Source organism: Phycodurus eques, chromosome 11, assembly GCF_024500275.1.
Source record: "Phycodurus eques isolate BA_2022a chromosome 11, UOR_Pequ_1.1, whole genome shotgun sequence".
NCBI classification, from domain to species: Eukaryota; Metazoa; Chordata; class Actinopteri; order Syngnathiformes; family Syngnathidae; genus Phycodurus; species Phycodurus eques.
The window spans coordinates 946,449-1,016,992 of NC_084535.1; the positions used below are offsets into that span (position 1 = coordinate 946,449).

A 70,544-nucleotide genomic window follows, 5' to 3' on the forward strand; every position below is an offset into this window, starting at 1 on the left:
CGTCGTGCGTGTCACGTGTCATCGGATGTGGGTGCGGTTGTCATGGTGACCGTACGGCTGCGACTGACTTTCATGAAGTTCACCCATGCGAGTGACATGTCGTGAGTGTCGGCGACATGCTAACGAGCGAGCCGCTCCCCAAAGTGAAGTCGCGCGAGGTGCGAGCGGGTCAGCTGCCGCCGGTCGCGTGAGACGACGACTCCCGCCATATATGCGGCCGCCCGCTCAGCGACACCGCTGCAAAATAGGCGGCGGCAGAATTCCTCCATCCCCCGCGCCGCTAATATTAGCCGCGATAATCCCCGAGCCCGAGCCGGCCGAGCCCCGGCGCCGCCCGTGCCGTTCGCCGTCATCGTCGTCGCTTCGACACTTGATGACCTCATTCCGCTGGTCACGGTGGAGAGAGTCCATCTTGGAAAGCGGGACGCCTTGAGTGGCGTGTCCTGCAATCAGGGAAGAAGTCCCAATGTTTTGACGTGTGAACCGACCGGGAAGGCCCTCGATGGCGTTTTGATCTCCTCCGCGATGGCCGACCTCGGACAAAAGCGGCGCTTCGGCCCTGCCGCCATTTCTTTCTGAATGCGTTCTTGAAGAGAACTGCTGAAAACAAAGATCGGACCGAACAAACAGATCCCGATTGGGCGCCGCGCACTGTGAACGTCGCGCACGATTGTGGCGCTACAGGGTTCTTTTTTCTCTCTCTATTTTCCTGACTGGCGCAAGTCCAGTGCTGCGCTTGGCCTAGCTCCGCGAGGAGGCGGGTTAATTTCGTAGACGAGCGCAGTCGCCGTGTGTAAAAAAAAAAAGGTCCCGGTAGGCTTCAAATTTAGCCGCACTTTCTGACACCAAAATCCCAGTGCGCCGAGCGCATCTGAAAGGGTCTGCAAAGTGTGGCGCCGGCACGAACATTTTTGCAGACTTCCATTTGGTTTGGTTCCTATTGCGTGACACGTTCCTGACCCGTCTTGCCGCTTAGGTTTTGGTCTCCACCTGTTCTCGTCAGCCCTCTGCCTCGTCGCGTCCCTCCGGCCGCTCGCCTCTTTGTCTCGTCAATTTAGTCAAACGGGTTTGTTGAATCCGTGTCGGATGCTTGCTGTCGTCGTCACGCGCTCCGAAATTTGTCATGCGTCATGCCGTGCTGGGTTTTGGCTTTTCTGGGTGAACTTTGCTTCCTGATTCTCTGGGATTTTGTACATTTTTCCATGGTGCCTTTTCTTTTTTCAAAACAATACTTCTTTTGAGACTCTAGACTCTTTTGTAGATTCTCGCCTTGCCGCCCTCCGTTTTTGCCATCACCGCAAATCCTAACCAATCAAGACGCCCCAGTTTTGATGCTGAAGCGCAGCTGCATTGTCTTTGAAAATAGAGCCCATAGTGTTAAACCGTTCCCCCCCCCGCCCCCCCATTTTAGTTTTCCTGATTTTTGGGGTGTCGCTGAAACGGCCCCCAATGACGCACTCGGGCGTCTGGCGAGTGCGTCGCCCCTCCCCCGTCATCTGGCGCAATCGTGACACGCGGTTAGCCGGCGAGCTATGCCGACTCCCTGAAAACGCATCTTCCCTTCAGATGCTTTAGAGCGCCTCGCCGCCGCAGCGTTCCAGAGCTGAGAGAACGGCCCGCTTTGTCACGATTTTGAAGCCTCCTTGCGCTCCTACTTGCCGATTCTTTGTAATCCTTCAAATCGGGCAGGGTTGTTAACAACACGCTTCTCTGCGGTGGATCCAATTTACCAGACGTATTGATTTTCATTGGACAGGGACGATGGAGTTCTGCTCCCACGGCGGCGACTGAACCCCAATTTCTACGTAAATCGTAACGAAGCAAGGTTTTCCACTAATCTATGCTAGCGCAGTACTAAAGTCATAATTACAGTGAATATTTGTATGAAAACAACACGAATGCCTTAAAGATAAAACAGTCAAATGAACAACAATAAGTATAGTGTTATGTGGGCGTGGCCTTCTTGTGGCGCTTTCTACGCCGCCCAGCGCAATCCCAACTACCGTCGTTAACCTGCGAGCCTCGGATGTCAGTCCCGTTGCAAAGCGAGGTGGAACCTTTTACAACCTGTCTGCGTGCCACTTTCGGGGTCACTTCGCTGAACGAAAGAAGGCGCGGGTGCGTGTGCGTGTTTTGGGGCCACACTTTTTGGAGTGTGTGTGAGAATGAGGTCAGCGTTAAATGTTGCGTGCGTGTCGTCCGACGAGCCAAGCGACCGGCTCATCCTCCCGTTCCGTTCCGAGCCCCTGCGCCCCCAAAATAACCACGCGCATCATCACTTCCTGTTGGAGCGAAACACTCAAGACTCCCGCTGAGCGTTTTTAGTCCTCGAGAGATTTATGCTGTCAACACAACACACACACACACACACACATACACACAACTTGAGATAGATAGATAGATAGATAGATAGATGTTCAATTGCTAGTTTTCAACTTCACAATAGTGTCATAATTGAAACTTTGGGCTCAATTTTCATCCATCCGTTTCCTTCACCGCTTATCCTACGCGTAAAACTGGCACATCTTGATTTTCATGCGATCGCAAGACTCGCCAAACGCGCCAAGTTGGGCGTGTCAGCGCGGCGGAGGTGCGCCCCCGGAGATGAGCTCGGCGGACTGAAATTCCGCTGTCCGACAGTCTGTCTAAAGTTAGGCCTGCTACACGTGTCGGGAATTTTCAAATCTTAAAAGATTTTTGGATGCGCTACAGAGCCCACACATGAAGATAAAAAGATCCGGCATTTCACAATTTTGGTTGAATTGTGTGCCGTGCGCTCGGATCATCTCAGCACACAACGGCGTACGCGCGTAGGTTCTGTTCCGCCACCCATCTTGAAATCCGCCGTGATCTCACGTGATCTGAGAAAAACGAAGACGGGCAGACAACTTTTGGATATGTGGAGATCTTTGCAGAGCGCCGCTGACGGAAGTGGAGGCGGGAGTGTTGCCGAAAAATCGAAATGTTTGCTTTGGAAAAGACTCCTTGCCGTCTGGGGAATCCGCTTTTCGACAAAGAAATGACATCAGGGAAAAGACGTTTGTTTTCATTCACGGTCGTTTCCGTGTTCGCCCCTGTGATAGGCTACGTTCCCTTTAACGTCACAATTCACGACATCGTGACTCAGCTTTCCCCGCACACGTGAAGACTTTTGCTCATAAATCTCAAACGCGTTCAATATTTTAGATCGTCGGCCCCGACCTCTTTTGGAGCCTAAAATCGGGACCGATCCACTCTTAACACACCTCAGACCTAAGGATCATTTTATGGATAATCTTACGAGACATGAAGAGTGTCTGGCATCTGTTGGTCGGGAAAGGGCAAATGGGGACGCGAGAGCCCGATTGTCTTGGTGTGTGTCGCGGGCCTTACATTGACCGTGACCGTGTCTAAGGCCAGGTACACAGGTACATGAGCATTTTTCAAATCTCGAAAAGATTTGTTTAGCTGATACAGACCCCACAAACCAAGATAAATAATCAAGCATGTAATTGTATTGGGTTTGGGGTCAACACACAACGATCTCGTTCCACCGGACAAGTCGTCCAAGGCAGAAATCTCACGCGATCGCACGTGATGTCACAAAATCAAAGAAGAAGAAAAAGACACGCCGCCACACTGTGGGTGGAGCGTTGCCCCGCTTCCGCATATAGCGACGTCTCCGTGCCAGACGATTGCGCCGCTTTTAAGGGGAACGAGAGGAGCCACTTCGGTCGGACGGGATCGAAGTCGGCTTTGTGAATGCTTTGCGGCCGCTCCGGTCCACGAAATGACCAAAACCAGGTCAGTTACGACAAGCGCAGCGCCGGATTTGCACGAGTCGCGAAAACAGAGCCCATTTTGGAGGAAACCGATTCACTGCTGCGGATGTTTCTGTTCGTCAACATTGAATCGGACCGCATACGTTTGTCCGGCCCCTTTTCGCCCAGCTTTCCTGGGGAATTCAGCCCTGTCGACGGCGCCGTTGCATCGCTTTGGATTTGGGATCAGCACAGCTTTTGAGTAGAACACAAAGATTAGGTGGTGAATCTTGTAGCGATTGTCCCAAAGATGCAGGACTACAGGATGGGGAAAAGTGACTCGGTATTTTCGTATCACTGAAATCAAGACGAGAACATTTTTAAAGCGACAAGACTGACGGCGTTTCTTATTGTCTTATTGTGTTGTTCATTGCATCCCTGCACGCAGTTTGAGGAAAGCGGTTGACACCACCGGCGCTTACTTTGAAATAGGAAGACTGGCTTTCATTTTCCCATGTCATAAAGACCATGTATCATTTGTTTCAAATAGCAACATGGATTTGATTTACTATTTACTACACATTTTGAATACCTAGTTACTTTTCACCCATGCTGTATTCTTAGAAATACACAGCGACTTTATTCATGCAGAGATGTCATGTGATGATACGTCACAATCATATCAGAGTTCCATGTGTGTTTTTGACATACTTGGCAAATAAAGATGATCCTGAGTTTTTAATTGGCCCGGTAAGGAGGAATCGTTTCATTTTATTGGCCGCCCGGCCCGCATGTGGACGTGCGCCGTTTAAAATGACAAAAGAGTGTCTTTTGTTCACGGACCCTCGCTTTGAGAGGCCCTGGCTTCTGAAGGCACAGTAGTTGTGTTTTTGGCGTGGTAGGTGGCCCCTTCAAATGTTCTCACATGGTGACGGCGGACCTCCGGCAGGACAGCGGGGCCGAATCTTCCACAGCGGCAGGACGCTTTCCGATGCCACTTAGTTTGGGGGCAAGGTAAGGCAAACGGATTCATTTCGCGCATTTCATACACACGGGAACTGAATGTGCTTGACATGATTAGCAGGGGGCAAGTCAAGGAGACCTTCCGGGTTCTGAGCGGGGCGAGGGATGGCGCGATACGATACTTAGTATACTATACTAAATATATAGTGTTATGGTTCAACATTATATGCAGTACACTGTAAATAAATAGATGTCAATCCAAATGTGGCAAGGTCGGGAATAACAAAAAAAGGGTGACGCAAGGGTGGAGGAAAACGAGAAGGCTTCGACATTCCGACCACATTCCCGCATCGTGACGACAACCGCGACGATTATCGCCACTGCTCAGGATTAGGAGCATACTCGCCAGCACGGCTGACACGGCGGGTTATATGTACTCGTACTGTACAGTAAGCTGATGTGACCGGTGATCTTCTCATGCTGTGACACCGGGACCTTTTTGGAGACGATCTCCGTTGATTCGGATACAATAAATAACAGCAGAACCTCCGTGTCAATTCACTGTCCACTCGACCTCCGACACACACACACACACACAAAAATGCAGACGACGACATCGACAACCCGGAAGTCTTCAGCTGTTACAAATACTACTTCTAAATGCAACTCCGCTGACATTATGTACCCGTTATGTGAGCGGAAATGACATAACAATAACATTGAGACTACAGATGCATATAATACACAAAGAGAAACATTAGGATGGTTCCGGACTAGCAACTGAATGGAATGCGGTCACCCGCCTCTCCCACAGGAGGATTGTACAAGGATTGTGGCAGCGAACCTTTATAGCGGGGACCACAGAAGACGAAATGACAAGAGGAGGAGCGCCCAGCTACGTCCACACTTCACACTCGATTGAGAGGCACCTTCTTGTCAGACAGTAACAATTCCATATACAGGTTGACCCGCTTACACTCATATACTGCAATAGTCCACAGTGACTAGCACGGCTAATGCTATGTTCGCTGCTGCCGGAGCTCACGGATTACGTTGACCTGCGCAGCTAACGGAATGTGCTCATTAGTACCTTGACTTCAAAATGTATCTTCTTCAATTCACAGCCTAATATGAAACGAGGCTCTCTGCTGCTACTTCTGAATCGTTCCTATTTTCCAGAAATCTATTGTTGTCCTTGTTATTGCTTCCACGTTGTATCTGTGTATTAAGAAAAGTGCTATTGTGGCCTACCTGCGGTAGGTGTTTTTTTTTTTTTTTTTTTAACCCTCCTCTGAATAACATCATCAGGGTTACACAAAATGATGTACAAAAACGCTATACATCGATGTGTGGCATTAATGAAGAGACGCAGGCCACGCAAAAGCTGCGCCGCGTCGTGGGAGGCGGCGGCCATTTCGGCCATTTCATAACCACAGTGAACGTAAACGTTCACCGAAAAGGCCAGGACGCTGCACAGTGATTCGCTAGCCAACAAACTGCTTGGTTGTGTTTTTACCACATTATTTTAACCACACCACCATCCAAATAAGGAAAATATAACGCTCTGTGGCTGGTACGGATTAATTGCATTTCCTTCCACTCATTTTAATGAGAAACGTTACCTCATTATGTTAATAAATCCAGAAAAGCAGACGTCATTTTGTTTCCATTTGGCTGTGCCGGATTTCCCAAACTGGGATTTAGACTCGTGTTTTCTCACTTGTTCTATTCCGATGATGACATTGGGAAATCCCTTGACCGCCTCCTTTTTGAAATGCTCCATTCAGATGAGATTTTGTGTGCTTCTAACAAGGATGAAAGTGTTCCTCGATTTCGGCACCTTCATAGGAGTCGGACACGATTGAAAACTATATGGACGTGACGAACTATTGTCGTTCTTGTTTTCTGTGAAGTTTGTCATGATTCTGACGATGCGCTGGCTCTCGGCTCTCGGCTCTCGGCCCGGAATATGAGATGGCTCGGGTGGACGCCGCCGTGGAAAAATCTGAAGACGGCTGTTGAAAAATCACATTTTCGTCTCGACTATCAAGACTAACGTAGGGGCAGTTTTCGACTTTGCAAAGTGTCGAGCTTTTGGTCTCACATTTCCTACTGTTTTCTGGACCGATTTGCTGGATACAAAGTGGCTTCCAATCCTTAATCCTTATCCAACTCTTACAAATTAGGGCTCAATTCATTCGTGTTTCAAATCTCTATCTAATAATATCCTTCATTGTGATATACAGGTGGTTTGAACATTTTAATAACATACCTGCATTACCTCGGTTTGCGATGGTTTCGGTTTGAGAACGGGATCGCAGAACAAATGAAAGTCGTAAATCGAGGTTCTACTGTACTTTTGTATTTACTCTGAGCTTGACTCATTGCTAATGCTATGTTTATCAGAACGTTTATAGGCTAGCTAACATGATTAGCATTAGCATGTGAGCTTCACAGTGTTGATGCACTCTTGCGATGTGAAAAATACATAAAATACATTCAAATGATTTTTATGACGAATTGTTTCTTCATCGATGTCAACCTCGTTGAGCAACACAATTTGTGCGCGTGTTAGTGTCGTTTCGTTCGCGAACGTTTTGTTAAGAAGAACGAATTTTTTTAGTGAACGAACTGAACCGAATCAGTTTATGAAATGATTCGTTTTTAGCTTGGCCGCCGTGAGCCGCACGAGTCGGCCGGGAGCGGAAACGGAACCGCTGAAGAGTTCTGTCACTCACTTCTGAATCTTCGGCGAATGACCAATGAGCAGCCAGCGTGGAGGCGGCGGCAGGACTTCATTAAACGTACTGCCATGTGATTTGCGATTCGCCAGCGTTGTCCCTTACTTCGGCGAATGAGCAACAAGCGCGTGCAGGCTTGGGCGGGACTTAAGTGAACCGAATGGACGAGCGATTCGTTTGTTGACTTCTTGGTTTGTGATCCGCTAAACGCGATGTACGAGTACGATGAGTGATTCGTTTGCGCAAGGAACGACGTACTACGCAGTGAACGTACTCATGAGTGTTTTGAACCGGACAGCTTTCACCAGCATGCGTTTCTTCAAGCACATATTTAAAATAAATGTAAAGTAATAAATGCATATACGTACACATACATATCATTCCCTCTGTGTCTCGGATGCGATGATAAATGATTTTCATTTCCTAATAATAATCATACTTCTACAGCGTTTCTCAAGACACGGAAAGACGCTTTCCACGAATCAGATGACAATAACAGTAATGTTAGTGAGCAGGAAGCCCGGGTGTCGGGTGCCGGTGTCAGCGACGCCGTTATTGGAATTATTATTTCTTAGTTTTCAATACGTGACACCAACGCATAGTCCCTCGGTGAACGTGAACCTCAGGGAAGGATCATTAACTGAATGAGGAAGCACTTGAATGATTTTGTGAAAAAGAATTGAACGATTCGGTCGACGAACCTTTTGAACGAAGGCTGTTAAGGAACGATTCGAATGATTCAGTACACTCAAAAGAACTGCCGTGCCCACCACTAGCGTGCGCGCGCGCGCGCATGGATTACACAATTTGTTTCCGCGTCTCGGTGGCTTTTCCCGCCCACCGCAGCTCTCGGCCCGCCTACGAGTGGAGCCGAACTCAGCCGAGTGGAGCCGATGTGAGCCTCTAAGTTCCGTGTTGTGAGTCCCGACTGCTGGGCAGCGTGCGCGAGGACGGAGGGACCCGAGCATCCGGTGTGAGGCAGGAAGCGGCGTGCGCGGAAGCGAGCTTGAGGAGCACAGAGGTTGTTGTTGTTTTTTTTTTTTAATGTTTTATTTTTGACTTTCTTCTCGTCGCTTCCGCACTTGGACCCCCCCCCCTTTCTCCTCCTCCTCTTCTCCCTTGGTTCGATGCGTCGTCCACAACGTCCGTGACGTCACCTCGCCAACTTTTCCGGTAAGCTCGCTCTCGTCTTCGTCGTCGGACTGAGCCGCGACATGCTCGTGAACATGTGGAGCCGTGCGCGCGCGCGTGTCGTCCGTCCGCCGATGTTATTGTGAAACACGCGCACGCGACGACACACGCACACAATAACGCGACGTGACACGCGCAAGTGAGGCTGACACGCACGCGCGCGTTTGTGACGTCTTTGAAATTGTCACAGCAGGTGGATCATTTCCGGTGAGAGGCTTTGGGGGCGGAGCCAGCGACTGTGACAATGACGACCAATGTTTTCCTCTTCGATATTTTGTATACTTGAAGCAGTGTTTTAAAATAAGTACAACGGAGTAGTACTTTAGTAGCATATATGCATATGTGCCTGCGAATATTCTCATTCATCTCAGGGCATTGAACGGCTGGCAAGTGGGCTGTCGCCTTTGTCCTGGAAGACGTTCGGCCTCTCATCAGTTAGGACCCACAAACCGGTGTTTGTGTGGAAAACTCAACTATTTATACTGGGTTGAGAATAAGCATTCATTCATGCATCTTCCGTTCCGCTTATCCTCACTCGGGCGCGGCATATGTACTTTAATTTGTACTACTTCCTTATCAACGTATTGCAGGGATGTTCGATTCACGCTTGAGTACTTGATACGTAGATTTTAATTAACACGCTGACAGAGAACCTTCCTTTCTGACGTCCATGATATATATGCATATATCACATATACAGTGGGTACGGAAAGTTTTCAGACCCCCTTACATTTTTCACTCTTTGTTATAGTCCAGCCATTTGTTAAAATAATTTAAGTTCATTTTTCTTCATTAATGTATACACAGCACCCCATATTGACAGGAAAAACACGTAATTGTCGACATTTTTGCAGATTTATTAAAAAAAACCTGAAATATCACACAGCCAGAAGACTTCAGACCCTTTGCTGTGACACTCGCATATTTGTCCATTTCTTCTGATCATCCGTGAGATGGTTCTCCACCTTCATCGGAGTCCAGGTGCGTTTGATTATACTGACTGGACTTGATTAGGAAAGCCACACACCTGTCTACATAAGACCTTACAGCTCACAGTGCATGTCAGAGAAAATGAGAATCAGGAGGTCAAAGGAACTGCCTGAAGAGCTCAGAGACAGAATTGTGGCAAGGCACAGATATGGCCAAGGTTACAAAAAAATATTCTGAAGAAGAAGAATTGCCTTTTATTGTCATGAACATGCATGCACACGAAATTTGTTCTCTGCATTTAACCCATCACAGTGAACACATACGCATGTCAGTGGAACACACTGGAGCAGGAGCACCAGGGAAGCATTTCGGGGTATCAGTGTCTTGCTCAAGGACACCACAGCCGTGAGTCCGGGGGATGTTGGCGGATGGTCCATTCGGGGTCTTGAACCTAGGTCCCCCACGGTGGCAGGCGATGAGCTTAACCATTGGACCATGGCTGCACTTAAGGTTCCTAAAAGCAGAGTGGCCTCCATAATCCTTAAATGTAAGATGTTTGGGACGTCCAGAAGCCTTCCTAGAGCCGGCCGTCCGGCCAAACCGAGCGATCGGGGGAAAAGAGCCTTGGTGAGAGAGGTCAAGAAGAACCCAAAGATCACCGTGGCTGAGCTCAAGTGTGTTTTTCAGCTGCAGGGACAGGACGACCGGTTGCAATCGAATGAAAGATGAATGCGGCCAAGTATAGGGATATCCTGGACGAAAACCTTCTCCAGAGCGCTCGGGACCTCAGACTGGGCTGAAGGTTCACCTTCAAAAAAGACAATGACCCTAAGCACACAGCTAAAATAACGAAGGAGTGGCTTCAGAACAACTCTGTGACTGTTCTTGAATGGCCCAGCCCAGCCAGAGCCCTGACTTAAACCCAATTGAGCATCTGTGGAAAGACCTGAAAATGGCTGCCCACCAACGTTCACGACATCCGACTTGACAGAACTGGAGAGGATCTGCCAGGAGCAAGGGCAGAGGATCCCCAAATCCAGGTGTGAAAAACTTGTTGCATCATTCCCAAAAAGACTCACGGCTGTATTAGCGCAAAAGGGCGTTTCTAAAAAATGATGAGCAAAGGCTCTGAATACTTACGGCTGTGTGATATGTCAGGTTTTCTCTTTTAATAAATCTGAAAAAATGTCAACAATTCTGTTTTTTTCTGTCAATACCAATACCGTACCCAGTGTGTGTGTATGTGTATATATATATATATATATATATATATATATATATAAATAAAATACTTTATTTATTTATTTATTTATTTATTTTCTCTTCTTCTTAAGACAAAAATCTCAATTTGCCCAGAAACCTTCTGATTTTGCAAATTCTTGCTGCGTCGCGCTCCGGTTGAAGTGGCCATTCCACCCGACCGAACTCAGCATTTGTCATGTTTGGCAAATCTTGTCACGTTGCTACTTATTGTACTGTACATTCCTTTTTCTTCTTACTTGAAGTTGTACGCGGGTGCCAAAGAAATGTGTTGTATTCGGAGTATGTGGTCCGTTTGTGTCTCTTGTGCGCTTCCGACAGCGAGCGGCGTGTGATGAAGACGGAGCCGTCGCCCCCTCATGGAGTGATCATGCGTCTCGCGGAGGTTCCAGAAGGAAAACCGATCGTCAAACGCACTTTTTCCAAGGAGGCGCGAGGACATTTAATGTAATCGGGACTCGCTAACATGGAGCAGGACTTCACCCAGTCGCCCTTCGCCCTTTACTAACGTCAGTCCGAGGCCACAGAAGAAAAGGCTTTCATTCCGACATGGCCACCAACGCCGCCGCCGCCGCAAGGACGCACCGAGTGAGAGACTTTAACCATTTCATTACCTGCTACCTTTGCGGAGGTTACCTCATCAAGCCAGTCACCGTCACTGAGTGCCTGCACACCTGTAAGTCGCCGCGCTCTCTTCTTTAGCGTAGCGTAGCTTAGCTTATTTTAGCGTGTGCGTGTGTGTGTGTGTGTGTGTGCGCGTGCGTCCTTAGTCTGTAAGAGTTGCATCGTGCAGCACTTTGAAGAGAGCAACGACTGTCCCAAATGTGGCATCCAGGTCCACGAGACAAACCCCCTGGAGATGCTCAGGTCAGAGCAGCACACTTCCTGTTTCTTCTCATCTGACTTCCTGTCTTTTTACCTTATTTCCTGTTTCTTCTCATATTACTTCCTGCATCTTCTCATCTTACTTCCGGTTTGTTCTCCACTTATTTTCCGTCTCGTCATCTCACTTCCTGTCTCATCTGTCTTCTCATCGTACTTCCTCTCATCCGATCTTACTTCCTGTCTTGTCATCTCACTTCTTGTTCTTTCCTACTACTTCCTGTTTCTACTCGTGTGACTTGACGTGTCGCACGTGCGTCCTTTGAGGTTGGACAACACCCTGCAGGAGATCATCTTCAAGTTGGTTCCGGGCCTGCGAGAGCGTAAGTGCTGCGTTTGAAGGACGGCGGCGTCGCGGCGGCGGCGTTGACGCTGACACAGCTGGCATCGTTTGTGTTGTCCAGAGGAGGAGGAGCGAGAGCTGGAGTTCTGGAAGAAAAACCAGCGCGGCGAGAACCTCCCAGGTGAGGAGGAGGAGGAGGAGGAGGACGACGACGACGGAGACGCACGCGAGCGATGCTCACCGCTCGTCATATGGTAGAAACAGAAAGGAGAAATGAGAAAAGTAGCGTCACTTGTCTGTGCGACCGCAGCTGACGTCACGGCGGGGGCGGGGCTTCCCGACGGCGATGGCGGCGGCCCCGATGACGACTACCACAGGAGCGACCCTCAGATCGCCATCTGTCTGGACTGTCTGCGCAACACGGGCCGCGTCGGCGACACCAGCGTCACGGTATACTTCGGCGCTCGCCACCCTTTTTGAAACCGAGAGCTACTTGACGACTGATTCAATTGGGAAACGGATAAGTATCAATAGGGCGGCACGGTGGGGGACTGGTTAGAGCGTCGGCCTCACAGTTCTGAGGACCCGGGTTCAATCCCCGGCCTCGCCTGTGTGGAGTTTGCGTGTTCTCCCCGTGCCTGCGTGGCTTTTCTCCGGGCACTCCGGTTTCCTCGCGCGTCCCAAAAACATGCATTCATTGGAGACTCTAAATTGCCCGTAGGCGTGACTGTGAGTGCGAATGGTTGCTTGTTTCTATGTGCCCTGCGATTGGCTGCCCGATGGCAGCTGGGATAGGCTCCGGCACGCCCGGGACCCGCGTGAGGAGAAGCGGCTCCGAAAATGGATGGATGGATGGATGAATGGATGAATGGATGGATGGATAAGTATCAATAGGCAACACTTTATTCCTGTCAATCATCTCCCCTTTGAAATAAAAGGGCCACTCCAGCTAGACCAATGTGTTGTTCATGAGGAAAAATGTCAACTCTAAAATGTTATACTTTATAAAAACATACAGGATAATTAAATAGAAATAGAAAATGTTGTGCTTGCCATTCCGGTGTGTGCAGCTTGGCCACCTGGGGGCAGTACAAGACAGATTTGCAGCTAGACATGGAGCGAGAGCTCAGCAGGAATATTAGTTGTTCTTGGCAGAGGATAAATAATAAAGGACTGAGTACTGCTATATTGTATGTGTTGCTGCACTGTATCATCCAAATATCCGTTGTTGAAAGGTTTACAACGCTGCCACATCGACGCTAATTGTTGCCTGTGGTGTTTCCCATTATGTGTTAGGATTAGCTTGAAGCTATTGGACTGAAAGGCTAAGCTATGCTTGTTGTTAGCACACAAGGTGGCTAATTTTGTGTTTGTCAATCAGGATCTGATGAAGAAATTCATTCGCTGTTCCAGTCGCGTGACGGTGGGAACCATCAAGAAGTTTCTCAGCCTCAAGCTCAAACTGCCCAGCTCCTACGAGGTCAGTAGCAGTAGCAGTAGCATTAGCGTTCGCGTTCGCATTCGCCACGCTGCTCAACATGCTAACGTGTTTGTCCACCGGAACGTGCCTCTGCGTGCGTGCGGAGCAGCTGGACGTGTTGTGCAACGGCGAGATCATGGGCCGAGACCACACCATGGAGTTCATCTACATGACAAGATGGAGGCTGCACGCCGACAACGTAAGAACGCCACCGCCGCCAAAAGGCTTCCTGTCCGCTTGCCGCCCTCAGCAACATCGCATCTCGTCCCGATGTCGAACGTGACGAGGAATTGTTTTAGGAGGGCACGTTTCATGGTGTCATATATTTAATGAGGTCACGTTTTATATTTTAGGACATCTTTTATTAGAGGATGTGACATACGACGCATTTCATGTCATAGATTGTTGTAATTGTTATGGTTTTATGACATCACCCGATGAATGATGTGTTCGTGACGGCATCGGATTTCGTGAGGCCAGTTTGTGGGACGCTACGCTTCGTGATGTCATATTTTAAGATGTCACGTCCATCCATGCATCCATTTTCTGTAGCGCTTATCCTCACTAGGTTTGATGATGTGTTTCGTTGTATTTTGTTGTAATTGTCTTATGACTACACGGTTTGTGAGATTTATTTGTGTTGTTGATGATGGCGTACGCCTTATGACATCAGATTATGTTCTGATTTTGCATATTTGATCTCATGTTTTATGATGTCATATATGTTATGTCATGCTTCAGGTTGTCAGAATTGCTACGCTGTCACGTTTTTATATTTTCTGAATTCATATCTTTGTGTCTACTTGCCCCGCAGACGTATCCCATGGTCCTGGAGTACCGACCGCGTGTCGACTTCGGATGAAGTGCACACGCACGCATTTACAGGGTGTAATGAAGATATTTTTGTAGAGTGTAAACATGTTGAAGAATTTTTATGCTACATAGAAATAAGATGAATATGAATGATATATGAAGATGTGTACATGTATGTGCCTCGAGCTTGACTTACGGAAGGGTTTCACTGTCGTTGGATCGCTCACATCCTCTTCAATCATGATGTCATCATTAAGTGGGACTCCACTTCCTGGACTCAGTGACATTACTTCCTGTTCTTTTCAAGGTCTCCAATGAAGGTTTGGGTTCCTTTCTTGTCGCAAAACAATTCCGCTCATTACGTCTGTTGTCTGAGTGAAAAATCGCAGCTGCGAGAGAGGTGGGGAAAAGTCGCAAATTTAGCACCAGCTTTTGCGAACTCGCTCTTCTGGTTGTTAGTGTAAGCTGTGCACATCAGTGAGGACGCCGTGCTTTCAACTAAGGAAGCCTCTAAAAAATGAAATAAATAAATGGATTAAAGCAACGATACTGACCAACGCAATTAGAGGCGCAACAATCAATTGAATTGAATGATTCTGATCGTTGATTAACCGTTCGAGACCTTGTTTAATGCAAAATTGTCCGATGGTCTCGTCGGTAAATTTACTCAGAGGTCTGTCATCTTCCATGAAAGTAGCCTGAACTCCCCCCCAAAATACGACATTTGCTAACATCTGATTTTATCTTGAAAAACAATGATCAACAATTTTTCCGATTTTCGGACAGACCAAACCGAGAACTGAGTCGTCATCAATTTGAAATGATGTCCAGTTGTCAATGAAAGGGATGGAACTGTAATGCTTTTCTAAATCCGATCCGATCAAAAAATAATGGACAGGTTCATCGATGATTCAAATAATTGTTGTTTGCGGCCCTTGACTCCTTTTAATGGATAAAATGAAAGAATGGCCCAGCCTTAACTCTCGGTGTGAAAGAGGCTTCGGACAACAACGTAAATCCTCTTCAAATTTCACATTTACTCCTTTTAGGAAATATTTATGACTCGCGCATTCTTCAGTCCTTGTCGTAGTTCAAAGGTTCTTGTTGTCACGTGACCTCGTGAATCGCGCGTGACGATTCCGTCGGGTGCGTTCGAGGAAGTGGTCACGCCGACGAGAACGTAAAGACGTCGGGGACGCGGCCGGATGACTGCGGGTCAAAAGGTCGTTTCCATTTCAGGACGGCGCGCGTTTCCGTTCTCTCGAGGTGACGTCGACTTGTCGGCCGGGTGGCGGGAAAAGCGTGGACGCGGGCTGTCAAAAGGAACAAATGACTACAAGCGCTCCGCTATCTGTCTGCCTCATCTTACCGCTCACGGAAAAGAGTGCTGTGATCGCAATTAGGCCTCACTTGAACAAGTAAACGTAGAAAAAGGAAGCTCCGGCAGAAGTCCGGTAACCTGTAACTGCCGCACGTAAGTAACCGTGACAAGTCCAACGAAACCAGTGACGTTAGCCGTACTACGTAACTACTAAGGCCAAATACGGCGGAACCCTCCCTCGGCTTACAAATTGAATTTGTTCCGTGACCCGATGACGCAAATTCCATCCAGTCCTTTCCAGCCGCAGAGCGACCTTATATTGACCTTGTTTGCTCCAAACAATTGGTGCGCAAACACAATTTGCCATGGTGAACGGACAGCGTGTTCGCTGTGCAGCGTCCTCGCCGTTTCGAGTACGCTCGCCGTGGTTACCGTGAGCCCGAAACGGCCGCCGCGGTGCGTTGTGGGAGGCGGCGGCCGTTTTAGGCAAAAAAGGAAGCTCACCGAAGCCCGCGGCGTGAGAAAAAGCCCCAAATTCTGCCACGACTGTTGTTTTTCTTCGCAAGTATCGTTCGTGAGCCGACTTGTGCTTCAACAAGTGCCCCTCAAAAATGCTTGGCTCTTCCAAGTATCATAATAATGACCAACATAAAAAGACAGGAGCATAGTAGCTGCAAGTGTTTATTACCACAGCGGTAAAAAGTAGATTGAAGGTCACTGTAACTTAATGCACACTTTGACCGTTTGATTCAATGATTCTCTTGCGTAGCGCTATCTCAAACCAAGCCGGTACACCCTGAACCGGTAGCCGGCCAGTCGCAGGGCACTTATAGACAAACAACCACGGGGAAAAGAACTCCAAACCGGGCGGCCGGAACACGCGTTCCGACCCTCCGCCTCTCAACTGTGAGGCGGACGTGCTCGGCGGTCGGCAAGTCGTGTCATTCGTTTACTTTTCGTGGAAAGCGCTTTGGGTTGCATTGTATGTATGAAAACTGCCATACGAATAAAGGCTGATTGGTTGATAACTTGATATGAGCCGTAGAGTCAAATATGCAGCAAAAAGTCTTATCAGAATCAGAATCATCTTTATTTGCCGAGTATGTCAAAAACACGAGGAATTTGTCTCCGGTACGACGGCAGACAGCCACCTCGACCAAAAATACTTTTGACACATAAAAACAAAGACACACTACGGAGAAACACTGGGCAATGAAAGATTACCGGAAATGTGGTAATGGCAATATATCAAGGTTTTTTTTTTTTGGGGGGGGGGGGGGGGGGGCAATTGTGCAAACGATGCAGAGTCCTCTCGCAATTTGGAGCAGTTTGAAATGTCGAAGAGAGCAACAGTCTGCAACAGTGTCAGTTGTGCAAATGGTGCAACACATGACAGGGGCGGAGCCAGGGGGGGGGTAGCACTGGACCCCCCTGAAATCTGATTGGGTCCCCCCCGTTTGCATTTTTGAAATCAGTGACGCCTTTTGACTGCTAAGACCCTCCTGTACAATAGTTGGCGCTATGTACCACAAGGAGTGGAAATCCACATTTATTAGGACAAGAAGAAGAATCGCCAGAGAAGAAGAGGATTTGCCCCAGAGCGTCACAATGACGTCACGACGTCGTTCCAAAGTAGTTTGACGGCGGCGTCCTCATAAGTCACTGTTTAAAAACACGTTTGTGTTCAGATACGACATCGTTTTGCTCGCTAAAGTTAGCATGACGTTACATCTCATGGCAGTAAAAACCAAAACTTAGCACCCGGCGGTGGCATGCAGCGTGCCAGTCTCTCCGTCTCGGCCGCTGGCAGATCTCGTGGCGTCTGCACGTGAACGTGTACGTCGAATTCGGGCTGCTGCTTCTATTGACGGGTTTCTCCAATGATTTGTGCAGAAAGGCTTTCGTATTACCGGGCTATTTTATTTTTGGGTGTCTGAAATAAATTTGAGTTGCGAAAGAATGTCAAAAATGTCGGTCGCGACTTCACGCCTAAGTTCCATTTTGACTCGTGAGGCAAAAGCAGTCGGGAACCGCCGAGCAGCCGAAAGTTTGAACGTGAACCCTCCACCTTCCCCTGACATCGTTTAGGCTCGAAGTGGGGATTTGATAACATTGCGCAATTGTAAGCGATGCTAAGCGTGACAAAACTGGCCTCTTTTCCCATCGGGCCTGTTGACAATTGAATTCAAGGAGAAGCCAGTCAGGCAAGTGGACACACAGAGAGAACAATTGTCGAAGTTGTCTTTGAGTGAACATTGTGTTGGAATCGACTTGAATTTAGGCGCACAAACTTCATCTTCTGTGTGCTCAGTATGTGCATTGCAACATGGAGAGACAAATTCATCGTCACGGTCTGCGGACCCCTGAAATAGCCTCGGCCACCCCGCCGGTAAAAGTCTAGCACCGCCGCTGCACGCGAGCGGTCGGTATTGATCGGCAACAGATATGCAAATCGTGCGGAGTGACCACACCGCTACGCTGAGCGCGCGAATAATGTGCCAAATCGGCAGCGCGCTACAATTGCTGGTAAAACATCAAGCAACAACAAATGTGACGGGGAATCGAGGTACGCGCTCCGCGAAAAGACGCCGACGATTAGCATAACAATAAGGAGTTCAAACCAAAGAAAATCCACATCGCTCTGTGGGAATTGCGCGCTTTGACATCACGCGGGATGCTTTTTGCTAGCATTAGCAGCTCGCTTCGCGAGCCGTGCGCCGTCTGCTGTAGCCAGTGTCGCGTTCTTTTGCGCAGCTAGCGTCTGGTCGACATGAAACGACGTTCTTCTTCGTGTCCTTTCATTCTTTTCCTTTTCCCTTCTTTGACGTAATAGAGTATTTTTGCCTCGTGTTCCGACCGAGATAAAGTTGTGCCTTTAGAAGAAGATGACAAACGTTTTTGCTACTCAAGTCTAAAGTGAGCTCTTCATATTTGTGTTTATTTATGTTCACGGATCTTTGAAGCTCCAGCCACCCTTCCTTTGCTTTGTGAAAGGCGTTCCAATTGGCGCACTCAGATGTCAAGCAAAGTGGCGGCATGGCGCCCTCTCGTGGCTCCGCAAGGTAACGCACGGCGCTCAAAACCCCCGCGTCATTAGCGCTTCCTAACAATGGCATCATTTGTCATTTTCGGGGATTGGTTATCAACTTGTTTATTGTTGTTACTTTTTCAACACACACACGCACGCGCGCTGACGTGTGCGCGCGCACCTCGTCGCTGAACTCGAGTAACCCCTCCGCGTGTCTCTTCTGCTTTTCCAGTCTTTATTGAACAATATAAGAAAATAAAATGGTATTGTAATATATATGCAACAGAACAAGTACGTATTGTATAAACAGGCAAGATCAACAGAAAAGAAGAATGTCAGAAATCCATCCATTTTATCCTGGTTAGGGTCGCGGGGCGCCGGAGCCTATCCCAACTGACTTCGGGCGAAAGGCGGACTACGCCCTGAACCGGTCGCCAGTCGGTCGCAGTGCACATCGAGACACCGACAATCGTTCGCACTCACATTCGCACCGTCACTGAGTGGGAACTGAACCCACGCTGCCCGCACCCAAGTCAGGCGAGTGGACCGCAACCGCTACACCGTCAGTGACTCTGATAGGAGTACAAATCGAATCAAATATTCCGCAATGAGAGCATAATCGTAAGGTTCGGACAGCTTTCTTTTTTTTTTTTTTTTTTTTACATTCAATAGTTATTTTTAGTTTTATATATATGATAAATTTACAAATTGAAAAATAGTTTTCTTTTACAGATATTTGAATTTCAATTTGAAATAAATTAACCAATGACTTAACAAGGTAGGTCATGAATTTTTTTCCTAACCAAGCATGATTTCGTCCAGGATTTGAGAGAAGGGCTCGGTCCGTAAGTGGCCCCCGGACCTGACTTTTCCCCACCCGCCCACGGCCGCGCACGCGCACGCGCACGCGCACGCGTCCTCTCCTCCACTTCCAGGCTCCTCCCCCTTTCCCAACATGGCGGCGGCGGGCGGCCACGCGCCCTGTCCCTTCGACTTCCGCTCGCCCAGCGGCCACTTTGTGCAGTGATTGCGCGCGCGTGTTCTTTGCGTTCTTTGTTGTTTGTGTTGTTTTTTGTTGGGTTCCCCGAGACATGAAAAAGAAGCTCCCGCATTCCACGCGCGCGGCGAGAAGATGGCAGTGAACTTTGGAACCCTTGACGATGGATCGCCAAGATTGCGGAGTGACGAGCTGCAGGGAGCGCGAGAAGCTGCCGCCGATCTACAGCGTAAGAACAACAACGACAACGACGACAACGACGACACTCAACACACACACGAGCCATTTCTTTCCCGAACTTGGGTCAAAATGCACAAAAGCGGCTGTCGTTCGGAGGCCTAAAAAGAAAAGCTCCCATTTGTGCTCCACCAAAAAAGCGATTTTCCCAATTGATGGGATTTGCTTGATTTGTTCGGAAGCCGAACCCGTTTTGGGTTCGTTTTGTTACGATCGCCAACGTCAACGTAACGGTGCCACCGATGACCGCTGTGGGCTATTCCTTCAGTTTGCCCATTTTTAGGCTCGCAACAAACGCTTATTTTGAATCATTGCTAAACTTGTCGAATGTTTTTTCGAGGAATCCGATTAACAGAACCTTTTTTGATGTCCATCCCTTTATTCAAGAATCGGACATGTTTTCCAACAGACAGTGCAGAAAAAACAAATGGATTATGATTCAGATACGAGTTTGCTGCGTCACATCCGTCAGAAAATCGGCAGAAATTGGGATTTTCAAAGTAAAAGCGCTTGCTTCAAAAGGTATTTTGGGAAAAACAAAAACAGTCTGCAAACATTGACAGAGTGACAGAAAGTCGCCGCCTTTGGACAATTGGAAGTGAAACGAGCTGCCGAAGCAATTCGTCCAAGTCGTGGAGGAATTGTTGCGCTTGGAGTCACTTTAGCGCTTGAAAACAACAACAACACTTTTCTCATCATATTTGTTAACTGTCAGTATAAAGCTGCCAGTACACAGGAAAAAAAAAAAGATTCAAATGTGGTAAATTGACACACATCATTTTGGATTCTTTGCGAGGTGAAGGGGACAGAAAACAAAAGACAACGTTGCAAATGTTTCAGTTCGTCACGCGAGGTGTGAAAAACATCATGTTCTCCGAATTGAATTTGGGAAGAAACCGCCGCGGCCGAAGAACCTCAACCGATCGGCGTCGATCGTTAATTGCGGGCACTCGCGTGGCGCCAGGCTCGGGTCGGTCCACGTGTGAGCGTCCGGGCGACAGTTGCGGTCTACGGCGGCTCCTTGCCAGCGATGCTTTTTTGTTGAATTTTTGTCCAGTTCAATGAACCTCAGCGCCCGCGTGCCAGGGCATTACGCCACCAGACAGACTTTGTTTCTATTGGGCAACTGGAATCCAAAGCCGCCAAGCGGACCGGGACCGGGTTTTGCCCAGCTCGTCCGGGAAATCCAAGCGTCGACGTGACGCCCCGACTGAGATGCGGCTTCCGCTCTTGTTTGTCTGGAAAGAAAGAATCAAAAGTTCTTTCTCGCTCTTGTTTCGAAGTTTGAGGTGTCGCAAAAGCCAAAGTCAGCGTTGTCAGGGTGAAATTTCATCCGCTCGTGTCCGTTCGGGTGCTTACGCGCGACGTACGGCGGCGCTCGCCTGACCGAAAGAAAAACCATTTTCGGTTTGCCGACAGTCTCGAGGGCTCAGAACTTTGTAAACGTCGTCGGCTCCGGCCTTGACGGATCTTTGTTTCTTGCCCGAAACGCCCACCGCCTCCCGCCATTTCGATGCCGAAGCCGCACTGCATTGTGGGAGATGGCGGCCATTTTGGGCTAGCGGTAACCACGGACAACGTAAACGCCGACTTGCTCGACAGCGGCTGCGCTGCGCTGTCGTCGTGGTGACGCGCCAGCCCGAGCGTGCCTTTGTGTTGCTTGGGAAAGACAAAAACCCTCAGCGGCGTGATGATGTCGTCAGCGTGCGTGGGGGGGGGGGCGTGTCAGATGATGGAATCACACTTGTGTCAGTGCTTGGGAATGCGCGCGCACCTTTTTCCCCGCGCTTGTGTCTGGAAATGTAACGAACACGCACACGCTCACACTCCGCTTGGCGGTGACACAAGCCTGAAGAAGCTTCCAGAAGTTTTCCCGACAAAGCTCGATGCGCAAAGAAGCACGTGTCGCGCGTGTTGTGTCGACAGGAAGTGACGTCGGCGGGATGTTGTCAATCATTTCCCCTGCTGAAATGAATGAAAATGTCATTTAATCAGTAAAAATAGCACGCTACAGCTTTTCTTTGCGTATAGTGTATAGAAAGCGTGGGCCGTGTATATATGGCCTTCGGTATAATCGTCTTCATTTTTTGGGTCCCGCTGCTTTGACGACGTGCAATTTTCCATACCGGAGTATCGTCGAAAAGAAAACAACGAAACGGTCGCGCGGACGCAAGGAGGAAGCGCCTAAATCCCTCATTTGCCGAATGATTTCGTCACGTGACTCGGTGGCGAGCAAAGTCGGCTCTCGCGTCCGAACTTGCGGGCCGAGCGACCTTCGCAGGAGTTTAGCAGCTTAACGAGCTAAGTGATCCCGACCGGACTGCCGTTGAGGCTAACGGAGGAGCTAGCCAGCGTAGCCCCGCTCCCGCCGCAGCCGTTTGTTAGTCGATCTGCATTTCACGATCACCCACCGCTTTACTTAGCCGCTCACCGGAAAAGAAAAGAAAAGAAAAGAAAAGAAAAGATGAGAAATTCCGCAAAACGCACTCAGAAATCCCTCGCCGGCTCATTTGGCAAACACGTACTCATTGATTCAAAACAAGTCGAGGTTGGCAGGACGCAAAGAACGCCATCGAGTACCTTTTTTTTCCGGCAGCATACTCGGCACATTTCGATGCCCGTGTATGCTGCCGTGACAAACTTGTCTATTTGGTTTAAACTATTGAATTAGGGTTACATTTTGATGTCATCTTAAGTTTTGGGCATTTGTTTAACAAAAGCTGAATTCAAATGCTATTGTGCAAACCTGATTTGTGTACAGCCCGGACAGAACTTGAAGTCGTTCATGGTTACATTTTGCCCGACAATATTCTTGTGCAATGTTTTGGAAGATGTATGAAGCACTTTCAAAAATAAACAAGAGCTGTTGTTCTGAAACGCTCTGTCTATCAATAAATGTGCTGGGGGGCAAGTTGAGATTTACGCCGTGTTTTTAAAGAAAGAAAAAAAAACAGAAATATATATATATGTGTGTGTGTGTGCGGTACAGAGTAATACCATTGTAAATTAGAATTTGCAAAATGTTAACAATTTGTGCATCATGATTTAATTCTGCAATTCAATTCATTGTGCTGCTGCTTCTGGTGTGTCCACCGGGGGCAGTATTATACATTCCTGCAGACCTCAATCAATAAGAATAGCACTTCTTCTCCATTACTCAGGAAAATGCTGTCATATTAATGGTTTCTCCCTGTATTGTTATATTGTCTGTCTACATGCGACATGACGTCGACGATGTCACACGTGACGATGACGTCATGTTGCGCCGCCGCCAGGTCCCGGCTCGCGGCTCCAAACCTCCGTTGCCGTCTCCGGGCACCCTCGTCGACACGCTCAACCACAGAAGGGGTCGGGTTAGAGACGCCGACACGCCCGCCACGCCGCCGGGACTCAAGCACGGTCAGTTTTGCGCTCGAGTCTTGCTCGCGTCCGCTAGACAAGGCGAAGAAACGCAAAGTGTGTGTGTGTGCGTGTTTAAAGTTTGTTTGTGTGCATGCGTGCTTGTATACGTTCGGTGTCTGTTTGTATGTGTGTGTGTGTGTGTGTGTGTGTGTGTGTGTATGTGGGTCTGCATGTGCTCCTGCATGTGTGTCAGAATCAGAATCATCTTTATATGTCGGAAAAACACACAAGGAATTTGTCTCCGGTCGTCGGAGTACGACAACAGGCGGTCGATTGACAGAGAACGCTTTTGCGACACAAAGACATTGACAAAAAAAAAACAGTCACTGGGCAATAAAGGGTTGTTCGTTATCTGGTAATGCCGGAACATTTTTCTTTTTTTTTTTTGACAATTGTGCAAAAAGATGCAGAGTCCTCTCGAAGGACTAATCTCGCAATAGTCCGGTGCAATGAGCATTGTGCAAAGGGCGCCGACACTTCAAGGGGCGCATGCGGTTTAAAGTGACGAGTAGCGCGATGATCTGGGACAATGTCGATTGTGCAAATGGAGCAGATGCTACTCTGGCACGAGTGGCCAGTATTGGTCAACCATGTGCGTGTTTGTTTGTTTGTTTGTGTGTCGACGCGTGTTTAATGTGGGTGTGGTGAAAGTGTGCTTTTGTTTATTTCATGTGTGTGGGTGTGCATGCACGCCTGTATGCGTGTATGTTTAATTTGCGTGTGCGTCTGTATGTGTTTAATGTGTTTATTTGTTTTGTTCAATATATGAGTGCTCGCTGCCGAGCGAGCGTGCGGCCCAAAGGTCGCAGCGAGGGCCGCTTAAGCGCCCGTCCTCCATTTTGTTTTCCCCGCCGCCGAAGCTTCAAAGTGACGGTGGCGGTTGTCGCCGTGACGACTGTCGCCCGGTCGCCGCGGCGACAGACGGCAGAAGAATCGAGCGAGGCTGCGAAAACGCGAGCGGACGAAACGGGGAAGACGAAAGACGGACGCCGATCCCGGCGTCAAGTCATCGCCGCCGTGATGAAGAAGACGGTGCCGGATGAATGCTGGATACTTTATTCGTCCGCAAAGGAAATTCATGAATGGTGGGGGGGGTGAAGAATAACAAGGGGGCGAAGGGGAGTATTTGATGAGCGGTTGTCACGGCGACGACTGTCAGGTGACATCATCGCGGTCTCGAGAGCCTCACCGGGACCGCGACGCGCCCAAAAGCAGGTCCGCGCGCCCCTCTGCGCAGGAAGTGCTTTTCATGCGGAAATCAGAATTTTCTTCCAAAGCTGAGTTGACCTCGCCACAGGAAGGGCACGGCTCCGGGTCCGAGGCGTCAAGCAGAGCTTGACGTTGGCCGCTCGGCATTCCTTGGGTTTTTTGTCTTCCTTTCCGGAGGCCGTGATGCGCCGGCAGCAGCGTTACCATAGCGACCCACAAACACGCCAATGCTAGCCCAGACTGCGCACGGGTCTGCGTCTTTCGAAGAAACAAGTCAAATGAACCCCAATGAGTTTGATCATGTCGATGTGACGGCGAACGCTGGCCAATCTGAGCTTCCTGTGACCTGCGCGCTTGGGCGTGTGCGTGTGTGTGTGCGTGCGTGCGTGCGTGCGTGCGTGCGTCAGTGCGGGACCTTCCCCCGATCGGCGGCGGCCCCGCGCGCCCGAAGCAGCGAGCGTCCGTCGACACGCTGCCCCCGAAGGTCAAAGCGCCGTTCCCGTGTGAGCCCGTCATCCCGCTGCGCACCAAGACCGCCAAAGAATTCCTGTGAGTCGTCACGCACAAACACCACGCACGCTGACGACTTCGGAGGGTTTCAAATCATGTGACTGGAAGATGCGTTTTGATTGGTCACTGCTCAAGCAGCGCGCGCGTTGAGTTTTTTGTGCGTGCGTGTTGACCTCGGGAGGTGAAAAATATCAAACTGATCCAGTGGAGCCCCGCGGATTTTCGCTTTTCCTGGTCCATTAAAATTGCACTCCAAAAAGGAAAACAACTCGAAAAGAAAGAAAAAGAATCAAAAAAGCTTTTTGAAAGTCAATTCAGCCAATAGGTGAATCCGCAGGTGGCGAAGCGCGAGTGAGCCTCAAGGCCTCGTGAGACACAAATGTGGAAATGGAAACGTGCGCGACGCCGACTTCGCCTCGTCCGTGCCGCTCCCGATGGCCAATCAAATCGCAGCCTTCGCAATTAGTAAATTGGGTTTTTGTCATGTCCGTTATATTGCAAATATAATTCATCGTTCATTTTTAAGGCCTTTGTATTTTGTTAACATGGTAGTATTTTGTAAAAAAAAAAATACTCAAAATTATTATTCAATATAAATATTAAGTATTATGACTAATTCATTCGTTCATTCATTTTCCGTAGCGCTTTTCCTCACGCGGGTCGCGGCCGTGCCGGAGCCAAACCCGGCCGCCTTCGGACCCTGAACCGGTCGCCGGCCAATCGCAGGGCGCATAGAAACAAACAGCCATTCGCACTCGCATTCGCGAGCAATTGAAAGTCTTCAATGAACCTGCCGCGCGTGTTTTGGGGGGGAAAGCGCACAAAAGCCACACGGGCACACGGGCGAGGCCGGATCTGAACCCGCAACCTCACAAGTGTGAGGCACGTGGGCGAACCGTTATTAAAAAACCCGTTACTTACTCATTATGAACAAAATATGTGACTAAAGCGAGATTCAAATGTTTTTTGTCAACTAGAAGTGGACTAAACTAAAATATCGCATATTGGAAACAAATCAGCAAAAAAAAAAAAAAAATTCTGGCAAAAACAAACAACGTTGGAACACATGCATATACACACATACACGTGTATACACACATACATACACGCGCATACAAGTAGTAAGCGTGCGTGCGCGCGCGTGTGTGTGTTGTCAGCGAGGAGGCCGAGCGCGCCGCACTGTCCGGCGACTGGCGCGAGGTTCGGGACTTCTACCTGACGACCTTTGACTCTTTCATCGAGCTCAACGCCGCTTTCAAGGTAAGCCCCGCCCCCTCGACGCTCACCAGAAGCACTTCCTGTTTCCTCACCCTCGGGCTCCTCCCCCCAGCGGGAGGCCAACGCCCCCTTCGACACCATCGAAGACTCGGGCGTCGACGGCGAGTTCGTCAACGCCGTCTACGACGCGCTGCTCCAAACCGTCAGTGATGACGCGCGCGCGCGCACACGCTACACCGCCCCCTGTCTCATTCTCACATTTCCTCGTCTGTGCGTATCCGTGTGTGTGTGTGTGTCCACGTGTGCGCACGCAGCCTGCGGACATCCAGAAGTCGGTGCTGAAGGGAATCATCAACAGTCTTCTGCGGGAGTGGAAAGGGTGAGCGACGCCCGTCGTCCGTTTTTCCGCCTTCCGTCGCTCACGTCCGACACGCTCGAAACAACAGCGCGCTACGGCGCACGACACGTGTGCGTCTTTTGTCAAACAACACGACGCGTGCGCCGGCCCTGCCGACACGCAAACGTTCACCCGCGCGTCACTTTCGACAGAACGATGCGTGTCTTTGGTAGAACAGCAACGCGACGTCCGTCTTGACTCCCAGCGACGACGAGTGCGTCTTTTTGTTGTCATTTGAAATCAACATTTGCGTTGTCACTTCCTGGACGGCCAGCAGTTAGTTTCTCTTCACCTAGAGATGTCGCCGACTAGTGGCCTGGCGTGCACGTTACACTTACTAATTTGTTTTTGAATTGTTGTCATTTGTTGTCGTTTAAACGCGCGTGCGTGTTCAGGCCTCGGACTAAAGACGACCTGCGCGCTTACTTCATCCTGGTTCAGGTGAGCCTTCATCATCATCATCATCATCACGCCATTTCTGCGGATGGCTTGCTTGCGTTGTTAGTTTTTAGTTTCCGTCCTCCTTCGTCGTCCTCCTTCGGTTGCAGGTGCGGCGGAGGGCTGGCGTTCTCTTTTGACTTTGTTTGCGTGTGCACGTTTCCAGAACCCTCAGTATTCCAGCACCGGCACGTACGTGATCTACGCTCACCTGTTGAGGCAGATGGCCGCCCTTTCCGAGGCCGATCATCACTTCCTGGCGCACTGGCTGAAAAAGTAAGCGCTCACAATGACGACGATGACAATGACGGCGTGCGACGACGATGACGACGACGGCGCGCGTGCGTGCGTGCGTGTCAGGTTGTCGTCCCGCCGCTTCCGTCAGCCGGTGGAGCGCCTCCTGCAGTTCATCTCCGCTCGACTTTTCCCGGCCGAGCCCGACGAGCTTCCCCCCGCCTCCAAGTGCGCCTGGTGGATCCCGTCGGCCACCAAAGTGCTCGCCCTCTTCAGTGAGTTCGCCCCGCGTTGGCGTTAGCGTTAGCGTTAGCACGGACGTCTCGTAGCGCAGGCGTGGGTGGCCGGCGTACGGCTCGCTGCGTTCTGCCGAGCGTTTGCGTGTGTCACGAGTGCTGAATATTTATTGCAATTAAGATTCATTCATTTTTTTTTCTTGATTCATTCATTATTAAGTGGTCAAAAATAAAACGGTAACGTAGAAAATAATTCCATCTACATTTAACATTTCATTTTTATTGAATAATTAGTTCATGAATTAAAAATAAGCATGAGCGTGACAATTTTACGAGGAAACCTATTTTGCATGTTATTTGTGATTATAATTGTGTTGTTCGTCCGGTGGTTCTTAACCTCGTTGGCGGTCGTGAACCCCGCAAGTTTCACACGCAAGTTTTGACGGAACCCTTCTTAATTACAAAAATAAAATATGGAAAAGCGGTATATCTTTTATGATTCTCTGTCATCCAGGTCACGGCCGTTGGCACAAGTTGAATCCAGGCAACTGGACTCTTCTTGTTTGGCGCTTGTTCAACCGCGCATCAGCGGCACACAAAATCAATGCGTTCAAAGAACACAAGCAACAAAACATGAATTTCGTACAAAAAATAAAAGAAGATCCAATTGACTGCAGATTTCCTGAAAATGAATGTGAATTTTGCTTGGCAGTCTGTTCCTTTGTGTGATTTCTGCAATCCTCAAGAAGGGTTCACGAGAGGGACGGCGACGTCTTATATTCATATCTACAGCGCGTATTGCTGTTTGCACTCCGAAGTTCCTCCGCGTCCGACGCCGCAGCGATGCCGCTCGACTCGACCGTATCGTTGCCGTATCGGTTATTAAAGATGGTTTCACAAAACAACAAGCAGTGCCGGAACGGCGAACGGCCACTTCGACACAACGTCTGCACGCCAGTCAAAATGCGGTGGAGAAAGGATTGGATGGATTTTATTTTACGTTCAGCAGTGGCGGTTTCTGATACGGGTGATACGGGCAGCCGGGGGGGGGCGCTCGTCAATCAGCCAATGGGGCGCAATCGATGGCCGTCGCGCAGGGCGCCATCGGGTCCGAGACCGCCCCTGGTCTCGCTGTCCGCCGAGCCGCTGGGGTTAAGAAGCGCTGTGTTCGCGTGACGGCGACGTGTCCGCTGTTGTCATTTTTAGCTGACAGCCAGCGGTGAGCTGAACTCGCTAAGCTAAACTAGCCAGATGCTAACCCTCCAATCACCGGTTCCGCTGACGGCGCATGCTAAGCTAGGCTACCGTTTGTGTGCTGTTGCTTTTGAAGGAGACCGTTTTTCGATGTTGCGTTCAGATGCGGCCAACAGCGTGTCGTCTCCTCCCATCATGCCGTTCACCGACTTCTACAACATCGCGCTGGAGCACATCGACTTCATGGACGAGTACCGGATCTGGCAGAGCTACGGAAACTCCAGCAGGTGCGAAGACTCCTGGTATCCCTTCCGAATGCTTCCCCTCTTTCCTTTGCCACGAGTTCTTTGTTGAATTCGATGGCGTTCCGTGTTTTGTGTTCAGTGTTGCCAGCCGTTTTCCAAGCAGGATTCCCCAGATTTCCTGCTGCCGGTTTCCAGCATTTGGACTGCTCTTGCACGAGCCGCACGATATTGTGTTCCGTCACGATATAAGCGCCCAACACACCGAAAGAAAGTGTAGACCCTTCTTTCAAGTTTGTTTCTAGCTTTTTGTGTTCTTTGGTAATCAGCAGTAGAACATGGCTTGGTTCCATCAAAAAGCGGCAAAAGCAAGCTTTGTGAAAAGAAACGTCAAGCGGAACAGTGACTTGGACAGTAATCACGTTTGCTTTTGTGACACCACAACCAAAACAAGACTGAGGACTAGATATTGATAGCAATAGAATTGATTTACAGATATAAAACTAAGAAACACTCCATTAGGGATGTTCAAGTACTCCCTCTTGAGTACTCGCCGATACCGAGTACCGATAACACCAATACTTCTGAGACAGAAAATGACAGAAAGACATTCCTTTCTTTCTGATTCGCCAACGGCAAGCGTGTGTCATTAATTATTAATTATCCGTGCGTGGCCTCTACGAGTACCCGCCGATACCTTGAAATAAGGCCAATATCGGCCCGATACCGATTGTTCGTGTAACAGGAAGTCAGGGAGCTGTCACTGTTCTGATGTACACGTATAATGCTACGAATTTAAGAATGTTTCATTACAATGGTTAACAAGAGAACACAGTAATTAACCCATTCACTGCTACGGCTGGTTCTGTTGGTCAACTGGAATCCAAACGCATACTGCCACCGACGTATATAATCGTCAGTTATGTTTTTGAGCGGATATCCGTGGAAGAAGGTCTCGCCCGTCTTGCCTGTGAAATTGTTTCTATGTAACTGTAATGACGTACAGATCACCAGAGATGGCGGTGTTGTATCGCTTTAAATTTGAAGTCAGCGTAGCTTTTGAGTAGAAGAGGAAGATTAGGCGGTGAATTGTCACGTGGATTATAAGGGAGAGAAATGCCGAGACGTTGGAAGTCGGACAAGTTCAGGCACCTCGCACTCCGGCGGAGCGCGTGTCGCTTGAGCTAGTAGGAAGCGAGTGTATTGCAATGGCGAGAAAAGATGACGCAGTTCGGAGAGTGAAGGGCGAACGGCGCGTTCGACTCGAGCCCGGCGATGAGTCAGCATCACTTACGGTGCCTTTCTTAGTTGTTTATCTGTAAAGCAATTATTTTGCCATCAAAATCCCTTTCTTGGTCTGACTTATGTTGGTTTAGAGTTTGAGGTGCCTTCAAAAGTTTAAAAAAAAAGGGTTAGGCGCGTGCCGGTCCGTCCGTTCGTTGATCTGCTAAGCTAACATCAGCATCCCCATTTAATTGACGTTAGCATGAAGCGAGCGGATCCTTTTGGAATCTGCTCAGTTCCTTCGTGTTTGTACGTGAACGTGTTCAGTTGTGAAGTAGAGAATCTTTATTGGGATGCTGTCCGCCAGGTTCTCCTTCTGCCAGTTTCCCTTCATCCTGTCCACGGTGGTGAAGAAGGCCATCATCCAGAAGGACTCGGAGCAGCAGATGATCAGCCAGGCCCGGGTGAGCGGCCGCTCTTCATCCCCCGCTTCCCCTCGGCCGCTCGTTGACTGCTTTTTGGTGCGTTGGCGTGCGACAGCAAAGCCTGGTGAGCAAAGTGTCTCGACGTCAGCGCGTGGACATGAACCTGGTCTTCCTCAACATCAAAGTACGACGGGCGCAACTCCTCGCAGACTCGCTGGATGAGGTCAGCGGGCGCGCTTGCAAAACCGCTTTTTGGGGGGCGGGGGGGCCGATCGTACTATTCGGCACGGCTGTGTTTCGTTTTTTCTATCCCGTGTTCCTCGACTCGTTTTTCTGAATCTGTGGAAGTGCCAGAGAAACCAAATTCCGTGACCTCCGTTTTGCGCCTCGGCCAATGAGCATCCATCGCTGAAAAGCTCCTCCGATCGGCGGAACGTTGTCGAGAAAGCCGGCGTGTCTCACGATAAACGGAAAGTACGTCAACGGTACGCACACAAAAATGGTCGGGCGGTTTTGGCGCCGATTTTGCCCCCGCGCGACCAAGCGCGTCAAACGCCAGGCGGACAATCTTCCGTCTTATGAAATGACCCTGAGGTCGGAGGTGCGTTCAGAATGGATTTGTCCCAAATAAAGGCTCTGAAACAGGTCGGGCCCGACAGTCTTCACTACAGAACGCGTTCAATATTCACAATCAAAAGTCCTCGAGGCCGACGTCTCCCGAGTCACCGCGCCCGGAACGGCGACGTGGAATGTAGCCGATCGAGGAGCGACCGGACTCGGCAAAAGCAAACGGCCGGAAATGAAAACAAGCGTGTCGAAAGCCTGCTACGCTCTTAAAAGTCTTTTTTTTTTTTTTTTTTTTTTTCTTTTTCTTTCTCCTTCTGACCCCAAACATAAAGATAACAAATCGGGCATCCGACGGTTTTGGTCTTGGTGCGGGCGCTGCGCTCGAGAATCTCAACACAGTGCACCGCGCGCAAAAAAGATTCCGTCGCTACGCGCCGATGTTGTTGCCGAAGGTCGCCGGAGCCGAGAGCCTTGTAAAATGGCCGCCTTCTCACAAAAAAACCAAGCCGCTGTCACACACAAAACGGTACACGCGCGCACACACATCGACGCATTTTTCTTTTCATTTACGGTCGCTTGCGTCTCCGTCGGGAGAAGTCGGCGATCCCCTCCCGCGCGAGGACCTTTAGTTGTAAATATTGAACGCGTTCATGATTTAAGATCGTCGGCCCCGACCTGTTCCGGAGCCTAAAATCGGGACGAATCCGCTCTTAACGCACCTCGGAGCGAAGGACCATTTCTGGCGTTTGACACGATTGGTCGGGCGGGGGCAAAATCGGCGCAAAAACAGGGCAATCGTCTCGATGAGTGTACCGAGCCTCGCCCCGTGTCGTTCTTTTGTCTCGCTTCCCCAGACGGCAGGAAGTCGTTTTTCCCTGAATCGTAAGCCCGTCTTCGTTTTTGTGAGATCACGTGAGATTTTAACAACAGAATCTTTGTGCGTGCGGCGTTGTGTGTCGAGATTATCGGAGCACACGCGGGACGACCCAAACTGTTAAATGCCGGATTTTTTTTATCGTCATGTGTGGGATGTGTCGCAGAAAAACAACTTTGACCGTATGAAAAATCTTGACGTGTGTAGCAGGCCTTAGCGGAGCTGCGGTGGCGGTCGGCCTCAGTGACATCATCACGGTGTGTGTGTGTGTGTGTGTGTGTGTGCGTGCGTGCGTGCGTGCGTGCGTGCGCGCGGACGTTCAGTTGAGCAGGAAGCGGTGCGACCTGAAGAAGAAGTTACGCGTGACGTTCGTGGGGGAGGCGGGGCTGGACATGGGCGGGCTGACCAAGGAGTGGTTCCTGCTGCTCGTGCGCCAGATCTTCCACGCCGACTACGGTGAGCGTGGCGCCCGCGCCGCAGCCGTACACCGCCGCCGCCTGCAACCCCCTTTTGGGTTCTTTTTTGGCTTTTTGAGTTCTTTTCAGGTTCTTATGTTCTCATCAGATTATTTTTGTCTTATTTTCGAGTTATTTTGGGTTCTTTTTGGGGTTCTTGTGTTATTTTAGTGTTCATTTCTTTTTTTCAGGTTCTTATTTTCGATTCTTTTGGGGTTCTTGTTTTGTTTTTTTCATGTTTTTTTTTTTTTTTTTTAGTTCTTTTGGAGTTCTTTTCAGAGTTCTGGAACGGCTGCAGGATTATGGCCAAAATAATAATCCCGATTATTTTGATCCATATTGAAATCGCGATCACTAATCACAATTATTCCTCATGTTCGGGAAAAATATTTTTATTGGGCCACTTTTCAACAAACAATAAGAAAATGATAGATGTTCTTAAATTCTACTTTAGCAAGGGCTAGCTGGATAAATATGCGATTACAAAGCGCAATCACAAATTGGACACAAATCCAGTTCGTACAAAAAAGCCAATAAAAAAAAACCCCAAAACGCTCTAACATTGGTCTGCAAGCACCGTCGTCGATATAACGTATCGTCACGGAGGGTGCGTCTGCGTTGTTGTGCTTGACCGTCGGTCAGTCGCGCACAGCTCACAAACTGCAAAGAGCTCCACGGCTGTGATTTCGCTCTCTATTTACTTTTGCTGTTTATTCCTTGAAGTGGACGTCGAGGCAGCCGCTACGACGATCGTGAATCGTTAATCGTGTCTTACCGTGACACGCCGCCTGAGAGGACCGACTTGAAAATCAAAGCTTCAAATATGACTGTCTTGGACATCAATGCCATTTTAGAGGTTCATTTTGAAGTCGGCCCCGGAGCGCCCGATGAGGCCTTAACCATACGTTCGCCCCCTGGCGGCCGGCCGACGAGGTTGCGGGCACCGCTGCAAACGAAGCGCTTTTCACACGCCGCATTTGAAACACCCCAAAAATCGGCACCGATCGGGCTCATTTAACGGTGGGAGCCGAAATCGCGATCGCGATTCAAATGTGTTGAATTGTGCAGCCCTACGTTCCGGTGTCCTTTCTGTGTTGTTTTTGTGTTCTCTTTGGATTCTTGTGTTTTTTTATGTTTCCTTTCTGTTTTTCTTCTCCATTCTTCGAATGTTCTTCACATATTCTTGGTTCTTTTTGTTGTTTCTGTATACTTTGTTCTTTTTCTGCGTTCTTTCAGTTTTCTCTTTCGCAGTTGTTTTCTGGCATGACGATGGTGATGATGATGATAATGATGATGCTGATGTGTGCGTGCGTGCTGGTGTCAGGCATGTTCACGTACACGGAGTCTCGCTGTCATTGGTTCAGCAGCTGGAAGTGTGACAACAACTATTCGGAATTTCAGCTCATTGGGACCGTATCCTTCATCGTCTTCATTTTGTGTGCAGCGTTGTCTTGCTCACTTTACCGTCTCCGCTCACACACGCGCGCCCGCGCATCACCGTGCATGCGTCTGGTCGCTGTCAAAATGTCACAAAAGCTAAAAGCTGCCTTCTCCTCGCCAGCTTTCCCACTGTGTGTGTGTGTGTGTTGTGCATGCGTGCGTGTCATTTTGTTAGTATGTTGTCCATCTGTCAGTGTGTTGTGAATGTGTGTGTTTGTAAGTTAGTGTGGGTGCGCGCGTGTTTGTGTGTGTGTGTGTGTGTGTGTGTCCTTAACACATTCTCAGGTGATGGGCTTGGCCGTTTACAACAGCATCGCTCTGGACATCCGCTTCCCGCTCTACTGCTACAGGTGAGTGCGTGTAATCCGTAAATGTCATCCGACCGCCCAAATAAAGCGCCGAGCGTCGCGTCGACGAGCAAAATGAGCAGTTTGTACTTGATGGCGCGATCAATGGCGAGTTCGTCCCGATGTAAGCCGCCTGCTCTCCGATGACAGGAAGCTGCTGACTCCGCCCACCGCACCGTGTGACCAGGACGCCTCGGTCGGCACGGCGACCGCCACCTTGGACGACCTGCGGCAGATCATGCCGGTATGTTGTTGTCATTCGCCGGGAGAAAAGGTTGCGGGTTGAAAACCGCTAGCAAGATTTGAATGCAGCCTCACTTCGCTGACACCTCGTCGGCCCCGCTCTCCCGTCTGATTGGTTGTTCGTCCTCGGGCGTGGCGGTTTGTTGATGACAGAAGACAATTTCAGAGCTCCCAGATGTCTCGATCAGAAGTCCGCGAATTAGAATTGCTTACAGACGCCACCGGACGTCAGCAAAGCGCTGCTTTTGTCTCAATGGAGCTCCATTGAGCTTTATTAGGGCTCCACCGATAGGAATCTTTGTAATTTTCTTCCCGGGCCGATTCCAACCATCCATCCATTTTCCGTAGCGCTTCTCCTCACGCGGGTCGCAGGCGTGCCGGAGCCTATGCCGGCTATCTTCGGGCGAGAGGCGGGGTACACCCCGAACCGGTCGCCGGCCACTCGCAGGACACACAGAAACAAAGCCACGCAGGCACGGGGAGAACATGCGCACGCCACCCAGGCGGGGCCGGGCATCGAACCCCGGTCCTCGGAACTGTGAGGCAGATGTGCGACCCAGGACGATTCCAATAGAATAAAATTCAGATTACCGATTAATAAAAACAATCACAGGCAAGAACATTCAACTCTTACAATACTTTTTATCCTTTAGTAACAGAGAGACAAATCAGTTGTTGTTTTTTTAACGTTTGTTTGAATAACATTGTCTTTGTCTTATGTTGTAATGTGTCAATATGAAAACAAACAAAGAAAACATGCGAAACAGATGGACCGATTTTTACCAGTTTAAAAAGGTTGACCCAAAGACATTGGCCGGGCTCTGTTGCTTCCGGACATTCCGGTTGAAGTTTACTTCAAAACTAAACATGAACCAAACAGAATCAGTTGTTGTTTAAAACAACAAACAAAGTTGCCTTAACAATGGTCAGGTAGCATAATGCTAACATAGAATGGGAAAACACCATTGGCATGCTAACAGTTAGCATCGATCATTACGAGCCAACACATGTAGGCAGATAATATAACAATGCAGGCATTTATTCTGCATCTTCTGTGACAAATGACAAATATTACAGCAACTTACAAAGTCACTCCAGAAGTAGTCGAAGAAGTCTATTCTTCGTTTGCGTCAGTGTGACTGTATTGTACTGCCCCCTGCTGGGCAAGGCGGGCACAGCAGACGGAGCAACGCAGCGAATTGGATTGCTGCATAAAATCATGTTGAATTCTTTCAAGTCTGCTTAATTATGCTATCACGCTGGACAATATTATCGAGTGCTATTTTTCCTGATTTAAAAAACATGACCAAAAAATGTTTTTGGGGGTGCTGCAACGGGTTAACAGCATTTTTTAAATTCATTTCAATGGGGAAATGAGATTTGCGACGCGAGTGTTTTGAGTTACGAGCGCGGCCGTGGAACGAATTCGACTCGGCCCGCGAGGCGCGCCTGTAATTCCTGGGCACCGGGATGGCGCCGAAGCAAGTCTCTTTTTGCTCTGGCCAGGTGAGTTCCAAAACCGCAAATGTGGGCGTGGTGGAGGCCAGTGACCTCCAGAGGTCAAAAGCCACGCGTCCCCATCGCGCGATTAGGAATCCCGCGCGCAATCCTGGCAAGACACGCCCCCGCTGCGAGGTGATTGGCTCCTGCGCGGCGGGAAGGGCGGGCTACGCAGGTGGGACGAGATGACCGTCACAAACTTGTGTCACATTTGTCCGAAAGGGACAACAAAGACTGTTTCGGGCTGAAGGTGGTATTGGATGGCTTAAGGTTCGGTTTAGGCTGAGTTAGGCTCGACTTGGCCGTAAGCGTTTTGACGCCGCCACAGCGCAGTCCCGACCTCGAACCTCCTTTTCCCGTCCGGAGGCGGTTTGGCCGCAGCCGAGCATAGCGGAGCGGCGCGCGGCGTGGAGCCGCTCATATTGGAGCAGGGCGTGTCCTGCCCGGAAAGCAAGCGGGAATCCCAATAACGCGTCCCCGTCCGCTGCACCTGCATTTCTCTCTGCTGCCTCCAGAGGGAGACAAAGTCACACTGACGCTCTTGTGTCAAGTTGGGTTCAAGTTAGCAGAAGGCAAAGAACGACAACGCGGTCCTTCCAAAAGGTCACAGAAACGCACCCACTGCTAAAAGTGTGCCAGTACTTGTGTAAGAGGTGTGCGACAAGAGCCGCTTGTTACCTTGACTCAAAGGCTCCAAATCAAGCGTTTGTCATGGTGTGTGTGCGCGTGCGTGGACAGGAGCTGGCTCACGGTTTGGACGAGCTGCTGAACTTTGACGGGAACGTGGAGGAAGACTTGTGCCTCACATTCCAGGTTGTCACCAAATACACCACGCACAAATGTTTTGACACTCCAAAAACGGTTTCGTCCGATTCAGTTCAAACTCGCTTCATGGGAAGAAAGCAAATCAAATCTCTTCGCTGTGCAGCGTAAAATAACACTTGACTGAAATAACTGAACCAGGGCTGCAACTAATGAGGATTTCAGCCATCCATGTTCCGTAGCGCTTCTCCTCAGGCGGGTCGCGGGCGTGCTGGCGCCTATCGCAGCTGGCTGCGTGGGAGAGGCGGGGTACACCCTGAACCGGTCGCCAGCCAATCGAAGGGCCCGTAGCACACGCAAACAACCATTGGCGCTCACATTCCCACCTATGGGCAATTGAGAGTCTCCAATCAGCCTCGCACGCATGTTTTGGGGACGTGGGAGGAAAGCGGAGAAAAGCCACGAAGGCAAACTTCACACAGGCGGGGCCAGAGTTGAACCCGCAACCTCACAACTCTGCTTACCGGTCGTTCACTGTGCCGCCCACGACTAGTTTAATAATTGATTCTGATCAACTTGATTGTTATTAGCAAATAATCATTCACTTAGAATCTGATGGCTGCAACACGTTCCAAAAAAGCTGGGACAGGTGGCAAAAAAGTTGAGGAATGGTCATCAAATAACCCTTTTTGGAACATCCCACGGGTGACCAGGCGAATTGGGAACAGGCGGGTGCCATGATTGGGTAGAAAAGTTTGTCGGTTACACATCCGGAAGTGCAACTTGAAACTCTACTGTGTAAAGCAAAAGCCATTCATCAACAACACCCAGAAACGCCGCCGGCTTCTCTGGGCCCGGGCTCCCCTAAGATGGACCGACGCAAAGTGGAAAAGTGTTCTGTGGTCCGACGAGTCCACATTTTAAATTGTTTTTGGAAATTGTGGACGTCGTGTCGTCCGGGCCAAAGAGGAAAAGAACCATCCGGACTGTTATGGACGCAAAGTTCAAAAGCCGGCGTCTGTGATGGTATGGGGCTGTGTTAGGGCCAACGGCATGGGTGACTTACACATCTGTGCAGGCACCATTCATGCTGAAAGGTACATACAGGTTTTGGAGAAACATATGCTGCCATCCAAGCAACGTCTTTTTCATGGACAATGCCAAACCACATTCTGCACGTTACAACAGCGTGGCTTCGTAGTAAAAGAGTGCGGGTACTAGACCGGCCTGCCTGCGGTCCAGACCCGTCTCCCATTGAAAATGTGTGGCGCATTATGAAGCGTAAAATACGACAACGGAGACCCCGGACTGTAGAAACAGCTGAAGCTGTACATCGAGCAAGAATGGGAAAGAATTCCACCTACAAAGCTTCAACAATGAGTGTCCTCAGTTCCCAAACGTTTATTGATTGTTGTTAAAAGAAAAGGTGATGTAACACAGTGGTAAACATGACCCCGGTCCAGCTTTTTTGGAACCTGTTGCCGCCATAACATTCAAAGTTCATGATTATTTGCTAAATACAAGAGAGTTGATCAGTTTGAACATGAAATATCTCGTCTTTGTAGTGTATTCAATTAAATATAGGTTGAACATGATTTGCAAATCATTGTATTCTGTTTTTAACACCACGTCCCAGCTTAATTGGAATTGGGGATGTCAAATAAAGTAGTTGTTTTCTGCAAATGTCCTTTTTTGAAAGAGCACAAAGATAATCGGTTTCCTTTCGTGTTGCGAGGCTGAAATTCCCCACATTTGTACCATTTGAAGTTCAACAATTATGCTTAATGATGAATCAATTATCAAAATAGTTTCCAATTAATTTGATAATTGATTAGTTGTTGATTAACCATGAATCGTTGCACCTCTAAATGATATGCAGCGCGCATTGTTAATTGTAGTCTTCAGAGTGAATATGTAAACTTCATTCGCAAGACTTTGCCCACAGGATTCCCGACGGGCTGAGGGGGAAAAAGCATCATAAACGCTTGCGCGTTCATATTCCAAACGAAATGAAAGCAGCAGCTGGCTTCTAAAAGTAAGTCGGACCAAAGTGGAGGCAACCACGTAAAAGCCCGAGGGGAGGGCGTGCGAGAGGAATGTCGCTCGCGGCCAGCACAAAGTCGCTACTGGCCGCTCGCTTCCTGTCAGCCCGCACGTGAACTCGCTGGCTTGATGTGACCTGCTACGTATTGATACATGATCTGAAATGATCTGAAATATGATTGCTTGTTTTTTTTTTTTTTTTTTTTTTTTTTTTTTTTTATATTGTACAACAAAGGCTCCAAACACTTTTTTTTTTCCCCAACCAAGGACACAGTGACCCCTAGCTTAAAAATGTAGTGACACAAGTTGAAAATTCAGAGGCACTCAATGTCAATGGACTGTCCGGTGGCGCCTTGAGATACGAGTGAGCCGATTCACGGGTTCTTCAAGATACGAGCCGTCAAGCGGTTGATTTTTGCTTTTCTTGACATGCTAGCGCTGTATGGTGCCAGTGAACTGAACTCATTTGACAACGAGCGGCGGTTTAGCGGACAGAATTAGTCAATATTCTTTCAAAGACTCTTCAACCTGTTCACTGCCACTCCCAGGTGAAGATTCGTGTCACACTAAACATAAAACAAAGACAATTATAAAACAACCACCTAGCCTCCACTACCTTAATAACAACATACAATGCGACACTCCATAGGTACACAATAAGGAACATGCTAACAAAAAGGGTAATGAATATGCTACTAAAAATGCAACTGAACATGCTAACGTACGTGATGTTAATCGTGCTAATAAAGGGCTAACAAACATATAAATAAGCATGCTAACAAAAAGGGTAACGAACATGCTACCAAATAATGCAAATAAACATGCTAAAGCTTGCTAACAAAAAGTGCACTTAACATGCTACTAAAAATGCAAATACACATGCTATTAAACATACTAATAAACATGCTAACAAAAACGGCAATGAACATGTTGCCAAATTTACCATGAAACACGCAAACACACATTCCATTAGACATGCCTATAAAATGCTAACAAATGTTCATAAACATGCTAACAAAAAGGGTAATGAACACACTACTACAAATGCAAATACACTGGCTAACACAAATGCAATTAAACATACTAACAGAAAAGCTAAGAAATGTTAATAAACATGCTAACAAAGAGGGTAATAAACACGCTACTACAAATGCAAATACACTGGCTAACACATTTGCAATTAAACATACTAAGAGAAAAGCTAACAAATGTTAATAAACATGCTACTAAAAATGCCAATAAACATGCTAACACATGCCATTAAACATGCTAGTAAATATGCTAACAAGAAAGGAAATGAACATGCTACTAAAATTGTCAATCAACATGCGAACACACATCCTATTAAACATGCTAATAAACATTCTGGGCTCATCTCAAGTCTCTTATTAATGTCAACATTTGAAGCTCCTCACTCCTCCAAAGACTGAAAGCGAAGTTGCCACGCCGGCCGCCATGTTAAGGAGCGTCTCAATTGCGTTCAACGAGAATGGAGGAGCTTCCACGGGCTCGCTTAACTCGTCCGCCGTTGTCTTCTTGCTCCTCGATGGTCACGTACCTGAATAAGCGCGTGGCAGCTGGATCATAAACGAAACGGCACTACAAATTGCGTAGTTAATCTTTTATTTTCATCATGCAAGTTGCATCTGGAGTTTACGCAACCCTTCCTAATTTGAAAAATAACATATGGTTTATTTCTAATTCAAAACAGGGCTATTATTTTATTGTCTGTGTAGATTCTCGGTCATCCAGGTCGTGCACAAAATGAACCACGCATCAGTTGTACACAAAAATCATTGTGTTAAAAGAACAAAACCAACAAAAAACAAACAACATTCAGTTCAATGAAAATGTACTGGAAGTGAATGTTGCTGTTGCCGTTGCCATTCCCCTTGGCAAGTGCCACTCTCATATCAGAGGAATAGACTTCGTTGTGAAAATTCCCAACAAAATCTGGTCCTTCTCTTGATGTTATTGCTACAATCCTCGAAAAGGGTTCAGAGGGAAGAGTAGATTTTTTTGGGCTCTTTTATTTTTGGATGCGCTGTCTTGACGCCACATTAATGCTACTCAAGTCAAGTGTATCGTTGAAATGTTCTTCAAAAAGAACAAAGCATTTCAACTCGAGGCGCAGTGCCGCAACGGCAAACGCCCACCTTGACGCAGCGTCGCACGCTAACAAACATTCGGACTAATATGCTAACAGGCTAATGAATATGCTAACAAAAATGGAAGTGAAAATGCTCATAAAAATGCAAATAAACACGGGAACAGACATGTTGACACATGCTAATTAGGATGCTAGCGAACATGCTAACACATATCCTAATAAACAAACATGTTGACACATGCTAATTAGGATGCTAACGCATATCGTGCTAACACATAACATGCTAGTAAAGTAAAATACGTGACACATCTATAGGGCGTTTTAGCATTGATGCTAGGCAACATGCTAACATGTCAACTTCGCGTGCGGCAGGTGTGGCAGGAGGAAATGGGCGCGGTCAAGTCGTACAACCTGAGGCCGGGAGGAGACAAGATTCCTGTCACCGAACAAAACAGGAAAGGTATTTATATTTCCATACTGCAAAGGATCTTTCTTTCTTTCTTTCTTTCTTCATCTATGCCAGTGCCGTATAGCGACTGGCAGAACATTTCGATGTCCCTCCACTAGATGGCAGAAGGTCCGTTGGTGTGTACTACTACTGTGTCTGTTATGTGTTTCCAGTAAGTTTTTATTCTGGCATTGCCAAACAGGAAGTGCTGCACTTTCCCTCTTTTCTCCCGCACGCATTTATCTCTTCACACTGATTTCACACGCTGTTGTATTTGACAGTTTCACCTTCTTTTGATTGTGTTCCCGTTCACGCATGCGTTTCTACTTGTGTTTCAGTTTCGAGCTTCATTTGTCGTGGTGTTTTCCTGGTTTTGAACTCTGTGTTTCACGCCACATTTCAAAGTGTTTCAAGCTCTGTTTTACGGGTTTCTAGTTTTTTCACCCCATGTTTGACATGTTGCTTTCAGTATTGTTTGAGATGATTCCCGTGTTTGTTGTTGTCGTTGACGTTGCGTGACCTGTTCCCTTGTCAGAGTACGTGCAGCTGTACGTGGACTTCCTTCTGAATAAATCCATCTACAAGCAGTTTGCTGCCTTCTACCACGGATTCCACAGCGTCTGCGCGTCCGACGCCCTCATGGTGACTTGTGTTACACACGTGACACGCTACACATGTTTCATATACAGTATGTTACACACACTGCAATCAAGTTACACTCACATTACATGCACCATAGGCACATTATACAACCTTGCTACACATTACACAGCTGTTACGCACGTTACACGTGATACAAAACTTGTTCATTCATGTTACACACACACACACGATACAACCTTACATTACACATATTGCCCATGTTACACACGCTACACAAGTTACACGCAATAAACACACTATACACACTTGTTACATTGGAGTTAGACACCCGATACACGTTGCACACACAAACCACAGCTGTTATGCACACTTGTTACACACCTGCTGACAAGTCTGTTAGTGCCGGTGTAGCGTCGGTGCGGCGGACCCAAAAAAGAGGAGGTCACGTGACACGTCAACCCGCAGCCGTGACTTCCTGGAGGCTCTTGCGTCACAACGCTCAAATGAGGAAGTGTGATTGGGCATCTCAGTCCGGTGTTTTGATTCGTTGCCTTCAAATCAGCCTCTGAGGTTGCCTGTGTGTGTTTTGATGGTGGCTTGTATTTCTTTTTCAACAGGAAGTGAGGACATTTTCAACATCCCAACTTCCCGTTTTGTATTTGACACACATCACTCGAGTTGTTTTAATCGGTGATGACGCCGCTCCGCTGATGACTTTTTAACTTTTGATTGATTGATTTTCCCAATCGGCATCTTGAGCACGTCGCACACGTACAAACAAACGTGTCACGCAAACATCAAAGACTACCAAAAAAATGACATCGTAAACGATATCAGAATAGTCGACGTGAAGAAAGGTTTCCCGACGACGACGTTCCGAGGTCGATGGTTTTCCCCGTCGGCGGCGTTCCGTGTGGCCGATATTGACGCGGTTCCCCGTCCTTTCTCGTGGCAGCTGCTGCGTCCGGAGGAAGTGGAGATGTTGGTGTGCGGCAGTCCTCAGCTGGACATGAGCGCTCTGCAGAAGGCGGCGCACTACGAAGGATACAGCAAGAGCGACGCCACCGTCAGGTGACGGATGCACGCGTGTGCGCTAGCCCGACGTCCGCAGCTGGCTCGTCATTCCTTCAGGCTCACCTCAAGTACCAACAATGTTGACCTTTCTTTTTCTGTCAAGTCAGCATGAATGTTTTTTCATGGCAGAACAAGAAAATGCTTACAAGTAGAGGCGCAACAATTCATTGATTAATCGACAACTATTTTGATAATTGATGAATCGTTTTGAGACATTTCTTCAGCCTCTCAGCAGTAAATCTCCGATTTCTGTTGTCCCCCATGAAAGCGGACAACCTGAAGCACCCTCAGAAGTATACATCAAACTAATAGCACAAATTATGACTCTCACTTTCCAAAACATTGCTGAGGATAACGTCACTCCTCTCGCGTCATTTTGTTTCATTGTTGAACAATACCAAATAAACAGCATTAATCAGTTAATAATAAACAGTCATTGGAAAAGAATGATTTTTTGAATCAACTTTAATGCAAAAATTCCTTTTTGTGTCCAATTAATCAATGGAATAATCGACAGAATAATTGATTCTAGAATAATTCGATGGTGACGGGGCTACAAAAGTCACAAAGTTAGATTGCGACTTCTCCAGGCGAACATCAAGTAGCAATAATATTGCCGTTTATTTTTCTGTGGAGTCATCGTCTATTTCTCTTTTCATGTCAGAACAAGAGAATGCTAACAAGGGTAGTAGTACTACATAAAGAAAGCTAAACAAACAAAGCTAGGTTGCTATTCCTCCAGGCTAACATCAAGTCGAAACAATGTCGACATTGATCTGTTTTCATGCCAGGACGAGCATGCTAGCATGCTAACAAACGCTCACTAAGTAGGCCGGCCGCACACATCAACTCTGACGCGCACACACACACACACACACACACACACACACACACACACACACACACACACACACACACACACACACACACACACACACACACACACACACACACACACACACACCCACCCACCCACCCACCCTTGGAGTCTAAAAGTGAAAACAAGCTGCTGCAAGTCTAATTGGGAAACTTGATTCCGAGCCAGCGGGCGCATCTCCGCTGCCGTGATGGTGCGCACGTACCACTTTTGACTTTGGAGTCAGAAGTCAAGACTAAAAAAAAGTGAAGACTGTACTTTCAGGGATCATTTGTATAGTTGTCAAAAGTGGGCAAGCATTGTGTGTGTGCGTGTATGTAGGAGTTTCTGGGAGGTGGTGCTGTCGTTCCCGATGGATCTTCAAAAGAAGCTTCTTCACTTCGCAACAGGAAGTGACCGCGTTCCCGTGGGAGGAATGGCCGACCTCAACTTCAAAATTTCCAAGATCGACGCACCCACCGACTGGTACGAGCAGATTCACCGCTCGGGCGCGCGCACATCGACGACGACGACGATCGTGCTTTGGTGTTACACGCGAACACACAAATGCACACCACCATGCGGGTCAATACAGAGATTTTGATCAATAAGTGTGTGTGTATGTGTATATATATATATATATATATATATATATATATATATCTTTGCAATTTTTTGATGCTGCCTTGGTTTTTCTATGGCAAAATGTCACCCATGCCAAAACAGCCACGCTTAAAGTTCTGTTGTCAAAAGGTTGTCGATGATTTCAATTTTGAGGCATTCATAGTACAGGCAATCCTTCTTTTTATGACAGTAAATACAAACAGCCTCCGAAAAATGTTACGAGTTGCACAATTTGCATGCGTTGCCCGTCAAACTCTGCGGGTACTAGTGCATCAATGATCCCAACTACTCATTAAACCCATTACACTCTTGACTTTATACAATCGTAATAACCACAAAGAACGTGCTAGTTCGGGACAGGGAGGAGCGCTGGTTTGAAAGAGGCGTGAGAGAAGCCACCTATGTCGTCTGCATAGAACAATGTCCTGACAAAGATGGCTTCCTATTCAACGGGAAGAAAACGTAACGCCTTTTGGACTCGAGGTGAAAATTTCCAGTCGCTTTGCTTCGACCACCAAAGAGCCGAGTTGCTTTTGTCAACTCGTTCCTCCGCAGCCGTGTTGTTAGCGTAAGCAAGTGCCCGCGAGCGAGGACGCGCGTCGATGTGAAATGTTGTGACAGCCGCGCGTTTTGGGGTTTGTGTGTCTGCAGGCTTCCCGTGTCGCACACGTGTTTCAACCAGATCTGCCTGCCGCCGTATCGCAGCAGGAAGGAGCTCAAACACAAACTGACCATCGCCATCTCCAACGCAGAGGGCTTCGGCCTCCAGTGACCCCACCGACGCCCAGGCCTCCCGTTGGGCGCCGGTGACGCTCGCGCCCCTTAGCGCTTTTTGTTTAGCTGCTTTTATTTAAAGAGACAATTTGTTAGTTTGCTTCTATTGAATGGCATCATTTGGAAGCACCTGAGCAAGTTAGCGCAACTAGCAAGTCAGGAGATGTTAATAGAGCTAAGCTATATGCTAAGGAAGTTAGCAGCTATTGTGTGAAATGTCGCTCGTCTAAAGTTTGTTTGTTGTTTGACATTGCGGCGCGCTGAGACGCCACAGCAGCAGAAGCCTTTTGACTGACAGCTGTTAGATTAATAGCGACAACACCGACGCGTGTTAGTTTTAGCATTAGCTTAGGAGTAGACAGAGCAGGAAGTGTCACCGAAGCACACGAAAAACTAGACAACTCGAACAGACAACTACAACCTAGCGACCTAGCAACAGCCGGCAACTGTTACCTGGCGATGACTGACGATGACTCGAACCTGAAGACAACAAGCGGAAGACGACAACCTGAAAACTAGACCCCTGTGACTACAACCTGACCACGACAACCGGACATCTCGAACCTACCAACAAGAACATGACAAGTGCTACCTGACAACTTCAAACTGATGACTACATCAGTGACCTTGATGACCTTGACTCGAACCTGAGGAATATAAGATGACCACTAGTAGCTGATGACTCGAACCTGATGACTTGAATCTGACTACTGTAAGCAGACAACTAGGACCAAGGACATGACAACTGCAATCTGATGACAAACCTGATGCTTAGAACCTGCAGACTAGAACCTGATGAAGACAAAAGCCTGGTGACTAGAACCTGACCATTAAAAGCTAACAACTCGAACCTAGCACCAAGAATATGACAATTGCAATCGGATAACAAACAAGATGACTAGGAGCTGATGACTAGAATCTGAATCTCAATTTGTTGATGTTTGACTTTGTGGCGAGTCAAAGAAAACAGAGCTGCAGCAGAAGCCTTTTGATTGACAGCTGCAACACTGACGTGTGTTAGCTTAAGCACTAGCTTAGCAGTAGACAGAGCAGGAAGTGTGAGCTGAAGAAGTGCAAATAAACCAGGAAGCGGTCAGGAACCAGTAAAGTTGTCCCTCAAACTGTGGCTGCGCCTCCGATGTTCTGCTGGCCTGGTTTCCAAGGTAACGTTGGCAGCTTCCCAAATCGGCGCTTGGCCAGGAGCCGAGGTGTCTAATGTGGGTCGGAACCCCGCCCCTCCGCCGCCCGGAATTTCCAATGCCCCCGCTAACAACGAGCTCCTTTGTCTCGCTCACTCCAAAGTACCCCCCAAGTCTACAACACGACCGCCAGAAACGGAAGACTCGAACTAAAACTAAAAACTGGAGACTAGAATTTGATAACTCAAAACCAATGACGAGAACCTGAGGATTAGAAGCCGATGACTAGAAAGCGACGGCTAGAAGACGGCCACCGCAACCTCATAACTAGTACCTGGTGACTATAAGACGGCTCCAAGATGATGACAAGAACCTGACAACTAGAAGCTGCTTACTTGAACCGTACAACTAGTATCTGGTGACTAGAAGTTGGTGACAAGAACCTGACAAATAGATTGACTTTACTGGAACTGACAACTAGAAGCCGAATACCGGAACCCGAAAACGGGAACCTGGCGACAAAAAGCTGCTGACCTGAACCTGGTAACTAGAAGTCAATGACTAGGACCCGGCCACCAGAACTTGACAACTAGAAGCTGGTTACTAGAATCCAACGACTCGCACCAGGTCACGAGGAGATGTTCGTTTGTTCTTGGCGAAGAGGAGACAGTTGCGTTGAGGCTAGCGTGCGGCGCGTGTTCACTTCCTGTGTGGTGTCTTCTTCGTCGCCGTCGATGTACAATTTTGACATTAAAAGTTTTCATTGAAACTTAACTGTCGTTCACACAAAACGTCGTCTTCATTTTTGTCTTATGTGCAGAATGAATCGCAATCAACAATAATCGTGGCGCTCGCGTGCGAGTCAACGAGCTCAAAACAACAACAACATACGGATTCTTCGGGTGAATTCAAAGATGCAACCGTTGACCGAACGCAAGGATTGAAGTATTGACGTAGTTATGTAGCTAGCGACTTCAATAGAGGTAAGCGTGTATTTCGTTCGGAGCGTGTAAAAATGTATCCGGGCAGGCAAGTTTTGGTGAGTCAGTTAAGTAGGCCGCGGCCAGCGGAGGCATTGACGAACTGAGAGGCTCGCACTCTTTGTATCTTATTTGATCACATAGCACACACACACACACACACACACACAAACTGTGCCAGCTGCTCGGGTGACGACCTTGAACTGACCTTTTTCCGTTCATTGATCTGTTTTGTGTCGGGATTTGGGGACGCGCACGCACACACCTGCTTTTAATCCCTCAGCCAAGAGGCTCCATTCAAAGTCCTCGTCTCGGTCGCAAACAAACGTTTCCTACTCGATCGCATTCTGGAATGTCCTCGTTGGCCCCTCACCCCTTCTCATTGGGCCTCCCTTCTTCCTCAGAAGCTCCTCCCCCTTTTCCTCTCGGGCCCACTGTGACAAAACATGGCTGCCAACTCCTCACTTTTCACTCTTTGTCTGCATAAAAAAAACTAAACACACACACAGTCACAAATTGACAAATGACCTCGACGCGACGCAATATCAAACATCACCCCGAGTTCACACACTTTGACACAGCTTCAAACATCACAGCGAAACGTTTGACATAATGCAGCACGATTGAAAACGATGCAACACGACTTCAAAAATCATCATCACGACACGAGGCATCGCAAAGTAACGCAACTTCATACGATCTCAGACTTCAACGGCACCATCTCAAATGTCACAATGGAACCCAATTTCACAAATGAGACCTCACAGATCACGGCACACCTTCAAACAACTGAAGACAATTGAACAATCCCTAACTTTCAAAGCTTGTAGTTTGGTGAGCGTTTGTGTCTCTTGCCTTTTCGGGACCGATAACCGAAAGTTGAGCTGCGGCGAATTCACCGCCGTCCTTGACTTCCTATCTAAAATACACTTAAGAAGGCTATCAATTGGCCCCGATCGCAACTGAAAGGTCTATGTCCACCTCCGGAGAGTGACTCTCTCACATGAACCTGGTATCAAAGCGTCAAGTTCCTTTGCAAACCGCGGCCTTCGGTCATCCGCGCGTGCCGAAAGGGCCCCTCTGACTGCTGCTTCCGTTTGAGGCCCTTTTTGTCCAGATTTGGCTAAGGCCGGCCGGCCCCCCTCCTCTGACGGCTTATGTCGGCGGCGCTCGGCGAGTTGAAAAAACGTCTGCGACTCAGGAATGCGGGGAGCGTTTTGAATTCCTATTTCGCAGACGAACGTACACGCTCGCGTCGCAAAGACGAGAATAAGTTACGGCACCTTTAGTCATCGAGTCGCTCGAGTCGTTTCCTGCGAGCGGGGTGCGACGCACACACAAAGCCATCGGGAACGCGGGCGTTCGGTCAGGTACGCCCCGACGAATCGCTTCCTGTTGACGGCTGTTGCGTTTGCTCCAAACTAGAATTTCATTCTAGTGATGATATTCGTAATTATACTTTGTAAGAGCACAGCACCACTGTCGCGTCAGCGCAAATACGCAAGCTATCAATTTGATACAAAATGAAAATATAACACTCCGTGAATATCCACGGTATCGAAAAGCATGACGCAAACATTACATTTCCATCAGATTTCCTCAGCAGAGTTGCTGAGGATTCAACGTTGAACCGCGTGCAGATGGCTGCAAATGTCTGACTTGACCGAAAACAAGTTTTGCTCTGAGGATGCAAAAGTAGTGACATCATTTGGAGGCAAATTTGAAATGTACCGCAGCGGCGCGACGGATTGCGAAGGCCGCGGGGGCGCACGGGAAGGCCGAAATCTCAGCGGACAAAAGAACAAAAAAAACACGCCCACAGACACCTACTGGAAGCTGTGCAGTCGAGACAATTGGGAATAAATAACAGAATTTGCTGGAATAAATATTCAAATTGATGTTGGCGATGTGCGGTAGGTGAGTGCTTGTGATGGTGTCGAGGAGAAAGAAGGCCGGCGCAGAGTGCCGAGTCGCTGCGAAAAGCAATCAAAAAGATCGCGTGCCAAATGTGAGCGCACACGCAGACTCGCGCAAGTCTGCGTGTGCGTGACTGATGTGCGGCCAGCGACAGCCGTTGGAAATAGGAAATAGGAAATAGTCATGTGGGCACGTGCGGCTCGATGATCCTTTGATTAAACTGGTTTTCGCGCTGGCGTCGGCGACAACAAAAACCTTCGCACGCTCGAAGTCCGAGCGGACTGCGTCGTCATCGCCTCGCACGTTTCAGATGCGTACGGGGGAGTGTGTGAAAGAAGGCGTTACGCAACATCCAGTCGCGCGACTTGCCGGGGTGGGCGTGGCTTTACCCGAGTGCCAAGTGGGCACTGCTCAACGCGCGCACACGCACGCACGCGCACGCGCCCTACCCTCTTTCTGCTTCCAGAAGCAAAACAATTAACATTTTGAAGCTGTTATTATCATCATCATCATCATCATCCAAACAATGCTAATAATTCTAATATTGACTTTGGACGAGAGGCCGGGTACGCCCTGGCCGATCGCAAGGCACATATGGACACTTTACAGTTCTAATATTCGTAATAATCCCTAATGGTAATAACTCCAGTAAACATCATCAAATGAATACTAATCATCCCAAAATTCATCATCATCGTAACAGTCCCGAGAAGGTCGTAATCCCAAAATTCATAATAATCCGACTGATCATAACGAGCCTCATGTTATAAATCCTACGCATGATAATAATTGTAATATTCATAATTACAACAAATAATTATCCATTTTCAGTCATTCGAATGGAGCACAAGAAGCTTTATACAATAAAAACAAAGCCGCCGACGCGAATAAAACATGCTCACGCACACACACGCCTTCGCTCACACAGAACATACAATAGGTCATAATAATCATAATAACGCTAACAATCCTGATATTAAAAATAAAACACACAACCCTAAGTATCCTAAAAAGCATCGTCATGTTAATAATCCTCATAACTATCATATTCTTAACAATGATACGAATCCTAATCGTCAATAATTGTAATCATCATAGCAATAAGAAAGTACTGATGCTAATGACCCTAATCTTCATAGTTTCCTTCCTAACAATCCCAATAAATAATTGTAATTGATGTAATTGTAATATTGAAAATAATCCTGTCCTAAGAACCTTCGTAATGCCACTCATACTCATATTCATAATAATTGTAATCATCATAACAACCCTAATAATACTGTCATCCTAATCCTCATGTTCATAATAACCCCCCTAACAATAAAAACAATCCTAAGAATCCGAGCGTCCGTAATATGAATCGTGCGAATCATCTGTTTTTTGAGCCACATTTGAAATCGGAAGTGTGAGCGTCAACGTCGGGTGGGATGTCGACGTTTCCTCGGCAACACCGAGCGTCTCCGATTGGTTCTCGGACAAAGGCGGAGAAATCCCCCCCGGCGGCCTGAGCCGAGGTCCTGTTACAGCAGCTGTCACTCACACGTCACAATCGGCGCGTTGCCTTCAACACGTCGGTGGAATGTTCACGTCACACGCGCCGACAAAGTCCGCCTGAATGACTTGAAACAACTGCAAAGGACAAAGGAGGCCTGAAGGACTCAACAGAACTGACAATGACACTGGACCCGAAAGACGGAAATGGATCTTGGAGACCTGAAGGACCTGAAAGAACTGAAAGTAAGAAGGACCTGTAGGAGTTCAGGGACTCTTCCTAAAGATTGGGAGGTCCTGAAGGATTTTAAAGAACTGCAAATGATTTTGGAGACTTGAAAGACCTTCGAGACCTGTGATGGACTTGAATCACCGTCAATGGATCTTTGAGACCGGAAATACTGAAAAGAACTGAAAATGCTACTGGAGGTTGGAAAGACCTGCAACAAGAAAACAGCTCTCGGAGACCTGAAAGAACTGAAAGTGGCCCTGAAAATTAGAAGGACCGGAAGCACTTAAAAGAACTGAAATGAATCTTGGAGACCTGAAAGACCTTCGAGACCTGTGATGGACTTGAATCACCGTCAATGGATCTTTGAGACCGGAAATACTGAAAAGAACTGAAAATGCTACTGGAGGTTGGAAAGACCTGGAACAAGAAAACAGCTCTCGGAGACCTGAAAGAACTGAAAGTGGCCCTGAAAATTAGAAGGACCGGAAGCACTTAAAAGAACTGAAATGAATCTTGGAGACCTGAAGGACTCCAAATAGCTAATAATCCATCCATCCATCCATTTTCTTCTGCTTATCCGAGGTCGGCTCGACGGGGCATCGGCTTAAGCAGGGGAGCCCAGACTTCCGTGCCCGCAGCCGCTTCGTCCGGCTCTTCTGGGGGGGATCCCGAGGTGTTTCCGGGCCAGCGGGCGTAGTCTCTCTAGCGTCTCCTGGCTCGTTCCTGGGGCCTCCTTCCGGTAGGAAGCGCCCGGAAGACTCGGAGGGGCCAAAACACACAGTGAGCTGGGTGACTGTCCGATCCCCGGTTACGGAAGTTGGCTCTAGGGACGTGAAAGGTCACCTCTCTGGTAGAACAAGACATTTTCCTGGAAACGTGGGACCTGAGGGACCTCGGTTGGAATCCTGAAGGTCTTAAAAGAACTGAAAAGAAGGACCCCAAGGAAGTTTGAGGACTTGATAGCCCTGAAGCGGATGTCGGAGACTAGAAGGACCTGAAGGAACGTGTGTCCATTCAAACGACTCCCCAGAAGACATGCCGAGTCCTAAAGACTGCAAGAGCGTGATGGACATATGGGGTTTGGTCTCTGGAGTTCTCTGCTGGAGGTTTTTATCAGTTGACCCACTTGATAAAGCTGATGAGCAGCAAGGGAGAAGTTTTCCTTATCTTAACACCTGCGCCTTTCTTTCTTCTATCTTGGCTCATCTCACTTTATCTGCAACTTGTCTTATAAGCAGCAACCCCCTGAGCACTTTGGATTAGCTGCCCCACTTAGCGTTAGCATGGCAGCCCGTCTCAGCAAACATAAAGTGTTGGAATGTGTTGCTTCGCCGTGCGGTTGTTTGAAGCTTCAGAGCTATGCTAATTCCTGTTCGCCTGTCTGTGGCGTTTTCCGTAGCGTAGTAGTAGCACCACTAAGCTGGCAGACTTTAGTATGGCGATATGACAAGGTTCGGTTGAATGTTTAATTTCTTTTCAAGGTTCTTCAGCAGAGGAGGACGGACTGTTTTCGGGAAAAAAAGAGACTTTTTGGATGATGTGTGTGCGTGTGCGCTGTTCACAGGCCAACCGGGGTCCTCTGAGATGCGTCCGAGGAATTTCAAGCTCGTGACCCGTTCCGCAGAGTGCGCTGTGGTTTCCGACTTCCGGAAGTCCACGATGACTTCTTTGGTCTTCCCGATGTTGAAGTTGAGGTGGTTATTACTGCGTCAAAAGAAACTAATGACACGTACCGAGATGACGTCGTTTTAGTACAAAATGTATGAAATTGTAATCCACTACATTACTGGGAGCCATGTGTCATTCAATCGCAGTCGCTAAGCGAGTGAATTCCAGCGTTCCCACGGCAACCGATGTCGGCTCAGCAGTTTTGATTTGAATTTGGCTCGTCTGATGTTAGCTCGACACGTTTACTCGCGTAGCGCTTTGCTAACATCAGCACAGTCGATGAAGGTGCCGTGGTCCGCTCAAATGGAACGTACGGCGCCTCCCCAAAAAAGAAAAGCTCAGCTGACTTCCGGCACGCCCGCCTCTCTGTGCCAGGTGACTGACTCAAGACCAGTCCAGGATGTACCTCACCTTTCACCCAAAGTCACTGGCGATAGACTCCAGCTCACCTTGACCGTAATCGGGATAAGTGCGAAATAATATGAGCGCTATGCTAACATGAGTGCTGTGCTAATGTGAGCGCTTCATTAACTATCATCTCTGAATAAAAAACAATTTCAAATTGTGAATCATATTATATATCTATTGGCTGAATCGCATTTCCTCAAATGTCGATACACGAGTCAAAAAACAATATTTTGCATTTTTTCAAATGAAGTCAAGCAGTATGTTACTACGTCTATTATAGACATTCCATGGATGTTAAAGCATATATATAAAGCACATGTGCTGTATATAATTTATTTCTGTAATGAGAGTTTTTGCCTGTTTTTGCGTTTCACCGAGTGAATTTGTATATTCTGTGTTTCTCAATAAAACGTCAAAACAAAATGAGCCCTACATGCTAACATTAGTGCGGTCCTAATATGAGCGTTGTGTTAACATGAGCGCAGCGCTAACATATCCCGGCACGCTCAACGTAGCGCCCTGTGTGAGCTGAGCGCACATCTGTCAAAGGTCAAAGGTTGGCGAACACGCGGTCACGACAGGATCGCGTGATCAGCTGCACTGCGAGAGTTCAGAGGTCGACGTCAGGAAACAGGAACGACTAACGAGCGTGCGCGCGCGTCTTCCGGTGTGCTGTCGCAGCCGAAAGGTGAGCCGAGGAAGATAAGAAGAACCTCGATGGATTTTATTGAGCGGGGAGGCGCGGGTCAAACATTCATCGCTTCGCCCGAGCGCCTCGATGCCGATCGGCTGACAAACCGACCGATCCTCTCAACGCATCCCGATGAAGGTAACGATCTCGTTTAAGCGCAATCAGCAGCGGCGTAACACGACCGATCTACAACACGGCAACGGCGCGGTCCTCGACGTTGGTGGGCTTGACCTAAACTTGTTTTGTTTTGTCCCAGAGTTACGAGCCACTCAGCATTTTCACCAGCCACAATTATGATGTTGAATAATGACTACCCTTTTCATCGAAATGTATTTATTTGAGCCATGCGCGCGACCCAAACAAGACCACATCAACGTTTAACGCCGCAAGAGCCACCTTACGAATGCGACTTCTGAGTCTGAACCACCGGCCAGATTTCGGCGAGTCTCTTTTAAAATAGAAAATGAATATGACGGAAAAAGCTTTCGTGACACTTCAGCCGGGCCGCGTCGCAGCAATAGACATCCGTTGCGCTCTTCCCAGCTTTCCAGCAACCTTCTTTGCAAGGCGCTCCACCCTGCAAAAGGTTGCTGCGGCTGAGAGAGGCGCTTTGGTTTTTTGACAAGCGGCTTAGTTTTGTTGTCAACTCGCTTAATCAATGACAAAAAGCGCGCAGCTGTTTACCGTCTTCTCTCTCCATTATCACCGGGGTACCGCTTTAAAACAAAATAAATACTTCTCAGTCCATTCCGTCTGGCATTGCCAGTTTTCATTTTGAAGGCCGTCTCGTGGCGAATCACGACGCGGTCTCCTTTTAGATGGTGCGGTTTTTTTGATGTTTGCGTTTCGATGCGTTATGCACAAATGATCGTTTCTCATAGTTTGTCTTAAAATCACCATAAATCTGTGAATTACAAAACTCTAAATAAATGTAATCAGTGACAACGTAGGAATATTAGCTGAAATAGGATGAGCTCTGGATTAAGGTTGAGTTCAAATGTGTGGAATAACTGCATTTGGCTTGAAGAAGAAGAAGAAGAAGAAGAAAGTGACACAGTAATTGTTACGTCTCGCCTGGACCGTCGTAAGCGTGCTGCTTTCCGGTCTTCCCGTCGGGTTTTGCACGAAACGCCGCAGCAAGAACGTTGGATCCCATCTGGCCAACTTCTATTGGCTTGAATGCAATTGTAAGATTCTGCCACTTATCAACTATACGGGTTAGCACCCTCCTATCTCGCTGAACTTCGTCGTAGCGTATTTTGCGTCCCAAAAGCAGGTCTTTTGTGGACTCTCAGAGCCGGAAAGAAGTCCGCAGGCTCTTGAGCATTTTCCACTCGGGCTGCAGTCCTCTGGAATGCCGTACTCAAGGATATTAGCCGAGATGCTACCTCAGTAGAAATGTTGAAATCCCGACTTAAGACTTACGGTACGTCTACTCGTTGGCATTTAGTTAAAGTACACGTGGGCCTGTTTTACTGCCGCTTGTCCTCGCGCCCCCGCCCCCGGCCCCGGCCCCCCTCGTCTCCGGCGCAGGCTGGGTTTCGTTGAGCGAATCTGAGGTCGTTGCCGTTTGCGGTCCGTACCGACCAACCGGGACGAGATCGGAGGCTGTGTTGTCGATCTTGATCTTTTGGCGTCGAGGGCAAAACAATTCAACTCGACTTAAGTTCTTCCTCATCGTGAAGTCGCTGATGTGTTTCTATGGCGACACGCTAGCAATGCTCAATAGCGCTTCAATCTTCGGGTCGCCCGTCCCGGCGAACTTCGGGCAAGAAGGTGGGGTGCGCCCCGGACCGGTCGCTACCCACTGCCAGGGCACACAGACAAACGAGCGTTCACGCTCACGTTCGCTCAAGCTATCGCGCCTTTTCGGAACGTGGGAGGAGTGCTCGGGAAGACCCGCACGAGCGTTGACGCAACGCGGGAAGGCCCGGATTCAAACCCCCTAACTCAGAACTGTGAGGCAGACATGCGAACCGCTGATCCGCCACACAGTATCCTCATGTTTAGGAATAAATAAATAAACACATCATTGAATGGAGAGAGGAGTGGCCAAATATAAACTTTATTCCAAACAACACAACTTCCTTTGCCAAATGAAAATAAAAATGGATTGGCAGCCTCTCTCTCTCACACACACACACACACACACACACAGTTTGTGCAAATCACAAAGGCACGGGAACGGCTGCAGAAATACCCGAAGCGTGTGAAGCGATAAGGTGCCGTCGCCAGCATGTCCGAGGTCCAAAAGAATCTGCCGTGCGTCCGTCAGCGCCAGCGTTCGCTCGCTTCCCTTCAATATGAAGGACGTAACGTCCGTCGGCGACGAGGTCCGGTCCCGCCCGCTCACCAGTAGGGCACGGCGAAGTCCACGTGGTTCCAGCTTTGCCAGCCAGGGAAGAAGCCGCTGCACATGCGAGGGCTTCCCATCTGGTCCAGGTCCATCTCCAGAACCTTCACGCCGCTCTGAGTCTTGTGCTCGGCGGGGTCCGGAGGGGACGCGCCGGTCCAACCCACGTGCTTGACCGTGTAGTTCTTGCCGTCGTTGTTGTCCCAGAAGGTCCGGTCCCGGACTTGGAATCGCACGCAGAATTCCACTCCGTTTTGCGGTGGGATGTCAGCGGGTAGGTCCAGAACGAAAACGAAGGTGTCGGTGTCGTGGCCGCCGTACACGTTGTTCATGAAGGTGCAGTCCACGTCCAGGAAGCTGGCCCACGAGTCGAAGGTAGCCCGCACCGACACGGACTTTTCGAAACCCACGTTGCGGACCTTGACTGTGCCGGTGAGCGAGCGCTCCTGCAGCGAGCAGTTCTCCAAGCAGACCGAGTTCCGGATCAGGCGGTTCCGGAAGTCCAGGTAGTCGGCCGAAGGCTGCTCAAAGTCCAGCGCCAGACTGCGCGCCCAGCTGATCTTCAGGTCCGCGGCGGCGTTCTCCAGGTCGCTCATGTCGAACTGGAGCTCCTCGCCGGCGCCGCCGCGTTCCTCCTCATTCTTGGAGAAGACGTGGACGGCGGTGAGTGACATTCCCTTGGAGTCGGCAAACACCACCTTCTTCTTCTCGCCTTTCCCGCTCCAACCCTCGTCGTCCGCCGCTCCCTGCTGGCTGCTCAGGCAGGGCCTGAGCACGGCGGCCGCCCGGTCCCTCTGGACCCGGCTCCGGGTGCGGTGCGGAGGCGCCTCGCAGGAGCTCAGGAAGCCCCTGAGAGGAGGAGGAGAGTGGCTGATGTAGAAGCGCACGGCCACGTCCACGGGCATGACCGAGCCGGGCATCGCGGACGGACTGAAAGACCTGAGAAGGCTGCAGGACGGGGTGGAGGGAGAGCGGGACAAGAAGAGGAGGGGGCGCACATAGAAACTTGAACACCAACTTTTCAACACGTCAACGTTACGCCTGGACCCGACCACAGGATTTTAGCCCCGTTACGCGATCGCGGGCGAGTTCCCAGGTCAGGCCCGACGAAACTTCTTTCAATTGCGTATTGCGACAGGCGCGGCGCGGCGCGTCGCCTGCCTTTCTCGCCGCTGTCAACATTTGTTCTCGTGCGCATACCGATGTTTACTCACGCTTTATAGAGTATAAAACCGCGACATGTTTACGTACAAACATTAGCCGGCAACATGTTGTCCACTTGTTGCCGGTTTCAAAAGTATGCGAACGTTACCTCGAGCTCTCCTTGATGAGACAGCCCAACGAGCCCTCAGTCTCCGGAGCATCCAGCGTCAACACTACATTTCTTTCCTGTTTTTGTTCTTTTTATCCGCAACACGATAGCGTCGCAATCCCTTGCCGTGATAACGGTCGCGTCCGGTAGCGCTGACGCGTTCTTCGGTCCCGCCTCCCCCGACAGCTTGATTGGACGAGCTGTAGGCCGGTGCCGGTCAAAGACGGGGATACGGTGTTATCAGAATAAGCGTCGCGTAGCGCTGCCGACGTCTGACCGAGATACGGCGCCATGTGATGGCAGGACACGTCTGACGCGGTGCCGTTGTGAAACGCCGAATTTGTCTTGTAGTCTGATCCAGGCACTACTTGAATTGAGACTTTGTGACTTTTGACAGGAGAAAGAAAAACAAAAAGAAGATCGGTGTAAATTGTCAGTGATCCAATCCAGAAAAAGTCGAATTGAGGCGAAACGGACAGGACAACGTGAAATCAATGTCAAGCTACACGAGTTTAGAACTTTTTTAGCTTGTTTGGGCAGTAGAAGAAGAAGAAGAAATACAGTAGATGAAATCAAAGTTGTTGTATTTGAAAACCCTCAATCATCCAGGTAACGTTCGTCCGCAAAAACGTTGAATCGAGGCAATGGACTCGATTCAAATTTTCAGAACAGTTGAAGATGTTTCACTCAACGCGAAAGCGTCGGAACCACGTGAAAACAATGGAGTTGATGACAGCTGTTACTAGAAGAAAAGAAGAAATTGAAGAACTATAGTCCGTGGAGATGATCGGTCATGCTGGTCAACAAAACTTGAAACCGGGCCTTCAAGAAGAGTCTAACTCAACATTTGTAACGCCACTGGATTCTTGTTGGAACCAAGTTGTATTCAACAACCAAATTCCAAACCTCAATATCAATTTTTGTGGATTATCAGAATCTGGAGGACCAAGAAGCTACACCACGGGTGTCATTTTTCTTTGAGGGCTGTTTACAGAAAATTCAACACCCGCGTTCTCATTCATTGTTTTAAACCTGCTAAAACAATCCAATAAAATAATATAGTTATTTGGAGAAACGGCTACGTCCCAGCCTTCTGTGAAAGGTGACAAAGCTAATCGTTTTGCGTTGTTCATGATTTCGGTGTGGCCCGCGGCCCTGCATCCCACTTGACTAGATCTGCCCCTGGCCTGCGTAGAGCTCAATATTCAGAAGCAAAACATTCTGCAATCTGTAATAAGCGGACGATCTTGAAAGCAGCGAGGATCGTAATTAATCACGAATGTGACATGTTCACAAATCAGACCTTAACATAGCAGGAAGTGCAGGAAAAGTGTTGCTTCTCAAATGGAATTACTTTCACTTACAAGACACTGGGTTACTATTCTTGTTGTAAAAAGTTTCCTTGCATATCTAGAAAAGCAATGTACAAAACCAATTTATGATTATGATTATGATTATTATTATTATTATCAATAGTAGTAGTGGTGGTGGTGGTGGTGGTGGTGGTGGTGGTGTTGCTGGGCATTTCAAATATTATTTTTTGGCATATGACCCAGCCACGAAGAAATGGGCCCGGGCCGTAGTTTGGACACCTCTCTAATGGACACAGACAACAACTTTTATTTCTTTGATTTCTTCTTCTGCTCAAACGAGATGAAAAGTACCAAAGTCAACAACTTAAGTGACTTGAAGATTCGATGAGAGTCGCGCTGTCCCGGTGGGACTTTTGGGTTTTTTGGGCACTCAAAGCGGAAGCGACGTGACGACGCCAAATGGCTTTTTTTGCAACCATCATCGCGATCTCACCTGGCAGCACTCATGGGGAAAAACAGGACCGGATCGCAGTGCTCCAATAAAAGGGGGTTTCTTCTACAACATCCCGAGGTCGCTCGTCTTCGTCTCCTTCTTCCTCTTCCTCCTCCTCGCGGTGGCACCTCAATGCCGAGCGACTTGCGCTCTGCTGGCTTTCTACTGCCACGTGATACCGGCAGCAACCAATCAGGAGGGAGCAGGCGGCCCGGGCGGCCAATGGGGGCCGATATCGGGGGCGTGCCCTCTTCTAGCTCAAGCGCTATTGGAGCTGCGAGATGTCGCGGCGGCTGGGAGGGTGGGTGGCGCCCTCTGGTGGTCAACGGAGGTGAGGTCACGCCCCCCGCCGGAAACCAGCCAAGAAAACTGTCCAACTTGGAACCCTTTTTTCCATGACACAAGTCGAACAACTGAAGCACACTAGCAGAATGTCTGTCCTACTAGTAATGCCCCCACCCCCCCACCACCACTGTCTTCCACTACTGTAGGACATGACTGCACATTAGTAGAACGACTCGGCTGCACTAGTAGAATGATTATATCGCACTAGTGATGTTTTTTTCCACTAGGGTCTTCCACTACTGTATGAGATGACTGTGCACTACTAAAACGAACAGGGAGCTCTAGTAGAAGGACTTGGTCACACTAGAAGAATGACTAAGGGGCACTAGTGAAATGACCATCTTACTAGCAGCCTCATAGTTTTTCCACTGTGGCCGTCCACTACTGAATGACATTACTGCAACTAGTACAAAGACTAGGTGTCACTATAGTAGAACAACTAGGGCACAGTCGTAGAATGATTAGTAGTATTTTTTTTCCCACTACTGTCCTGCTCTACTGCGTGACGTTACTGCACACTAGTAGAAGGACTTAGAGCGCACTAGTAGAACAACCAAGGTGCATTAGTAGAACCACTATGTCGTACTAGTAAGCTTTTTTTACTCCTGGCTTTAGGGGTGGGAAATGCTAAGATTTGATCAATATCAATGTCGCTTTCGATCCATTTCCTCATCAATTCTCGTCCGGATTCCTGAGTAGTTTAGTTTTGCCGCGGGCCTCCGCATCGAAGGCAAGCCTTCGATGCGTTGACGTTTCCCCGCGAAGGACGAAACCTCTTCGAGCCTTTCGTGCCGGCGCGGTCCTTCGTGATAGAATACCATTTCAGATTTAGCCTCTTTATACTGTATTAGAAACGATAGGCATTGCAGCTGCAAAAATGAAGAATACATCGATGACAAACCTTTTCAAATATGACTTAGCACTGACATTCCAATCACGCTCTTGTCGTTTTGTACACTGTACACGATGTATATGATATGGAAATATTGGCTAGTTGCTGGGAGCATCAAGTGTGTGTGCTTGTGTGTCTGTTCCTTGTGGATTATGATTTTGATTGATCTTTCATGATTATTTTGTACATCGGTGATTTTATGTATGTGTTGAAAATGAGACGATGCATCCCAAGGGGATCGCCTTGAAAGAAAGAAATACAGAAACAAACCATGCACAATCTAAAATCATATTTTTAAAAGAAAGGCAGCGGTCGCAAAACATTTGAGCGCCAGTGACCGTTTTCATGTGAATACATTTTTTGCTTATCGACACCACGGAGACAAATAAAGGTTCTGTCTATTCCTATTTCCACACGCTGGCCCTATGCCGTATTGCGACATATTGGCCGTAATAATGTGCCGATGAAGCTTCACTTTACGTCGCTGCCATTCCGCGGTCCAGCTGCTGGCGTTAGCCCCGTTAGCTTCGTGAGCTTCGTTAGCCTCAAGGCGATAGCCGGGGCTAACGAGCCGTTTCATTTGGTCGTCGGCCGGGACATCTCAGTGACAAAAGTCTTTTGGGCCATTTTCAGAGGGCGAAACATTTCTGTGACTTGATACATTTGTGTTGCGGGCCGAGTCGTCAACTACACGTTACTAGTGACGTTGTGTTTGTTTTCGGTCCGATGCTTAAAGGGTTAAAGCAACATGAATGCTAACTAGTGTTAGCATTAAGCTAGCGGACTGAAAGGCGAAGCTATGTGCTTGTTTTTCAATTCAGCATATTTGTGGAGTTTTTTTTTTTTTTTTTGCTGAGGAACTAACCCCCTCATTGTGTCCTTGTTCATCCCCGCTTATTCAACATTTTTTGTCTCTCTCTCGAGGCAATTCTAATGTAATATAATAATGCGTCAATGATTCTCGGCAGGGCCTGGTTCCCAACCCCACCAATAGAGGGAGCCCACCACTCTACTTCAACTAAGAAGAGGAATTGCAAAGCAAATTTATTGCTATAGTATAGCGCATTTCATGCACAAGGTAACTCAATGTGCTTTACGTGATTAAAAGCATTTAAAACAAAGAGAAAAAAAAGACATATGTGTATGTTAGAAATGTGTGTAGCGGGTTGGATTGAACGCAGGCAAGGAGTTAAAGCAGTACAAGTTCACGTCAGGTCGAAATGTTCCCAAAGAACACAAGCGCCTGCCTGAACAATGTTTTTTTTTATTTTTATTGACCAGATAAGAGTGACGCAATCATTATTGGCCATCATTTCATCAGCACTTTAGATAAGAACACTTTCTTTGATCTTTTTCTTCTGTCCTTACATCACGTTTGCCCTTGTGACATTTTTATATTATGTTTGTGTCTCTCCTTGCCCTCTTTTTTATCTTGTGCATTTTGTGTGTCTGACAATATTGGGCTTGCATACGAGTTTGTGTGTATCTCATCTGTGAGCCCCACGGACTCTTTAAAGCGACCCTGTGTCGTTAGAAAGGTTCTATCTTCGTTGAAGTTTTTAAATTTAATACGAATACATATTACTCTTATGATGTGTGTACCTGTGTCTGAGTTTGTGTTTCAGATGTCATCCCATTTGTGCTTTTTTAACATTTACAGTACATGCATAAAAGTGCACACGATACTAAAGCTAATTAGGAAACGCATACAGTGAAAACATTACAATCTGGTAAGATTAATTGGCAAATATTGACACGACTAAAAGTAGATTCCAGTTATATTGATTGTAACTCATTTACCATGTAAAAAGTGCACACTATACCAATATAATTCCCCAAATTCCTAGTAACGTGCCTAGTACGTTGGAGGTCACGGCTCCGTGTGCAAAAAGCAGAGATGCAATACCGAGGCCACCGAAGCGCCGAGAGAAATTCTGTCCGTAAAAGTTCTGAACAGGATCCGTGACCGAGGGCAGCCTCGCCGGAAACGCGGACCAAACTCTTGACTCGGTGCTACGGGGACCGAACGGCCCGTATCAGGGGCTTCGGCGCCCTTAATGCTTCGCTACCTTCTTAATGATTCAGTATTTACATGGATCAAAGTGCATAATAGTCATGCGAATGATTAAATGCGACGTGGATTAGAAGTACATTTTGATCATATTGTTTGAAATATTGACATGCATTTCAGTCATATTCATTATTAAATATCGACGTGAATGCACATATATTGTCGTAATATTAATTATGCAACTTCAACATTGATACGACGATGATTTATTCAAATCAATAATAGTACCATAAGTCAACCATTTACATGGAGGAAAGTAGGTTCCAGTTATGTAAACGCACAAGACAGCGGATAAATAAAGATAAAAAGAACAGCTTGTTAAGTCTCGCGGTGACCAAGATAATCCGAGAATCAATGGACGCAAACATGGACGAGATATTCGGAGGGATTTTGTGGTCATGTTGTCCTGCCAGTTGTTGACTTTGTTGGCTCCCTTCCAACCTAAATATAAACTAAAACAGCTCGTGACACGAAAAGCGAACACGGGTTCTTTCGGGTGACCCGGAACGACCGGGCCGTGGAAAAGGGTCACGTGACCGCGCCGGGCGACCGGCGAACGGCCTCGTCGTCGTCGCCGCGCCGGCGTCGTGGACGCGCCCCGCGCCCGGCCTGCGGTCTCAAGTCCACGCGGCGTCCGCGTCCAAGTCAAACACAGACAGAAGCGTCCAGATGCGAAGAGCGCTCGATTCTTGAGGCACGCGAGCGCCGCCTCCTGACCTGACTTCAAATTGCACCCGGCGATGACCTTTGACAGCTGAGAAGGGCAAAGTGTGGCCCGCGGTCTTGACGGGATCACATCTGCCGGCTTCATTTCACATTTGTTGCCCATGTTTGCTGTATATGTGCTGCTCATATCTAGTGGTCCGAGCACACCCCCTTGCGGGACTCCAGGACTAACTTTCATCGTTGAAACCTGATCACTAATGATCTCATCAATGTTTGGGTAATGTCCATGGCCGCGCTACTCTTCTTACGGTTGTGCCTTCTGTCTTCCGATAGAAAGTCGAACGTTTCCAACGTGAGGAAAATGACACCTGGCGGCGACGTCGTCGGTGGAAAACGGGCTCGCCTTGGAGCGGCGTGTCGCCACGGAGACGCTCACTGCGGGTGGACCAATCAGCAGAGGAAGATGACGATGATGATTATCGGTGCTTTCGCGGAGACGTCGAGCGTGCGGAGATCACAAGTAACGGACGACGACGACGACGACGCAGGTAAGAAACATCCACTCGGACTGATCGATGTTGCTCTTGGAAATGTTCTACGACGGACGCGCGACGTGTCGGACAATCTCCGACACCGACGAAGTCGACACGTTGGTTCTCCGAGCAGGGAGGCTCACGTTGCGGTGGTCTACGACGCCCTAAAGCGACACGATCGCTGACACTCACATCCCGACGTGATCTTTGACGTTCCGCCGTCCACGCATCCTACCGCCCGCCGTCGATGTCTCGTCGACGTCTGACCATCGACGACCACGTTGCGGACGCGTTCGACGACGATCTTGCGGTCTCCCGCGTTGATTCGTGATGTTCATTCCAAGTTCTTCATTGAAGACTCTAAATTGTCGGTAGGTGCGAACGGTTGTTTGTTTATGTGCCCTACAATTGGCTGGGGACCAGTTGAGGGCGTACCCCGCCTCTCGCCCAGAGTCGGCCGGGATAGGCTGCGGCACGCCTGCGAGCCACGTGAGGAGAAGCGCTATGGAAAATGGATAGATGGATTTGAAAGCTTCATGAATATAACATGACAAAACATGTGCATGCGAGGTATTATTTTTGCCCACTCGGCGTCACCATCGTCACGGTCCACATTGTCGTATCGGTGACGTTGAACGTATGTGTGCCTTTAACAGGCCCGTTCGGTGACACGGGAGTAAGCGAATGACGACGCACTGTCGACTAGCTGCTAACCGGCTAAAGCGTTAGCCGTCGCGCCGTTCGTCGACGCCATCGCCGGGTCGACTCGGAACGTGCTTGCGTTTCCCGTACTCTGTTAGCGTTTGTTCAACGGAGCCCTTGAAAGAGCACCACCGGCTGTTTCCATCCTCCCTCCCTCTATCCAAACCACCTGTTGTGGAATACAATTGGTTTCAACTAGCGGTGGGAGACTATTTTGAATGGACTAACGCTATTTAACATAGACACGCAGTCGCGTAACTCTGCGACAGACACATTTCACTTCAGCTTCTTGGACGTGTGTGTGAAGGATCGCAAACGTTGGACACTTTTTTGCTCTGCACGTGTCGACAAAAGAATCTCCGAAAAAAAGCCTGCGAATAAGCCGGCGGAAAAAATTGGCAAAATCGAAGCGCATTATAACGAGTGATGACTTTCCAGGAGCCCCTTTTTCATAAATCAAATATACAAAAATGAAAAATGTGTGTCCGGTCGAATGTGGCTCTCGAGGTATGTGAGCAAATGTGGTCGTCCTTCCGCCGTCCGCTTCGGCGGCCTCTTGCCCAGGCTGTCTTAAACAATTTGGCTGTGAGACATTTGGATTGTTTTGATCCACGCGAGGACGAGGTTCTGGTGTCCTGCAAGCCAAAGATCAGGGCGGAAAGAGTCCTACGGACTTGAGGTGTGTGACCGTCGCGGGAAGTGTTCCACAAAACCCAACCGAGCGAGCTCGAAAAGAATAAGCGCGCGTGTTACCGAGGCTGCCGCGCGATGGCGCCATCACCCCACGTCAAGCTGCACTCCGACTTTGCGCTGTGGCGCAAGATGTTTGCTGTCAGGCTCATCGATGGCGTCGTGCTGCACTTTTGGACTTGTTGACGCTGCGGTTGGCAGGCGACCGATCCGGTGGAGTCTGCCTCAAGATTCCAGTTTGTCCCTGACCCCGAACAGGATGCGCTCTAGAAAAAGAAGGGATGTTTTCTTTGCAGAAGCTTCCACGAGCTGCGAGGCGGGCCGGATTCGATCAATCCAAAGCGTGGCTCGGCCGACGCGCGCTCCTTACACTAACAACACGGCTGCCAACAGAGAGGAGCCGGCAACCAGGCGCCACGTTGACGCAATGGCTTTTCATTGTAAATATTCTTGAAGCTCAGTATCGCTCAGTCCTTCAGCGGGTCGGCCCTCGGCTGCGTGGCCGTCTGCCGCCGCGCACTCGGCTATGAAGAATGGACCCGCGATGCGTTGCGCGCTCAACACGCCGGTAAAGCGCTCTTCTTCGTGTGGAAAGGAAAACACGTGACAACGATCGAACAGACTTTCCCCACGGGAAATAAGAAATCGAGCGCGGCGGCAGTGAAGCCGCGCATTTGTTCGCACCTTGGCTGCGGATCGGTTGTAAGACAAACAACGACCTCGCAGTCCTTTTCCTCAAAACGGGGAAGCGTCAAAATGCCATCGGACGGACGGACGGACGGATCGTTAGCCGCGGACGACCGCTCGCTAAGAGTCGCCGTCGACGCGATCGTAACGATCGACGGTCTGACGAAGTAACTGTCGTCTGATTACTCCCCTGAATGAAGTAGCACGTTACGTCGCTCGTTACGTAAAATGGCGGCCGTTTTGGGCCGTCGCTATTCGCTGGTATGTTTCTGAGTGGGCGGGTATGGGAAGAGAGTTTCAGGTGATTTATTTCACTCATTCCATTCAAAAAGGGAACTGCGTCCTGTTGGAAAAGGAAATCCGCATCTCCGGCAGCAGGAACGCCCGCCTCGGGCCACCACGCCCGCCGCTTCCACTCCGGCGGAATGAGTGGAGAAACGGAGCGCCTCCGTCAGCCCTGCCGGAGTTCACCGAGGAGGTGAACTTTTGAACCGCTCTGCGGAATGCGGCACGCAGGGAAAATGTGTCCCGACTAGCCCGACGTTTGGGCTCCGTTTCTCACACGCGGAGACGCGAGTTATCCCGCGAGCGGACCCTTCTTTCTGACCGTCGTGTCGGAGTCGCGACCTCACGCGACCTCACGCGACACGCCCCGACGAGACGAGACGAGACGAGCGTTGACGTTTTGGACAAAAACCCTTTGCCATGATTTCAGATTTTCATTTCTGCATAAATGGGTCGGGAAATGTAGCCAATCACGACGACAGATCAAACGCAAATATTGATCTTTTCATGTTTGACCGGACACAGCGCAAACATTTGAAGTGTTCTGAGCGGCGGGCGAGAGAGAAAAAAAACCCAAAACGGTTGCCGTCCCTCCCTCCCTTGCCGTCGAGAGCAAACGTGATGTGAAACGGTCGTTTATCTACTTTGTTTATTCCGCACACTTGTTGTCGAACGGTTTGTTTTCCATCCGACATATCGAGGGTCTGTTTTTATGGATTTCAGTACGACTTCCGTCGCAAAAACCGAACTCGTAATTGTTTGCGGGGTATCAGTTGACGACAAAAGGCGAAGAGCAAATCCAGCCGGTTTCGAAGCGTCGATCGATGGCGTGAAGTCGACCTCGGGCGACCCGACCGAGCGAGACGAGGCGTCGTCCGCAGTCATCGTCATCTTCCTCATCATCAAATGACGTTGTAGCGGCGGGAATATTTGTTGAACTGAACTCGCTCCAGGAAGGTGAGAGGTCGCGTTCCGGTTCAAGTACAGAGACGGCAGCTTTGACCTTGAGAGCCGGAGGTGGAAGGTCACATGTAAAAGACTGGGCTGGGCTCGTCGCCCCGGAATGCCGACATAACAGATGTTGTCTGACGACCGAGGCGGTAATTACGTGCCGCGCGGCTGTGCGGCCCGGCTCGCTCTACCCCCGCCGCCCCCTTTCTTCCTCCTCCTCCTCCTCCTCTTCCTCTTTTCGCCTCCGGCGCTGCTCTGACTTCACTCGCTCGCCAACCTCGGAAATGACTTTTGCTCGGAACGTACACCTGCGTTCGAATACCGAGACACTTCCGTTCCGCTAACCGGCTACTCGCCTGTCATTAACCCGACCCGTATCGGCCACCGATTTGACCCGCATTTGACCCGCCGCTACCCGCTGTTCGGCTTCGACTAACGTGCCGCCGATCCGCCGTTGACCTTAAGCCATCGTCGACCGACCGCGACCTGCCGCTTACGTGCCGCCGATCAAGTAATCCGCCGTGAACTTACCGCCGATCTGCCATCGACGACCTCGACTTTCAACCGATCTTCCATTGACATGCCACTTACCTGCCACCAATCTGCTACTTCACAGCTTTTAACCTCGCACAAAATTGCGGGCAACCTCCCGCTGATCCACGACTAATAACCACACGGCCACCGAAGAGCACGTTTCACGTTTGAGACACGACGGGACGAACCGAAGCCTTTTTTTGCTGAAAACGGACACGATGTGAGGAATCGCTTCGTTTTGGTTACGGAACATTTGTAGACAACGAAGACGAGACTATTTTTGTCTGCGAAGCGACACGATGAGACACGACGACAACGCGCAACGCAGGCGGCGAGGAGGGCGACTTGACCGCGGGACCGCAGCGCTGCGGTCTGAAGGTCTGAAAATAAACGCAAAGAAAACAGCAGCAGGAGCGAAAATATCCGCCGTTCGCCTGGGAAAGCGTCGCAGTCGCGAAGCGAGATTTTGGACGACGACGTCGTTTGACGGGACGTCGCGCGGAATCCCAAACCCGATTTTTCAAAACGACAGCAGGCCTCGTCAGATGTCGCCTCGGCCGTTCCCGGGCCCCCGTCGGATGACCGGTCAGCGACCCCGTTGGCCGGGTGGCACCGCGCTGAACCCCTGCTCCGAAATGTCGCCAAGTTCACAGCGACCGCAAGTCCGTCAGATAACGACCTTGGCACAGCTGACGGAACCGCCGATCGCTTCGTTAGGCCGGCCCGCCTCTTTGTGCCCCCCTCCGCGCGCGCACACACGCACATTTCACACGCATATGCGCACACATTTTACACGCATTCACAACACACGTATACACTTAATTATGCACACGCACGAACACGCGTCTCAGACACACAAGACACACACACACACACATTTCACACGCATTCACAACACACATCGTACGCACACGTCACACGCGTGGGCACACACGCGCACACAAATGCACACACAGATTACACCCGCACACACACACACACACACACATCTCACGCGCACGCACACAGACTATGCATTCAGTGTGTACGTGTGTGTGTGTGTGTGTGCACATAGAGACAAAAAGAAGTCACGTTCAAAACAACAATTGAATTGTTCATTGACAGCCACGATACAACATCTACACGATCTACACGCGCACACACACAAAGAGTCAAAAAACATCGGAGTGGTTCGAGAAAGTGCTAACCCTGCGGATTATTCGTCACCGTCATCGTCATCGTCCGTTCATTTGACAGCATCCTCCTCGTGTTATTCGCAAGCGAAAGTCTCTCTTCACCCAACCGCATTGCAAACGCCGCTTATTTCAACTTCGACTTCATCTCGCGCACGCTCTCACACGCACACACACACTCGCTGCCCACTTTATTAGGTGGTTGAGATCACACGTAAACTTGTTGCTACAAAGTGTGTGTGAATGTGTAGAGCTGAAATGTGTTCATACGAGGTGAGAATATGTTTGCGTTGAGTTCAGTGGTGAATGGATGAACGTTGTCTTGTTCTCACGTGGAAATGAGAATTCATATCGGGTGTGAACGTGTGTCGATATCACGTGTTAATCCGCATTGACATCGGTCGGGTACGAATGTGCGTCGAGTTCCGTTGTGAATGTAATACCAGCTGAGATTGAAAAATTCAAGCGTGAATATGGATTGACACCAGGTCCGAATGCGTCAGGTGTGACAGTGTGACGCGATCAGGTGTGAATGTGTCAGGTTTGAGTCTGTTGAAATCGAGTGTAAATGTACAACCCCAATTCCAATGAAGTTGGGACGTTGTGTTAAACATAAATAAAAACAGAATACAATGATTGGCAAATCGTCTTCGACCTATATTGAATTGAATACACAACAAAGACGAGACATTTCATGTTCAGACTGATAAACGTTCGTGTTTTTAGCAAATAATCACGAACTTAGAATTTGATGGCTGCGACATCTTCCTAAAAAGCTGGGACGGGCTCATGTTTACCACTGTGTTACATCACCTTTTCTTTGAACAACATTCAATAAACATTTGGGAATTGAGGACACTCATTGTTGAAGCTTTGGAGGTGGAATTCTTTCCCATTCTCGCTCGATGTACAGCGTCAGCCGTTCAACGGTCCGGGGTCTCCGTTGTCGTATTTTACGCTTCATAATGCGCCACGCATTTCCAACGGGAGACGACTCTGGACCGCAGGCAGGCCGGTCTCGTACCCGCACTATTTTACCACGAAGCCACGCTGTTGGAACACGTGCAGAATGTGGTTTGGCATTGTCTTGCTGAAATAAGCGGCCATGAATAAAAAAGTTGCTTGGATGGCAGCGTATGTTTCTCCTAAACCTGTATGTACCTTTCAGCATGAATGGGGCCTTCGCAGATGTGTAAGTGACCCACGCCATTGGCACTAACACAGCCCCAAACCAATACAGATGCCGGCTTTTGAACTTGGCGTCCGTAACAGCCCGGATGGTTCTTTTCCTCTTTGGCCCGGAGGACACGACGTCCACAATTTCCAAAAACAATTTGAAATGCGGACTCGTCGGACCACAGAACACTTTTCCACTTCGCGTCGGTCCATCTTTGATGAGCTCGGGCCCAGAGAAGCCGGCGGCGTTTCTGGGTGTTGTTGATAAATGGCCTTTGTTTTGCATAGTAGAGTTTCAAGTTGGACTTACGGACGTAGCGCCGAACTGTATAACCGCCGAACTTTCTACCCAATCATGGCACCCGCCTGTTCCCAATTCGCCTGGTCACCTGTGGGATGTTCCAAACAGGTGTTTAATGAGCATTCCTCAACTTCACTCCACTTTTTCGCCACCTGTCCCAGCTTTTTTGGAACGCGTTGCAGCCATAAAAGTCGAAGTTCATGATTATTTGCTAAAAACAATCAAGT

The 70,544-nt window shown here is 48.7% G+C and overlaps 4 protein-coding genes across 8 annotated transcripts in view; 2 read left to right on the plus strand and 2 right to left on the minus strand.

Annotated features, from left to right (window-relative positions):
• Positions 1 to 8,314: 8,314 nt before the first annotated feature.
• LOC133409880 (polycomb group RING finger protein 5-B-like) lies at positions 8,315 to 16,851 on the plus strand. Of its 2 annotated transcripts, XM_061690437.1 has the most exons (9): positions 8,315 to 8,617; positions 11,147 to 11,501; positions 11,596 to 11,692; positions 11,975 to 12,030; positions 12,112 to 12,171; positions 12,301 to 12,440; positions 13,372 to 13,470; positions 13,580 to 13,669; positions 14,285 to 16,851. In XM_061690437.1, exons 2-9 carry the CDS (start codon positions 11,375 to 11,377, stop codon positions 14,330 to 14,332), a joined length of 717 nt encoding a protein of 238 aa, XP_061546421.1. In that variant the 5' UTR covers positions 8,315 to 8,617; positions 11,147 to 11,374; the 3' UTR covers positions 14,333 to 16,851. The 2 variants fall into 2 exon arrangements, with proteins under 2 accessions (XP_061546421.1, XP_061546422.1); XM_061690438.1 differs by lacking the exon at positions 8,315 to 8,617 and having other exon boundaries at positions 8,623 to 11,501.
• Positions 16,852 to 19,307: 2,456 nt separating this feature from the next.
• On the plus strand, positions 19,308 to 47,228 carry hectd2 (HECT domain containing 2). 3 transcript variants are annotated; one of them, XM_061689273.1, is made up of 22 exons: positions 19,310 to 19,858; positions 23,142 to 23,265; positions 24,885 to 25,026; positions 26,145 to 26,247; positions 26,318 to 26,407; positions 26,520 to 26,584; positions 26,998 to 27,043; positions 27,207 to 27,316; positions 27,401 to 27,549; positions 28,868 to 28,991; positions 30,538 to 30,634; positions 30,711 to 30,818; positions 32,360 to 32,492; positions 33,816 to 33,904; positions 34,217 to 34,281; positions 34,429 to 34,522; positions 36,760 to 36,834; positions 41,309 to 41,396; positions 41,920 to 42,026; positions 42,943 to 43,058; positions 44,260 to 44,403; positions 45,193 to 47,228. In XM_061689273.1, exons 1-22 carry the CDS (start codon positions 19,793 to 19,795, stop codon positions 45,311 to 45,313), a joined length of 2,256 nt encoding a protein of 751 aa, XP_061545257.1. In that variant the 5' UTR covers positions 19,310 to 19,792; the 3' UTR covers positions 45,314 to 47,228. The 3 variants fall into 3 exon arrangements, with proteins under 3 accessions (XP_061545258.1, XP_061545259.1, XP_061545257.1); XM_061689274.1 differs by lacking the exon at positions 36,760 to 36,834 and having other exon boundaries at positions 19,308 to 19,858; XM_061689275.1 differs by lacking the exon at positions 26,318 to 26,407 and having other exon boundaries at positions 19,309 to 19,858.
• Positions 47,229 to 55,898: 8,670 nt separating this feature from the next.
• Positions 55,899 to 59,437, minus strand: LOC133409774 (protein phosphatase 1 regulatory subunit 3C-B-like). Its single transcript, XM_061690227.1, has 2 exons — positions 59,313 to 59,437; positions 55,899 to 57,142 (listed from the first exon to the last, which is right to left on the minus strand). Exons 1-2 carry the CDS (start codon positions 59,324 to 59,326, stop codon positions 56,191 to 56,193), a joined length of 966 nt encoding a protein of 321 aa, XP_061546211.1. The 5' UTR covers positions 59,327 to 59,437; the 3' UTR covers positions 55,899 to 56,190.
• Positions 59,438 to 68,766: 9,329 nt separating this feature from the next.
• LOC133409620 (cytochrome P450 26C1) overlaps positions 68,767 to 70,544 on the minus strand; it is a 17,830-nt gene continuing 16,052 nt past the window's right edge. For both annotated transcript variants that reach the window (XM_061689888.1, XM_061689887.1), the window contains one exon: positions 68,767 to 70,544. This exon is cut by the window's right edge and continues 742 nt beyond it. The gene's annotated coding sequence lies outside the window, so the exon portion shown is untranslated.

Bases quoted from the DNA above. Each gene is read 5' to 3' on its own strand.
- LOC133409880 (XM_061690437.1), top strand. From the start codon at position 11,375: ATGGCCACCAACGCCGCCGCCGCCGCAAGGACGCACCGAGTGAGAGAC. The intron at 11,693-11,974 runs GTCAGAGCAGCA...GCGTCCTTTGAG, and splicing joins AACCCCCTGGAGATGCTCAG to GTTGGACAACACCCTGCAGG. The intron at 13,471-13,579 runs GTCAGTAGCAGT...CGTGCGGAGCAG, and splicing joins AACTGCCCAGCTCCTACGAG to CTGGACGTGTTGTGCAACGG.
- hectd2 (XM_061689273.1), top strand. From the start codon at position 19,793: ATGGATCGCCAAGATTGCGGAGTGACGAGCTGCAGGGAGCGCGAGAAG. The intron at 23,266-24,884 runs GTCAGTTTTGCG...TGCGTGCGTCAG, and splicing joins GCCGCCGGGACTCAAGCACG to TGCGGGACCTTCCCCCGATC. The intron at 27,550-28,867 runs GTGAGTTCGCCC...TGTTGCGTTCAG, and splicing joins CAAAGTGCTCGCCCTCTTCA to ATGCGGCCAACAGCGTGTCG.